This window comes from Quercus lobata, chromosome 9 (assembly GCF_001633185.2).
Source record: "Quercus lobata isolate SW786 chromosome 9, ValleyOak3.0 Primary Assembly, whole genome shotgun sequence".
In the NCBI taxonomy this organism is placed as follows: Eukaryota; Viridiplantae; Streptophyta; class Magnoliopsida; order Fagales; family Fagaceae; genus Quercus; species Quercus lobata.
This window is the reverse complement of record NC_044912.1, coordinates 19,343,604-19,415,692: the sequence shown is the minus strand read 5'-3', so window position 1 is coordinate 19,415,692 and position 72,089 is coordinate 19,343,604. Positions and strand designations below refer to the sequence as shown.

At 33.3% G+C, this 72,089-nt stretch overlaps 3 protein-coding genes and 1 long non-coding RNA gene across 5 annotated transcripts; 3 read left to right on the top strand and 1 right to left on the bottom strand.

Moving 5' to 3' along the window:
• Window positions 1-8,629: 8,629 nt before the first annotated feature.
• LOC115959612 lies at window positions 8,630-10,265 on the top strand. The gene is made up of 4 exons (XR_004084938.1): window positions 8,630-8,828; window positions 9,086-9,139; window positions 9,284-9,345; window positions 10,198-10,265. It is a non-coding gene; the product is annotated as an uncharacterized LOC115959612 (long non-coding RNA).
• Window positions 10,266-29,262: 18,997 nt separating this feature from the next.
• Window positions 29,263-32,693, bottom strand: LOC115958904 (probable pectinesterase/pectinesterase inhibitor 60). The gene is made up of 2 exons (XM_031077170.1): window positions 31,666-32,693; window positions 29,263-30,093 (listed from the first exon to the last, which is right to left on the bottom strand). Exons 1-2 carry the CDS (start codon window positions 32,549-32,551, stop codon window positions 29,399-29,401), a joined length of 1,581 nt encoding a protein of 526 aa, XP_030933030.1. The 5' UTR covers window positions 32,552-32,693; the 3' UTR covers window positions 29,263-29,398.
• Window positions 32,694-38,978: 6,285 nt separating this feature from the next.
• Window positions 38,979-47,770, top strand: LOC115958905 (endoglucanase 4-like). 2 transcript variants are annotated; one of them, XM_031077171.1, is made up of 7 exons: window positions 38,979-39,478; window positions 43,194-43,601; window positions 44,571-44,663; window positions 45,272-45,469; window positions 45,573-45,681; window positions 46,508-46,671; window positions 47,401-47,770. In XM_031077171.1, exons 1-7 carry the CDS (start codon window positions 39,281-39,283, stop codon window positions 47,719-47,721), a joined length of 1,491 nt encoding a protein of 496 aa, XP_030933031.1. In that variant the 5' UTR covers window positions 38,979-39,280; the 3' UTR covers window positions 47,722-47,770. The 2 variants fall into 2 exon arrangements, with proteins under 2 accessions (XP_030933031.1, XP_030933032.1); XM_031077172.1 differs by lacking the exon at window positions 44,571-44,663.
• Window positions 47,771-58,508: 10,738 nt separating this feature from the next.
• LOC115961344 (endoglucanase 8-like) lies at window positions 58,509-63,628 on the top strand. The gene is made up of 7 exons (XM_031080340.1): window positions 58,509-58,679; window positions 59,689-60,096; window positions 60,424-60,516; window positions 61,087-61,275; window positions 61,361-61,472; window positions 62,449-62,612; window positions 63,305-63,628. Exons 1-7 carry the CDS (start codon window positions 58,509-58,511, stop codon window positions 63,626-63,628), a joined length of 1,461 nt encoding a protein of 486 aa, XP_030936200.1.
• Window positions 63,629-72,089: the final 8,461 nt, after the last annotated feature.

Here is a 72,089-nt window from a genome sequence, read left to right as displayed (position 1 = left end):
GATGCTCCTTTAATGACTTCCCTTTACGAGGCTAATTTGCGTTCGGCGACTCATCTGATGAGGTGGGGAAGTGGAACGGACACACCTTTATTCTTCAGATTCCTTTTGGAAACCTGAATGAATTTAATTCCCTTCGTTTTGCCCTTCCTATAAGAAAGCAAGCAGGAGGCCATCACTTTCGTGCAGACCCCTTTCCATCCTTCTGAGATCTGAAACCCATAACCTCCTTTAGCATTTGCTTAACCCGATTGTTATACACCATATCATTATACGTCTACCATAACGAATGATGAAGGAACCATGCCCCTCCTCAAAACACCATGTTCTGATAAAGCTTGAAATGGCTCGGTCAGGGCAAGGATGGCGCAGACTTAAGATATGTCCCGCCTCTCTTTCAGCCAAAATCCGAAGCAGGGACTCATCACGTCCAACTTTTGGCGTGATTGAGTCGAGAACTCCCATCATCATAACCAACCGCTCTCTTATGAGCTCACCTAGTATGGCCCCAGCATGTTAGGAGTCAGGACCGAGGCAGGGACCAAGTGTCTCTGCTTCTTCCTTTCTTCGTTCACTGGTGGCCCTCTCCGCCTTCCTTCCCTATTCTTCCCAGCACCAGATCCATTCTGGTGCTTTCTCTTCTCCCTCTTTTGCTCCTTTTCTTTCTTTTCATCTCTTCTCTCTTCTTCTCCTCCTTCTTTACTCATGTCCTCCATCTTCCTCATTCATTGATTTCTTTCTTACTATATCCTTCTCTTTCATCTTTTTCCAAAGAAGGTTCTTATCATAACATGAGCAGCATTGAGGCAGAGATTGGAGAGACTTTTGAAGATGAGTTTAAAAGACGCCTGACTATTTACATATCTGTACTACGAATGTTATTGTTGCTTAGGCAGTTCACATTTTGTATAGGCTTGTTTGAGCCCCTCTTTGTACGTTGTAATGATTTTTCGTATTAATAAAAAATTGTTGTCATTTCATTTCGCATATTCTGTCTCTTTGTTTTTATAAATTTGCAAGTGCTGCTCGGCTCAATAATATCACATCTAAATCAATGACGACTAAGACCAAGATACTTAATAATAAAAATATGTTGCCATAACTCCATAACTTTAATAGAAGTGCTGGGCACAATAAGGTCGACCAGTGCAAAGTAATACTTACCCACGCTAGCCGAGGAGAGAACCAAAGGCTTAATGCCGTGTGAGAAATAACCATCTGAAGACATATCACCCGCCAAATGAACAGCCCTCTTAGGCTACTGAATACTGGGGCGTCCCATCACCGTCCTTACACCTTTGTTGGCCTTAACCTTTTATGGTGTTTAAGCCGTGGACGGAGTAGCCTGACATTTTTTTTTTTTATCAAGTAGCCCATCTTACGGAATTCAAACCTCTTCTTATCCAAGTAGTTGGTTTCCCCACAGGCTTGAGTCCGAGGACCATGCAAGGCCTTGGTTCTGTCCAAAACTTGTGGATTTTCTTTTATGTACTTGGTTTCCCCATAGGCTTGAGTCCGAGGACCATGCAAGGCCTTGGTTCTGTCCCTGGGCCCATATGCTGAACGGGCCTGGGCTGCGAATTTACTGGGCCCATAAATTAGGAGGTATTTCCGTAGTCTTTGATCACGCGGTACTTTTTGGCGTCCCAGTGTTCGAGGTGCGCCTTCTCGAGACTCCTTTAACCTCAGAGTTGCAGACGACGTTGGAAATCGAGCCAGAGACATTTTGTCTGTAGCGTTCCTTGGGACGCTGCGTAAATTAAATGCCACCACCTCGTCTTTTTAAATAAATAAGAGAGAAAGTTGCTTTACCTACGCCCAAATCCTTCAGTTTCCTCCCTTAGCACATCATGTTTGAGGCGAGGGTTTGGGAAAAGGAACTTTCTCCGCCACAGAGGAGCCATGTCCTCCTGAAGCTCAAAAGAGTGATGTACGGGCAAAGGAGGCATAAATTCAAGAGAATACTCCAGTTCGGCAGAGGGGAAAGGGTGTTTCTCCCTCTTTTAGTCAAAATCCGAAGCAGGTTCTGGTCATGCCAGATTTTTGGTATGTCAGAAGAAGGAATTTCCGCCATCAGCGCCGTCTGCCTTGTAGCAGGCAAATTTTTGCGGGGGCTCCCCAACTTCCGGTTCCCTGCACCTTTTCTGTAGATGGTGTTAGCCTGAGGTCAGGTTCCCTGCACCTTTTCTTCACCGGTGCAGGCCCCAAGTTGGGTTCTTTGGCTGCCTGAGTTATGGGCATGTAGAAGCGTCGAGGAATAGTTTCCTTAGACGACATCTTGGAACAGTAGCCAACCTCTCATCTGCGCCTTTTTTCTTCGGCTTTTCTTCATTCTATTGTATCTTTTTTTCTTTTCACTTGCATAGTTAGTTGTAATGTAAGCTTGTTTTAGCTTTTCACTGTACATTGTACTGTTCCTTTGTCTTAATAAAAGATAAGTTCATTTCTTTACACATGCTTTTCTTCTCTGCAACAACTACTTTGCGCATGAATATTAAATGTAAGCTTGCCCTTAATAATATTCCGGGCAGAAAAAATGCCTTAACGCAGATTCCTACCAGTTTAAACTCACAAATATTATCAAGTATAACAAGGGTAAGCCTTAATAAATTAAACTCTTGGAACTAACCGGGATAACCGCTGAGTGCTGCGCGATGCATGCTAGACCAATGTCCGAGAGGGTGGCCGAGTAGCGAGGGACTTTGATTGTGTTTTTGGGTAATATATTGCACTATATCACATCGATCCCTTTGGTGTTGGGGATCCGAGGGTAGACTGGGGGATCCGTGCAGTTTTAGGGATCAACCCTACTGTTAACGGGGAGTTCTCCTCGGATGGATTTTAATGTTCAAGTAACAGTTTTTCTTTTATGTACTTGGTTTCCCCATAGGCTTGAGTCCGAGGACCATGCAAGGCCTTGGTTCTGTCCAAAACTTGTGGATTTTCTTTTATGTACTTGGTTTCCCCATAGGCTTGAGTCCGAGGACCATGCAAGGCCTTGGTTCTGTCCAAAACTTGTAAAATTTCTTTTATGTACTTGGTTTCCCCATAGGCTTGAGTCCGAGGACCATGCAAGGCCTTGGTTCTGTCCAAAACTTGTAAAATTTCTTTTATGTACTTGGTTTCCCCATAGGCTTGAGTCCGAGGACCATGCAAGGCCTTGGTTCTGTCCAAAACTTGTAAAATTTCTTTTATGTACTTGGTTTCCCCATAGGCTTGAGTCCGAGGACCATGCAAGGCCTTGGTTCTGTCCAAAACTTGTAAAATTTCTTTTATGTACTTGGTTTCTCCATAGGCTTGAGTCCGAGGACCATGCAAGGCCTTGGTTCTGTCCAAAACTTGTAAAATATCTTTTATTCGGTTTACTTTTCGACCATAAGCCCCTATACCAGGGCAGGGAAAGTTGGCTTGAGGCCGGAAGCCCCTAGAGATGCCCGCGCCCTTGGCATTGTAAGGCGTAGCCCCTAGCAGAAGCTTATGTTGGAGCAACAACTGTATGTCGCCGGAGTCGGAGGAAGCCCCAGGAATTTCTGCTTGCTAGAGAGCTGACTCCACTGCCACCTGCGCCAACGCGCAAGCTTTCCCACAGACGGCGCCAATTGTAAGGACACAATTCTCTGGCGGCCCAATAAGGATGTTGGGCTCGCGCATGAACGATCCCTCACAATATGATTTGTAGAGAGTGGGCTTGAAAAGCTAGCCGTTGGTCACGGGGCGGTGCCCGGTCCTGGTTTTAGAGGAATTCGTGTAGAAAAAGATTTTGGGCTTGAACGTTTAAGCCCTACGGCATCGCATCCTATGGGATGGGCCTCCTCGGACTTGATCCGAGGACCATTAGGGTCTTACCCTGGTTACCCGATGATGGGTTTTTTCCTGTAATCTCAGGTGTTGTTGAGATGTTCTCACCCAGATCGTCTCCCTTTTTTTGGAGGTGGAATGGGAGTCCCCCCTCGATTTACTTACTTTCTTCTTTTATACTCGTTTGCGTTAACTGTCCTTCGTCCACGTGTAGGGTCAATCTTTACAGGACTGATATTTGTCCCATCAGTCTAATCCCAGAATTGTTGGGGATGGTTGATAAGGCTGCAGAGTACGGCTCTGTCAGGTGCAGAGTCTTATCTGGAAGGGTAGTAAGGATAACTTCCCCCAAGATATTTTGGATCTCCTTACAAATTCGTTCCTATACTAGTTTTACCCCTTTATTCCGGTGGGATTCTGGATCTGCCGAGGACTGGACTGTCCTCGGCTGCCTCCCAAAACTGTTTTGTGCTGTATTGTAGAGCTTGGGCCACAGCTCTCCTCGGTTTGGGCCTTCGGATTTTCCAAGAGCAACTGGGCCTGGCCCTTAAATTATTGGGCCCCACAATTATAATTTATGTTTTGAACATCATTGTAATTATTTTCATTTTCATTATTTTCTAACACTCTTTTTATGAATTTCTTATTCATAATATTTTTTTTTCTAAATTTTCCGTTATATTTTTTTATATTACTAGTAGTAAAATTATTAAGTGATCACGTTTGAGAATTCAATTAATTTGTATCTCTCTCTCTCTCTCTCTCTCTTAAAGTTTTTCATATATAGATTGATATTTCTTTTTTTGAGAAGAAGATTGACATTTTCTCGTAGATATTTATAATTAAAAAATATTTATAAGTAAAAGAAATGCTATACAATATAATAAACGATGATGAGAAAAATAGAATAATTTGTTCAAAAAATTAATACCACTTCAGTTAATAATAGAATCTGTAAGGACACGATTCGTAACGAACCGTAACAGTGTTGGGTTCGCACGTAAAAAGGGCCCAAACAATATCATTTGTAGAGCGTGGGTTTGAAAGACTAGGCCTTGGTCACCAGGCGGTGGGTTCTTTGTGGTGTTCATACATGGTTAAGTTGTCTTCACTCCTGGAGTCTTTCTCCTGGAGGTGGGCTAGGAGGCTCTGGTTTTTGGCCATTTTTCCCAGCCCCTTCTCTAGGTTACTTACTTTTTCTTTTATATTAGCCTGCGTTCACTGTCCTTCGTCCAGGTGTAGGGTCAACTTTTCCAAGACTGATACTTGTCCCATCAGTCCATACCCAAAGTCGTTGGGGGTGGTTGTAAAAGCCGAAGAATATGGCTCTGTCAGGTACAGAGTATTGAATGGCAGTAAGGGCAGCTTTCCCTGGATATTTTAGATTTTCTTTCAAGCTTAGTCCTATACCGTTTCTGCCCCTCTTTCCAGTGAGACTTTGGGTCTGCCGAGGACTGAACTGTTCTCAGCTGTATCCCAAGGCTATCTTGTGCTTTATATTATTGAGCTTGGGCCATAGCCCTCCTCAGCTTGGGCCTTTGGACTCCCCACAGGTAAATGGGCCTGGCTCATAAATTATTGGGCCCCACAGAATCATCCATCAATCTAAACCTGTTTAAATAGAGAGATGGATTCAACACGTAGCGTGATGAGTTAATGCTAACCAATTCAAGATTTTTTTTATATTAAAAATTAAGCATATTGTTTTAGGTATAAAATTGAATAAATGTAGATTTTTTTTAAAGAAAATTTTATCTTGGGTAAGGTAATGCATAGTGAAGGAGAATTAAAATTAAAATTTCAATTTTAATAATGAGAGAGAGAGAGAGAGAGAGAGAGATTATTTGATGTATGGTCATGTGGAAGATTGGATGGCTAATATTGACAATCAACCATGTGGAAGATTAACTTAAAAAAGTTGAAGTCTTAAGTTATTAGAATTTTAGAATTTAGAATAAATTGATTGTCAATAATGATATGACATATTCATATCAATTTTTTTATTGGTTGAAATAGTTTATCGGTTGTGTTGGATTTCCATTAACCACAATTATTGGGCCTTCTTGAGGATGAGGGAGAGAGAGAGAGCGTACAACCCACTAATTTTTTTGAGAATACTAAGTATTTTTAACATACAAACCCACCAATTAAAATTTTTTTTCTTTATAAAATTTTTACAAGTAAAACCAATCGTTAACTCAAATATTTTTAGAGCTTTTGTATTTTAGGCTCTAAGCAATGGGTTAAGTGGCCTAGAGCTTGTGCCGTCCCTATTTGTGAAGAAGAACCTAGTTAAAGTTTTGGGTTTTAGACTTTGCTTTATGGAGAAGCAATGGAGGGGGAAGGAAAAATCTATATATATATATAGTCAAAGTTGAGAGAAAATTCAATTAGATTCTAAATTGAATTCCAATTGTTGTCTAATTTTCTCTCACGTGTCTTATTTAAATTTTTTTTTTTTAATTTTGTTCTAGGTGATTAGTTGATGAGGTGCAAAAGATGAAGAGTCTAATCTATATATAAAATAATAGGTGAAGCAGAGAGAAACTCAAATTGCAATTCCAAATTAAAACTCTAATTTTGTGCCATGTGTCTACAAATTATGTCATCATAATTATCTTTCTAATTGTTCAATTAAAATCTAAAATTGAAGTTTAATTTTGTTTCATTTGGCTGAATGTATGTGGGCAATTCTCATTAAAACCACTTCAATGTATCGGGTCAAGTTTTTTTTTTCTTGATTTTGCTGTCATACGTGAAAACCAAAGAGCCTATTTTTATACCCGATGAAATCACTTATTTCCCAAGAGACAGGGGGCGGGAGAGAGTCATAAGACACTGTGAAGGAGAGATTGAGGACCACCACCATGTCAGACCATTTCCCACCTTCAACCCAGCGTCTTGCCACCGATATATACTGCCTGAACCACTACTGATACAAGTATCTTTAAACAATAAAAATTGGTATCAAATATGATTTAGATTTTGTTATTTTGGGTTGATTTTTATTAATTTAGGTATTTGAATGTCAATAGAGCTCAAACTTTCCCGTGCAAGTCGTATCTATCACCCTTTGGTAACTCATCTCTCTCTCTCATTCTCCATATACACAGATACCTACATTTCTGTCTATCTCTCTCTCTATTCTCTAAAAAGATGAGTATTGGAATTTCAGGAACCTCTGGAGGGAAAAATCATAGTGAAATCTTCTTCTTCCATTTCTCACTATGGTGTTCGTCTCACTATCAATGGATCCATCAATTTGCAGGTGGGTTTGAATCAGTCCTCCGTTTGGTTTCCTTGAAAAAATGACGGAAAATTTTGTTTTTAAACGAGATTCATATTTTTTTTCCTTATTTCTCAGCAACCAAACAGAGCTATTTCTCTTTTCGTTTCTCTATCATAGTAAAATCTCAACTGAAATGCTTTTGTTTGTTTGAAGATTCGTGGAGGATCGGCTAGAATTATTGAGTCCTTATATGGTGTTGTCAAGCCTATCTCCATTTTGTAAGTTCAATCTTTGAGAAGCCCTAATTTTGCAAAGTTCATATTTTGAAAGCATAACTCAATTATACCTTTCAGTTTATGTGACTTCTGGTTCCTATATAATGTGAAATTGCGGTTTCTGTGTTTGTTTTTGGTCTAAGTTAATTGTGTTTGTGATGATTTGTGATGTAATAAACTATTAATATTAATAGCTATTCCATTGAGCTACTTAGTTGATTGTTTCTTTCATGATAGTTAACTTTTATGTTTGCCTCATATGGAGATTTGTACAGATAATTTGTTTTCTCTTACTTCGAAACAGAAACAAGAGTACAGAGGTTAGACCTTCTGGGAAGATTGGTTCGGGTACAACAGAGGTACTACATCTCCGGAGAACTATTCTTTTTTTTTTTTTTTTACAATTCTTTACTTTGAAATTGATAAATTACCAATTGTCACAAAAGTTTAAACGGTTAGGAAATGGAAAATTTAATTACTTGACCATTATTTTCACACTCTCTCTTACATATGAACCATATTCTCTCTTGATAATTGGGGTCCAACACGAGATTTTTTAAAATTTTTAAATGAGTGGTAGAGTGGAGACAGGGTTTGAACTTAAGGCCATGATGAATTATTGATTATTCCAAAAACTTAAGTTATTAGGAAATTGTGAATTTAGTCGTCTGATTAATATTCTACCAGACACAATATTATGATTTCAAAAATGGTGCAGGAGCAGCACTACTGATGAAAGAGTTTAACTTTAAGGTCTTCTTTAATTGGCCTTTTCTATAGTTTATCTCTAGAAATGTGCAATGTTATATCCTTGGGTATTGGGACTCAAGTATTAGTTATAAGTCTCCTAGGTTCTGCTATGGAAGCTCTCTCCTCCTCATGTGTGGTGCAAACTTCCCTTTTTACTCCCATCATGAATTTTGAATGCTTCTATATAATTATAAAATTTACTTAGGTAACATATTTTCTAGCTTAAATGTTCTGTCAGCCTCTCATAAAAAAAAAATAATTAAAGGGTTGAGTTACTTTTTTCCCCCTGTTTGGTTTACATCTTTAGTAGCCTTATCTTTTCCACTCTCTTTAAAAGTCATGCTAAATGCATTTTGGTTTTGATCTTTGGTTTAGTTTGTTATTTGTTACAGATTTGTGAAATGCAAATTCCTGTTGTATCCTTTGTAATTTATAATTGTTCATGTATTGTGGCATATACCATTATCCATGTTTTTGAGACAGCAAGGAAAAGACAACCTAGAAAGATTTTATGAGACCTTCCATGGAGCCAATATCAGTGTTCAGGTGAGTGTTTTTGTCTTGATAGAATCTCTGCAGGTTCACCTTTGTGTTGAAAGTACCATTTGTGTTTCTCTCTTTTTTCTCCCTCATTTAGGCATTGTTTTTCTTATACATTTAAGTGACAGTGGATGATTAACAACACTTTTGATAGTATCTGGTAACTGTAGATATAATAAGAGGATACCTACATAAAACATTATCTACAACAGTGGTGTTCATAGTCGAAAGTGATAAAGGTATGATTCAGTCTTAGTCTTTCTTTTTATGTTATCTAGATAATAAAATTAAATGTTTGTCTTTTTGTTTTTTCATGCATTTAAAAGGCCACATACTTGAATCTACTTCGGCATGATATTATATATATATATATATATATATATATGTATGTATGTATGTATGTATGTACTTTTTTTTCCTTACAAATAGCTCTGTTAAGTGCCTAATCTTAAATAAAAATAATGTGAATAACTAAACTCATGTTCAATCACTTCAGGTGTTGGATGACAGTGTGATTTGCACACAAGCGTGAAAACAACTTGGATCTTGGGTACAATCATTTTCTCTTTGCATCCACTTAATTAACTAATTAGATAAAATAGTTATGAAAATCACAATTTCCTCTTATTCCATTGTCTAATTTTTGTTGTTTGAGCATTTAATTCCTGATTTTTTTTTTAATAATCCTTAATAGGTTGTTGCTGTTGCACTAAAGTGTGAAACAACCTAGGCACAATTTGACAACATGGCCACCAGGTAATGCCTTAGGCCGTGTAATATCTAATATTATCATTTTCATCATTTGCTATTTCCTCTATTATAGTGAATTGAAAAATTACATGAGTCTGCCATTGTCTTCCTTGGTTCCCTCATCTTCTCGATTGGCAAAAGATAATGATTTTGCATTTATTAGAATATTAAATCTACACTTTCAAATTTAACTTTCTATTAAGCACTATTCACCCCAGTTTGGATGTTATACTTATTTCTCATTTTCTTCAATGTCCTTGCAATGAATTAATTATTGCTCCTTTTTTTTTCCCTCTAATCTAGGTGCTCCTAGAACTCTTTTTGGTCTAAATTTCTACACAGATCTACCAATTTGGTATGTCAAGACTTCATTTACACATTCTTCCTTTTTTATCTAAATTTTAATAACTATTACATGAGATAGAAAATGCTTTGCTTGATTGTGGAGCTTGGGTGATTTAGATATTGTCAAAAAGGCAATTGAAAGGCTTGAGTTCTTTGTTATGAAAACTAACAAACAACCCAAATACCATCTAGAGTCACAAAACTAACAAACCAGATAACACTGACCATAAAACATCTTTATGTTCTTTAACTATCAACTTAAGAATAAAAATTCTGATGATAAGCCTAGGAAATTAAATTATGAAAATAAGTTAAAAAAAAATTCACAATGGACTGTTTAGGCAGCACACTAGGAAGGTCTAATTGCACTAGAAGGAGGCCAGTAATAAAATTTTCAATTGTACTCCACCTTAGTTTTGACAATTTAACCTTCCATTATTGTATTGATAATTGCAATTTGGATAGCCAATTTTTTATCAATAATATAATTTAACGTGAATTGGCGCATTGTAGATCCAGAAGGTATCCCAAATGCCTAAAAGTTGCTAAGGATGGGATAAAGAGAAATCTCATGGCATCCAGGAAAAAAGAAAACATTATTGGAAATTTTTAGTTTAAATTATTTGGTTTATGACATTGTCTATAACTATTTTATGTGGTTTATTACATTGTCAAGAACTATTTTATGTATTTTATGATTTCTGAATATTGAAAAGGTAATCTGAAAAATCAATATATTCATATTAGTTTAATGGATCACATGACCTATGAGCAAGGTTTTAGTAAATTCACTAATAAGCTTGTGTAATATTTGATAGCGTGCGCATCCTTTATTACTGGTTTTGGTATACTAAACTTTGGCTGAAACAAAAAGACTTAGGTTATGCAACACAACAAAGGTTCACTATTATATGCTTGAAAAAAATTGATGATTATTGAATTTTTTTTTATGGGTGATTATTAAAGCTTAATTTTGCTCACCAGAGGGCTTAGATATAGTCAACTAATTTTGATAATTTCATTTTCCTAACCTTTTGTATATTTTTTTACTTGCTTAAATTGCATGACATGTGTTCAAAATATTTTTCATTGCATACAAAAAATGATTGAAATTCAGTTGGATCTCAATTAGTTGAACCAACTAATAACCACTTATTTTTTTAAGAGGTATTTTTTTTTTGACCCTATCCCTTCAACATTTACGTAATTTAGTTGTCTACATATTATTGGATGAAAATGGTCTTAGTCAATGGATTATGAAATTTTAGAGAATGTTTAGGATGTCAACCGATTAATAGCTAAAAAAAGGTAAAATAATAATAATTAAATTTTATGTACGGATTTTATCTTTTGAAGGATTGAGAAGAATTATCAAAGAAACAAGATAATGAAATTACTTTCGTGGTGTACATATGTAATGTGAAAATATTTTTTAATCTTTTTAAGTACATTCTCATATTTTATTATAAAATATAATTACCCATTTGCCTATCAAAAATCATGTATATTCAATTAAAAAGTCTAAAAACACATTATTATCATTTATTGTAATTTAATATGATCCTATGAATCTTTAAAAATCATTTTATTATAAATAGGGAATGAAATATTAGAACACTATTTCAAACCAAAAAGAAAAATATGAATACTTTACAAAATCTTCCAAATGACATGTTGGTGGAAATATTTTCAGAGGTGGGAAATGATTCAGCAACACTATAATTGGGAAATATCAAGTTAAGGTATAACAAAACAAATTTTTCAGTGTATATATACTAATTATTTCCCTCTATATAAGTTATGAAATCTATTAATTCAATTCTTTCATTTTTCTTAATCAGATGCAAAAGCTTCAACAAATTAACAAAAAACAAATTAGTACTCCAAAGAATTGGACTCACTCCATATTTCAGTCACCCAACCCTACTAGATAACAAAGCAAAAAATGAAATCTATTAATTCAATTCTTTCATTTTTCTTAATTAGATGCAAAAGCTTCAACAAATTAACAAAAAACAAATTAGTACTCCAAAGAATTGGACTCACTCCATATTTCAGTCACCCAACCCTACTAGATAACAAAGCAAAAAAATTGATATTTTTCATGTTATGAAGCAAAGAATCCCCATGCACTACTCATAATGGGTACAAAAAAATACTTCCTGAATGAAGAAGTCGTTGAAGGAAAAATATTGATTGAAGAAGCTGTTGCATGTGGTGATTTTATTGCAACATATATTCATGGAGTCATGCTGCTTTGTGAATCAAATCCTAAAGGCATAAGTAACCTTTTGAAAGTTTTGAATGATGAACATGGAAATCATAGGCTTCTAAAATGCCAAAGAATACTTCGACTACTTGCTGCAAGAACCGCCATGTATTAAAGTCCAAACTTTCAAGCTTGCCAAAAATCTAAAATGGAACATTGGAACCGTGATGAACCATATCCTTATGGTTATGAAGAATTTGTGGTTACATGCAAGAGATGCTTGATTGACCTTGAAATGTTTAAGTTGGTGAATAGGTTTATTTAAGTTTGACAAATATAAATATATATATATATATATATATATATATATTAATGTCCCTTTATATATTTTTAATAATAAAATGCAATATTCTCTTCTTCTTTTTTTCATTGTAGCATCACTTAAATAATAAAATGCAATATTCGCTTTTTTTTATTCACTGTTTTATCTAATGCTATCCTCCGTATGATAAACCAAAAAGAAAAAAAAAAGAAGAAGACCAATTGCATCACTTAAAAAATAAAATGCAATATATTTTTTTTTTCATTGTTTTATCTAATTCTATCCTCCATGTGATAAACCCAAAAAAAACAAAAAAAATTGACCAACATTATAACTACAATTAACCATTCCCGTGCGGTAGCACGGGTTACATACTAGTATAAATAAATCATCAAGAACTCAATAAAAAAGAAAGAAAGAGTAAATTCATGTGTATATCCAAAAGAAAATAAAATAAAAAAAATAAGAGAGAGAGAGAGTATAATTTGAATTCATATATGTGTGTAATTGTATTTTTTTTTTTAATTGTACCATGTATATGCACGAGTTATACACTAGTCTATACATATCTATATATATAATAATAGGTAAAATTGAGAGAAAATCCAACTAGATTTCAAATTGGAATTCAATTAGAATCTAATTTTGTGCCACGTGTCCCATCTAATCTAAAATTTTAAATTTTTGTGCCAAAGAAGTTAATTCAATGTAAAAATTGGATTTCAATTAAAGTTTAATTTTGCGACATGTGTCTAATCTAATTTTTTTAATTTTTGTACCAAATGAGTTAATTTCATGTAAAAAACGAGAAGTCCAATATATGTAAACCATTAAAAAAAAAAAAACATAATTTTTAAATGATTTTATATTTATGAGTCTTTTTTTTTTTTTGGTAGAACTAAAAATAATTCAAGTTTATAAGTCATCTATATAAATATATATATATATATATATTAATAAGTGAAGTTGAAAGAAAATCCAATTAGATTTTAAATCAGAATTCAATTAAAGTCTAATTTTGTGTCATGCTTCTTATCTAATAAAAAATTTTAAAATTTTGAACCAAGTTAGTTAATTCAGTGTAAAAATTGGATTTCAATTAGAGTTTAATTTTACAGCACGTGTTCCATCTAATTGAAAATTTTAAATTTTTATGCTAAATGAGTTAATTTAGGGTAGAAAATGACAAGTCCAATATAAATAAATCATAAAAAACATAATCATATATCTAATACTATATATAAAATTAGAGGAAGAGAGAGTTTGAATGATTTTATATTTATGAGCCTTTTTATTATAAGTAAAAACAATTCATTTAGCACAAAATTATATATATATATATATATATATTAGTAGGTAAAATTTAGAGAAAATCCAATTAGATTTTACAATTGAAGCCCAATTTTGCGCCATGTGTCCTAAATTATTTATTTTTAGAGAGAGTTTTATTTCTTAATTTTTGAATCAAATGTGGAACCACATCATAAATATCCATTCAAGTGAGTTATTGTGTACAAAAATCAAAGAATCTAGAATTAATGAACATAAAAATAATTTTTTTTTTTTTAAACTGACAATTTACATTTTCTACCTAATAACATTCTTACAAGACTTTTTAAAGAGTTAAAAATATATATAAGAATGACTATCAATAATATTTAATTTATATATATATATATATATATATATAAAATATTATTATACTATGTATCTTAATGTGTATGTTTTAAGTATATCCATGCATATGCATGAGGTTACAAGCTAGTATATATTAATAGGCAAAGTAAAGAGAAAATCCAATTAGATTTCCAATTGAAATTCAATTAGAGTTTAATTTTGCACCAAATGTCTCATCTAATCTAAGTTTTTAAATTTTTGTGCAAAATTATTTAATTCAGTGTAAAATTTAGAATTCAATTATAGTTTAATTTTACGCCATATGTCTCATCTAATGTAAGTTTTTTAATTTTTGTACCAAGTGAGTTTAATTCAATGTAAAAAACGAGGAGTTCAATATAAATAAGCCATAAAAAATCTAATCATAAAGTATATAAAACCAATGCTGGTCCGTTTGGATACAACTAAAAACTGAAAACTGAAACTGAAAACTGAAAACTGAAAAATACTGTAGCAAAATAATTTTAAATGTGTGAATAGTACTGTGGGACCTATTTTTAATGAAAAAGTTGCTGAAAAGTGAAATTTGTGGGTCCATGAATAGTACACGATGTGCATTGATTAGCTGAAAAAAGGAGAAAATCAAATTTTGCGGCTACTGTTCATTGAACAGTGCATGAACAGTAGCCACAAAACTTACAAACGCGTGACAAAAAAAAAAAAAAAAAAAAAAAGGAAAAACGCAGATGTAGACGTGGGTTTTCAGCCCAATCCAAACATAACCTTAGAGAAAATTTATTTAGATTCAAAATTGAATTTTGTTTTTGTTAGCTTTTCAAACAAATTAAATTGTTTAGATTTTTATTGTTATTTTTTCTCTGAACTAATGAGCATTTTTTTTTTTTAATAATATTTCCATTTAGATATATTGTATGCCAGGATCTAGAACATAACATATTGCAATTGAATTGAACGATCTCATGCACTTATCTCATTCAATTTAGGAGATATTATTGGACCAATTTATTTTTTTATTTTTTGTTATATTTAGTAGAATTTCATGGATACTGATTGTGAATTAATATTGTATATGTAATAATCAATAGTGATTTTAAAAATTATATACATAATAATAGCGTAATGAGAAACTTAGCGTAACTAATATCATGAAAATTGCAAGAAAAACCTATTTTAGTACCTCCAAATATCCTAGTCGAACTAATATCTTATATGTTTTATATATAATCTAAGTTAATATCAATAGCACTACTACAATTTATCATTTTTGTGTAAGCACGGGTTACATATTACTCTATATATATATTAATAGGTAAAATTGAGAGAAAATCTAATTCAATTTCAAATTAGAATTTAATTAGAGTCTAATTTTGTATCACGTGTCTCATCTAATCTAAAATTTTAAATTTTTGAGCCAAGTGAGTTAATTTGGTGTAAAAATTGGATTTCAATTAGAGTTTAATTTTGCACTACGTGTCCCATTTAGTCTAAGTTTTTAAATTTTTGTGCCGAGTGAGTTAATTCGGTATAAAAATTGGATTTCAATTATAGTTTAATTTTGCTTCACGTGTCTCATCTAATTTAATTTTTTAATTTTTGTGTCAAGTGAGTTAATTCAGTGTAGAAAAAGAGGAGTTTAGTATAAATAAATAATAAAAAATTTAATCATATAATTAACTCTATATATAAAATTAGAGGAAAAGGGAGTTTGGATGATTTTATATTTATGGGCCCTTTTTTGTGTAAATAAAAATAATTCAAATTTATAAGCTCTGTCTCTCTCTCTCTAGAATTTACAATTGAAGTCCAATTTTGTGCCACATATCTTATCTAAAATTCTAAATCAATATATATATATATATATATTGTGGGGCCCAATAATTTATGGGCCAGGCACATTTGCTCGTGGAGAGTCCGAAGGCCCAAACCGAGGAGAGCTATGGCCCAAGCCCGATAACATAGAGCACAAGACAGTTTTGGAATACAGCTGAGGACAGTTCAGTCCTCGGCAGATCCAGAATCCCACCGGAAAAAAAAGGGTAAAACTGGTATAGGACTAAACTTGAAAAGAGACCTAAAATGTCTTGGGAAAGTTACCCTTATGACCCTTCCCAGATAAGACTCTGCACCTAGCAGAGCCGTATTCTTCAGCTTTATCAATCATCCCCAACAATTCCGGGATTAGACTGATGGGACAAATATCAGTCTTGTAAAGGTTGACCCTACACGTGGACGAAGGACATCTAACGCAGGCGAGTATAAAAGAAAGAAATAAGTAAATCTAGGGGGGAGGCCCATTCCACCTCCAAAAAAAGGGACTTCATGGGGGAAAATATCAGGAGAACACCTGCACATCACAGAAAAACCCACCGTCGGGAAATCGGGGTAAGACCTTAATGATCCTCGGATCAAGTCCGAGGAGTCCAACCCCATAGGATGCGACACTGTAGGGCTTAAATGTTCAAACCCAACTCCTCTTTCTATATGAATTCCTCTAAAATCAAGACCGGAATATCGCCCCGTGCCCAACGGCCAGCTTTTCAAGCCCACTCTCTACAAATCATATTGTGAGGGATTTTTCATGTGCGAGCCCAACATCATTATTGGGCCGCAAAAGAATCGTGTCCTTACATATATATATATATATATATATATATATATAAATGCAGAGACCTCATGTAAGAAAGCATGAGATTCTGCCAAGTGGCACATTATATTACATTCTTTTCATTTAGTTTTTCACTTCATCTAAATTTAGCATTTATGTCAAACTATTAAGTAATGATAAATGCATTTATTTCAAGGTATTAATAAAATTCAAAAAATTTGTATACATTTATAACTTTATCGATATACATACATACATACATACATACATATATATATATATATATATATATATAAGCAGAGACCTCATGTGAGAAAGTATGAGGTTCTACCAAATGGTACATTATATGATATTTAGTCTTCCTCCTCATTTAAATTTAGTATTTATGTCAAATTATTAAGTAATGGCAAATGCATTTATTTCAATGTATTAATAAATTCAAATAATTTGTATACTTTTATAACTTTATATGCTTTGAATAGATACAGATGGATCAAAAAAGTCATGGGAAACGTAGGAATTAAGAAAACTTTTCAATTTTCTGCATAAAACTAACTTTAATGCAGAATTGCAAGAGTCGGATTCAATGAATTGGGTAAATATTATTTGTCTCCACATTTGTCTAATATAAATTCCCATTTCCATTAGACTTAAAAATTAAACTTCCATAATTTTTCTCGCAATATATTTGTTTTTCTTTCTGAGAGGTATGTTAATTTTCAAAAAATATGTTCGTCTTAAATATTTAGTTTAGATTCTATGTATACGTTTTTACTTATGTAGCATTGTAATGTATTTAGGCTTATTTTTTCAAATTATGTGCCAATTTATATTTTTGGTTTCCCGTATGATGCATATACTTGGTAAGGATTTGTTTTGGTTGCTTTTAGTTCAATTAAAATTTGCAGTTTAAATTGTGATATTATTGTATCACTATGACATTATTTTGTTGTTGTTGTATCATGAAATTCTAGAAGTTTTTATAGCTAATTGATATATAGAATATAAATCATACAAGAAAGACACCTAAGAACCAATAGGTTTGTAAGTGACAATGTAAACTGTGATTTGGTGACATTTCTTGGTGGTGTAAATTAGATGAATTTTCCCTCCAATGTATTTAGTTTGAATTTAACTTTAGTAGAAAACTTAACAGATTAAGTGTGACTAACAATAAAATTATTCATGAAATCAATAGATCATAAATAATTTATTACAAAATTTATCAAAATACACTGCGCATCATGCGGGATATCGGCTAGTATATATTAATAGGTAATGCTCAAAGAAATTTCAATTAAAATTTGAAATTAAAATCCAATTTTGCGCCATGTGTCTAAATTTATGTAGGGATCACACCATAATTATCTATTTAAGTTTTTTAATCTTTGTGCCAAGTGAGTTATTGAGTGCAAAATACTAAGAATCTAATATTAATGAACTATCAAATTAAAAAAAAAAAAATCACATATACTTAATACAAATCATCACACAATAAAAATCACTACACGTTTTATCTTATTGAAAATTAGAAGAAAAAAAAAATCATAAGTCGTATTAAATTTAGGTTAGAATTTTAATATGTGACTAATTACGTTTACTTAAAAAAATTGATTAATTATTTATATTTTTATGAAAAAAAATGTTTTTAATTTTAAATATATCTACATGTATGCATTAATGCATGTGTTACATGCTATTTTTTTAATAATAATTTGACTAATTATTTATATTTTTATAATAAAAATTGTGTTTAATTTTAAATACATCTATATGTTTGCATAGATTACATGCTAGTCTATATATAAAATAATAGGTGAAGCAGAGAGAAACTCAAATTGCAATTTCAAATTAGAACTCTAATTTTGTGCCACATGTCTAGATTGCAATTCCAAATTAGAATTCTAATTGTGTGACATGTGTCTAGATTCATGTGAGGATCACACCAATTTCAATATGAAATTAGAGTCTAATTTTGAGCCATGTGTCCCAATATATTTTTCTAAATTTAGGTGTCAAGTGAAGACCACACCATACATACATATACAAATTTCCTCAAATCACGTAGGAGTCTTTAATGACTCTCTCGTCTCTTGGCTTTTCACGTTTGTTTTTTTTTTTTCACATCAATCCCAATCACTCTAAAATCCTTTCTTAATTTTTGTGCCAAAGGAATTTTATATATATATATATATATATTTATAAAATCAAAGCTAAGAGAAAATATAATTTAAATTCTAAATTGGATAATTAATTTTGCATCATGTATCTTATCTAAAATTTTAAATTTTTGTGCATGCATTAACACCTAACACGGAAGTTAGAAAACCACAATAATCAAGTTCATTCACCTAAGCAAAAACATTTAACTTGCACACTATAAAAATCCCTACCATCCCATTCATTGTTCATATAAGCATAAACATACAACCTTCCAGAAACAATCAGCCACATGAATGAGGAGAATTAAGTTTTCATTAGACTCCATTTTTTCAGAAAATTGCATCCAGTCATGCCTTTATTGTTTCATCCCCATCAGTGTATATTCTGTAACATTTGTCTTATATATTTGCTTTCGAGTTCAAAAATTGTATTGAGTTACTTTTTATTTGTGGCATGAAGGACTCAGGATCATTTCTTGAGAGAAGAGTTACTGGATTACGTAGAGTAAGGATACTAAACAAAAATGATGCCGAAGATTTCACAGACTATACATGAGGATACCGGGTTCATTTCTTATATCTATATTTGTATTTTCAATCTGTAATGCTTTATTTATCCACAAATTATATTTTCATATTATTCTTTCATATCAAGTGCTCACTCAAAGATTTTCATAACCCATTTTTCATCTACAAAGTTTATAACTAATGAGATTATGATCTCGAACTAGCTAATTCCATGCAATAATTTCATGGAGGTTGGGCTGCCAGGAGAGAAATTAAATATTCACACAGAACAAGGGTCAAGTAATATTCAATGGAGAAGGTTTGGAAACTCTAATCATCAAAGACTCACATGGTACAAGGTATAAATTCTGCTAATACTTTGTCATGCTAATTATTCTTGCCTAAACTATTTATGTATACTTAATCAGCACTAACCTTATCTTCATGGATTGTCTTTATAGACTCAATTTGATGCACCCAAAGGAAATGACCCTGTTGCATTAAACCTTGGTTCTATGGGAAAAGGGGAAGCTTGGGTTAATGGACAAAGTATTGGGCAATATTGGGTCTCATTTCTTACCCCAGAAGGGAGTCCTTCACAAACATGGTATGCCTTAGAACTTATGTTTGGTACTTTTGTTTGAACACTTAAAATAACAATACAAGCGATTAATTAGTAACAATACACATACAACTATTGTCACTGAGCAATAAAATGCAATTTTTCGTTTGTACTTAATAGTAAAAAGGAAGCCATTAGTTCTATGCTAAAAAATTAAAAATTTGGTCTTCCACCTTTACTCTTATTTCAAACCCATTCTTATACAGTAAAATATTTCTTCATACTTTCAGTCGTCAAAGTGAACTTGGCTTCATGAATTTCATTTACTATATATGTCAACATTTTTCATCAATTAGATGATGGTAAGGATTTTTTAAAATATTTTTAAATAGGGTAAATTTATTTACAATATCTTAAGTACATTACATTAGATTTTTCAATTAAATTCAAATATAGAATTTCAAATTAGAGTTCTAATTTTAAGCCATGTGTCCCAATATATTTTTCTAAATTTAGGTGTCAAGTGAAGACCATACCATACATAAATATACAAATTTCCTCAAATCACGTAGAAGTCTTTAATGACTCTCACTGTCTCTTTGCTCATCACATTGTTGTTTTTTTTTTTTTTTTTTATCAGTCCTAATCACTCTAAAATCCTTTCTAAATTTTTGTGCCAAAGGAATATATATATATATATATAATATTTATAAAATCAAAGCTGAGAGAAAATATAATTTAAATTCTAAATTGGATAGTTAATTTTGCATCATGTATCTTATCTAAAATTTTAAATTTTTGTGCATGCATTAACACCTAACACGGAAGTTAGAAAACCACAATAATCAAGTTCATTCACCTAAGCAAAAACATTTAACTTGCACACTATAAAAATCCCTACCATCCCATTCATTGTTCATATAAGCATAAACATACAGCCTTCCAGAAACATTCAGCCACATTTTCCACAAAAAAAAAAAAAAAACATTCCTACGCCTTCACCACTTAAAAGTTAAAACTAACACAAACTTTCACTCTCGCATAGATCTTCACATTTAACTTTCGTCTATTTCTCAAATGCATAATCTTTTCTCTGAGTTTTTAAAGGCATTGAAGGTAGTTTCTCTCTATCTCCCTTGCTTTCATATTCTTATGTTTTCCCCAATTTGGGCTGCAATTTGTGCAATCGTTTTTCTTTTAGTGGTATGATGAAGATCAAAAAAGCAAAGTCTCCGTTAACAAAACAAATCACACACTCCTAAGAAAAGGTGAGTAAACGTTTTCCTTTCTTTTGGTGAAAATTTTGTTTTTGAATTATATATAAATAATAATTAAAAAAGCATTATGAAGCTGGCAATTATCACTTAGAAAATAAGCAAGCAAAAAAAGAAAAAAAAAGTGCTTCACAATATCAAAAATTAAGAATTAATAAATTTTTTTAAAAAACAATATGGACAATTTACATTTTCTACCTAATAATATTCTTACAAGATTTTTTAAAGAGTTAACAAAAAATAGGAATAACTATATATCAATAGTATTTAAATTATATATATAGGAATTATACTATGCACCTCAATGTGTATTTTTTAAGTATATCCATGCATATGCATGGGGTTACAAGCTAGAACCATAAAATTTGAATCATCTGCATTTTCTTATAAAGTTTGCTAAATCATAAATTAGAACCATCATTTGTAACTTAAAATCTTCGAATTTATACATCTAATCTACCAAACAATACCTACTAAATAATAAAGCACAATCTTTCTTGTCCAAAGCATATTTTATGCCACTGTGATGACACTGAATCATACTCATGTGGAACCACACAATAATAATAAAAAAATAAAAGTAAATCATCCACTGATCACACATCACATACCTCCCATAAATCAATTATACGAATTCTATCAAACTATACTCATCTAAGCTAGAAGATAGACAATACAAACAGCATTTCATATACGCCCAAAGTACAATCCATCTATACACACAAACCACTCTTATAAGGTTTGCTGGTCTTCTCAACTGAAATTGCAAAAAAATTACATAATACTAAGTTTTGTTAATAAAATTTTCTGGTTAATAATATGAATTTAGACTTAACTAAGCCTTTTAAACATGAATATTAACTCATGATTAATAATAAAAAATAAAAATAAAAATCAATAGTAACGGAGAGCTCAAGACTTTTAAACATGAGACTCAACTGGTGTACTGGCGTTCATGAGCTCAAGACTTTCTTCCTTGAGACCGAATCCTCCCCGATTATAGTTCTTGCTCCTCGACCAGTTCTTTCTGAACAACTCTGTGTCGAAATTGGAGTCCAAGGCCACCGACGAAGAATCGCTGGTGCATTTGACAGAGAGAGGGTTTTTGCAACGGAGAGCTGCGGGTCCAGCAAGGCTCTCCGGTGAGAAGAGGTCTATAAGAGTGGGAATTTGACTTGGTTGCAGAGAGAACGCCATGGTTGGTAGAGAATAGAAATAGAGAGAGTGAAAGTGAAAGAGAAATAGGAGGGCGTTGACAATAGCAGAATGGTTATTGTTTAGGCGCGCATTTTATTTTAATCGACAACCAAAGATGACAACAACAGTTGACTTGTGCAGGTTTATGAATCCCTATCAATCAAGCACATGTTTATTTGGGAATATTCAGGCATCTCAACTGCCCTTTTGTCGTTTATGATTTTTTTTTTTTTGGTTTATACTTTTTGCCAAGATCAAGATTATTACAAATGTAAAAATTTCGTTTATACAATTGCACACAAAAAAAAAAAAAAAAAAAAAAAAAAAAAAAAAAGGGAAGAAAACAACGTTCGGTGGCAGGTTTTGTCTTTATATACTATATAGAATATGTTATGCCCTTGGACGGATGACAGGTTTTGTCTTATAATGCATTATTATTATTATTATTATTATTATTATTATTTTTGGAAATATCTTATATATAAGACAAAATCTTATTTAATATTTCCCTTTAAAAAAAAAAAAATTGTCTTGCTTTTAGTCAATGAGAGCAATCACATCAGTTCTTCTAAAAAATTCTGTCGATTTTTTATACAAAAAACTACTTTTTCTATTTTATACCATCACTTTTACAAAACATTCACATCAGTTTATCTATTTTACAATATATTTCAATAAAATATTCATTCTTCTTCAATTTTTTATAATTTTCTCTAATGGTCATACTTTTTTAATTTAAACTTATATTTTAAGTAAACTATCAATACCGATGGCTTGGCCAATGGAGCCGCTTGTGGTGTAGGTTCGATGGCCGAACCGTCGAAATAGTGGCAACGACAAACACCGTCGAATTGGTCTCGCTGCCCACCGTACCACCAAATAATGACCCACCGATGGGGGGATTGTTAAAATAATGGCTTTGATGAACGCCGCTAGTGCCCAAACTACCAAAATAGTGGCTTTGGTGACCGCCGGCAGATTGGTGTCTCTGACCATTGTACGACCATCACCAATGGGCCGACTGTTGTAATAGTGGATTTGACGACCGCCACCAAATCGATGCCTCCGACCACCATGCTACTAGAATCGATGATCGAACCACCGGAATAGTAGCTCCGACAACTGTCGGAATATATATATATATATATAGCATTAAAATTTCAAAAAAAAAAAAAAAGAAGTTATCAATTCTAAATAAATTAACATAGGGAATCATCAGCGAGAAAAATCACTAAAGTTATAGCCACCTCTTCCAAGTTGGGGACGGGGCAGGTTTCTATCTTCATTTTTCAACGTGAGAAGCTAAGTTTAATTACCTCACCAAGCCGGCAATAATAAAAGAAATACAGGGAATCATTAGTTCTAAAGAAACACAGGGAACCATTAACAAATTAAAAAAAAAACATGACTAATAAAGTTCAGCCACTGATCTTCCAAGTTAGGGGAGACTTCTCAATTTTAAACAGACTTGTGAAGAAACATTATGGGCAGTGTTTATTCCATACATGCATGCAAAATGCTATTTTTCCCGAACATTATTTCTTATATATATCCTCAAGACACCATCGGGCTATTAGTCAATGAGATTAGAAATTAAACAAGCTGACCTTCAACACGAAGCCAATTTTAATTACCTCACCTCACCAAGGGAATCATTAATTAATTCTAAAGAAACATAGGGAACCATAAAAAAAATAAATAAAAAAAAAAAAAAAAAAAGACACGACTAAAGTTAGACATGACTAAAATTTTCAAATTGCATTCCTTTGATGTTCTCTTATGCATTGTCATCTTCATTTGCATGGAATATATCTGCTTAGCAGATTTTGATAATCTCCAGGACACTTGCCCAACGGCTACACAAGCAAAACAAACAGTCTTCATCAATGGCTTCAATTGCAAGAATCCAGCCAACATACATATACAAGTACAGCTAGACATACACAAACCATAAACCATGGCAGCAAGTATAAGTACAGCCACCTTCAACAAGCAAAACAAGCAAAGAGAATGACAAATTATCCAAGTGTTATTATCCTTGCACAAATTATCTTGTATAGAATGACAAAAACAGAGACATTGCTTCACCCAAAACAAAATGACAAGAATAGAATTATAAATTAAATTGAATAATCAAGTGCTATTGTCTGTGCACAATACAAAATTTACAACATTGCTATTTTCCTTGCACAAGTGAAGACTACAAAAATATATCTAACATGATTAGAGATTGAATAATCATGTTCCCAACACAAGTAAATACTACAAAAGAGATATCTAACATCAAATCATCTATGTCAACCATGTGCTAGTATATATTAATTGCCAAAGCTCAAAGAAAATCCAATTAGATCTTAATTAGATTCTCAATTTTGCGCCATGTGTCTATGTGTCCCATCTAATTTTTAATTTTTTGCCAAGTGAATTATTAAGTGTAAAAATCGAAAAGTCTAAAACTAATTAGTTTCTAAATTGAATTTCAATTGAAGTCTAATTTTCCCCACGTGACCATCTAATTTTTTAATTTTTGTTGCAAGTGAATTATTAGGTGCAAAAACTGAAGAGTCTAAATTCAATTAAATGTTATATATATATATATATATATATTTATATATATAGACACACACACACATGTATATAATGAGAAACCATGATTTAAAGAAAATATAAACTAATACCATGTAGAATTTGAACTTCTTCTAAAAAAAAGTTGTAATTTAAACTATATAATTGTGATTTTTTTTAAAAAAATTTTACTCGTGCATATGCACGGGAGCTACACACTAATATTAACTAATGAAAGTAGAATTTGTTAATTTTGGTTTGGATACTAACAAGTGGACCTGAGAGGCTTCTTACAATAAAAATTACTAAATGTAAGGACACGATTCCTTTGCGGCCCACTAACATTTTTGGGCTCACACAATAAAGGTCCCTCACAATATGATTTGTAGAGAGTGGGCTTGAAAAGCTAGCCGCTGGTCAAGGGGCGATGCCCGGTCATGGCTTTAGAGGAATTCATGTAAAAAAAGGAGTTGGGTTTGAACATTTAAGCCCTAAGGTGTCGCGCCCTATGGCATGGATCTCCTCGGAGTTGATCCGAGGACTATTGAGGCCTTCTCCCGGTTACCCCACGACGGACTTTCTTCAGTGAAGTCCGGAGTCGTTGAGAGGTTCTTCCCCATGTAGTCTCTCTCTTTTTTGAGGTGGGATCGGCCCTTTTCTAGATTTACTTACTTTCTTCTTTTATACTCGTCTGCGTTAACTGTCCTTCGTCCACGTGTAGGGTCAGCCTTTACAAGACTGATATTTGTCCCATCAGTCTAATCCCAGAATTGTTGGGGATGAGTGATAAGGCTGAGGAATACAGCTTTGTTAGGTGCAGAGCCTTATCTGGGAAGGGTCATAAGGGTGACTTTCCCAAGATATTTTAGATCTCCTTCCACATTTGTTCCTTTATCTCTTTTTTACCCCTCCCTTCAATGGAGCTTTGGGGTCTGCCGAGGACGAAACTATCCTCGGCTGCATCTCCGGGCCATTATCTTTTTCGGCTTGGGCCTTTGGACTCCCCATGAGCAAGTGGGCCTGACCCATAAATTATTGGGCCCCACAATAGCCCCTCAAAATCCTGCTGTCCAACATCCTGGTTGGAATGGGGGGTTTTGGTAATACCAAGCCTTTATTGTGACTCACTTAATTCAGCCTTTGACTGACGCTGGCGACTCTTCACCTGCCCAAGAAGTGTACCGGTCTACAAGATGCTCCTCTTAATTTCTTCATGATGCGCCTATGCCGTTTGGTTATCCGAAGCGCGTCTTTAATATCTTCCCTTCACGAGACCTGCCAGATTTGACGGTTATTGATGGCGTGGGGGAACGAAACGGGTGTATTCTTGTCTGTAGATTTCCTCGGATAAATCCTAAAGTCCATGTAATGTAGTTTTTCCTTACAAGTAGTTGGTTTCCTCATAGGCCTGAGTCCGAGGACCATGCAAGGCCTTGGTTCTGTCCAAAACCTTTTGAGTACTTGGTTTCCCCATAGGCTTGAGTCCGAGGACCGTGCAAGGCCTTGGTTCTGTCCAAAACTTATTTTGTACTTGGTTTCCCCATAGGCTTGATTCCGAGGACCATGCAAGTCCTTGGTTCTGTCCAAAACTTATTTTGTACTTGGTTTCCCCATAGGCTTGAGTCCGAGGACCATGCAAATCCTTGGTTCTGTCCAAAACTTATTTTGTACTTGGTTTCCCCATAGGCTTGAGTCCGAGGACCATGCAAGTCCTTGGTTCTGTCCAAAACTTATTTTTGTACTTGATTTCCCCATAGGCTTGAGTCCGAGGACCATGCAAGTCCTTGGTTCTGTCCAAAACTTAATTTTGTACTTGGTTTCCCCATAGGCTTGAGTCCGAGGACCGTGCAAGGCCTTGGTTCTCTCCAAAACTTATTTTTGTACTTGGTTTCCCCATAGGCTTGAGTCCGAGGACCATGCAAGGCCTTGGTTCTGTCCAAAACTTATTTTTGTACTTGGTTTCCCCCTAGGCTTGAGTCCGAGGACCATGCAAGTCCTTGGTTCTGTCCAAAACTTATTTTTGTACTTGGTTTCCCCATAGGCTTGAGTCCGAGGACCATGCAAGGCCTTGGTTCTGTCCAAAACTTATTTTTGTACTTGGTTTCCCCATAGGCTTGAGTCCGAGGACCATGCAAGGCCTTGGTTCTGTCCAAAACTTATTTTGTACTTGGTTTCCCCATAGGCTTGAGTCCGAGGACCATGCAAGGCCTTGGTTCTGTCCAAAACTTATTTTGTACTTGGTTTCCCCATAGGCTTGAGTCCGAGGACCATGCAAGGCCTTGGTTCTGTCCAAAACTTATTTTGTACTTGGTTTCCCCATAGGCTTGAGTCCGAGGACCATGCAAGGCCTTGGTTCTGTCCAAAACTTATTTTGTACTTGGTTTCCCCATAGGCTTGAGTCCGAGGACCATGCCTTGGTTCTGTCCAAAACTTATTTTGTACTTGGTTTCCCCATAGGCTTGAGTCCGAGGACCATGCAAGGCCTTGGTTCTGTCCAAAACTTATTTTTGTACTTGGTTTCCCCATAGGCTTGAGTCCGAGGACCATGCAAGGCCTTGGTTCTGTCCAAAACTTATTTTTGTACTTGGTTTCCCCATAGGCTTGAGTCCGAGGACCATGCAAGGCCTTGGTTCTGTCCAAAACTTACGATCTTTTTATGTACTTACGATCTTTTTATGTACTTGGTTTCCCCATAGGCTTGAGTCCGAGGACCATGCAAGGCCTTGGTTCTGTCTAAAACTTACGATCTTTTTATGTACTTGGTTTCCCCATAGGCTTGAGTCCGAGGACCATGCAAGGCCTTGGTTCTGTCCAAAACTTACGATCTTTTTATGTACTTGGTTTCCCCATAGGTTTGAGTCCGAGGACCATGCAAGGCCTTGGTTCTATCCAAAACTTACGATCTTTTTATGTACTTGGTTTGTTTTTCGACCACGAGCCCCTACACCAGGGCGGGGAAAGTCGGCCTGAGGCTGGAAGCCCCTAGAGACGCCCGCGCCCTTAGCACTGCGAGGCGTAGCCCCTAGCAGAAGCTTACGTCGGAGCAACAACTATATGTCGCCGGAGACGGAGGAGATCCCAGAAATTTCTGCTTGGCGTGTGAGTTGATTCCACCGCCACCTGTGCCAGCGCGCAAGCTTTCCCACAGACGGCGCCAATTGTAAGGACATGATTCCTTTGCGGCGCACTAACATTTTTGGGCTCACACAATAAAGGTCCCTCACAATATAATTTGTAGAGAGTGGGCTTGAAAAGCTAGCCGCTGGTCAAGGGGCGATGCCCGGTCATGACTTTAGAGGAATTCATGTAAAAAAAGGAGTTGGGTTTGAACATTTAAGCCCTAAGGTGTCGCGCCCTATGGCATGAATCTCCTCGGAGTTGATCCGAGGACTATTGAGGCCTTCTCCCGGTTACCCCACGACGGACTTTCTTCAGTGAAGTCCGGAGTCGTTGAGAGGTTCTTCCCCATGTAGTCTCTCTCTTTTTTGAGGTGGGATCGGCCCTTTTCTAGATTTACTTACTTTCTTCTTTTATACTCGTCTACGTTAACTGTCCTTCGTCCACGTGTAGGGTTAGCCTTTACAAGACTGATATTTGTCCCATCAGTCTAATCCCAGAATTGTTGGGGATGAGTGATAAGGCTGAGGAATACGGCTTTGTTAGGTGCAGAGCCTTATCTGGGAAGGGTCATAAGGGTGACTTTCCCAAGATATTTTAGATCTCCTTCCACATTTGTTCCTTTATCTCTTTTTTACCCCTCCCTTCAATGGAGCTTTGGGGTCTGCCGAGGACGAAACTGTCCTCGGCTGCATCTCCGGGCCATTATCTTTTTCGGCTTGGGCCTTTGGACTCCCCATGAGCAAGTGGGCCTGGCCCATAAATTATTGGGCCCCACACTAAAACTTATCAATCAAACCAAATATTTTTTATGAAATTTGTTTTTATTTTAGGATGCCATAAGCAGTAGTTGAAATGCTATCAAGTTCTAATAATCAAATGTATAACCTCTTCTTAATCTACAAGATTTGCATGAGATAACGAAAATTTTTCAACCATATATAACTTGCTTTTATATATGCAGGTATCATCTGAGAAAATATAGAGTTCTTTGGTATCATCTGAGAAATTATAGAGTCCTCTGGTGGACCACATCACTTGTCCACAATTCCACTAAAAAACTTCCACTTGTTTAAAATTGTTAAGTTAGTAATTAATTTTTGTTTTAAAATTTTTTCTAACCAACAATTTTAAACAAGTGGAAGCCTTTTAGTGGAGTGGTGAACCACATCACTTGTCCACTATGTGGATCTTATAATTTCTCGTATTGTCTTGCGATTTTGATATGTATTCATACCAGTTATTAAATGCATTAACATATAAAAGAAAGTCGTTTCAAAAAGATGTTTGATGAAATTCTAAACACTAGTGAAGCTTCCCCCATAATTTTAGCTCTAAAATCTGAAGTTTTTAATGCATGGCACTCAAGTATATTATGCTTGCAAGATTTAATAAAAATTAATAGAAATTACAATTATTATTTTTTCATTGGTATTACAATGTAGAAAAATCCAACATTAAACAAATAACAATAATGTTATTCCTTCCAAACAAATAAATTATAAATGAATGATAAATTACTTCAATGTATTATATTACATTACTATGCAACATGATCACAGGCCAGGCGTGAATGGTACACCTGTTCCTGGTAGCCAAGAACTCCCAGCAAGAAGACCTTTAACACTGAAACGCAAGGCCACATTTGGGCTGGTTATAACATGAAATCCAGGCCATCTCACTCTATATCTGGTGGATGAACGAGGCCCAAAATTCTTATACTCCCCATAGTACAAAGTACTTAGAGCAAAACTAGACCTATCCCATGCCAACCATCCCACTGGACTCACCAAGCTGTCTATATAAGTATGAAGAAATACTGTGCGGGAATATTGCATCCAGGGCCGCCCCAAGTACGTCTTGAACGAGCGAATGTAGGGCTTGAGGTCTGGTGCGGCCCGTACTTGAGAGTTTTGGATCGAAATCCCGGTGTTTTGATATGGATCATTTCTACCTTGGGCCGTGATCACATTGACTTGGCCCCTTAGTGGCCTTCTTACATATATCATGCAATTTTGGAACACGACTGCAGCATTACCAAATATGAAATCTATTGTGCCATAGATGTAGCATTCTCTATAGAATTGGCGTTGGGAATGGACCATGAGGGTGTCTTGGTAACCTTGGATGGCACACCGGTAGAAGATGGAGAGATCCGAAGCTGATCGGAGCGCGACTGCTTGGCCCCTTAAGGGACCAGCAGTATTTCTGAATGTAATGCCACGAGCCATGAAGTGAGTGCCATCAATGCCTTAAAAAAAATAAATAAATAATTTTAGAAGACAGATAAATGGTCATAATTTTTTTTAACTGAATGAATAATTAGGTAAAAGAATGGTTATAACTTATACATTATTGTTTTTATGATGACAGACCTAGATATTTAAATTGTTGTATTATAATAATACAACAATTTAAATATCTAGGTCTGTCATCATAAAAACAATGATGTATAAGACCTAGATTAATGACCAGAATAACTAAAAAAAAAAAAAAAAAAACTCTTGGTTCACCTTTTGCTTTAACGTTTAGGCTTAGGGTCCGTTTAAATATAACTTATTTTACTGAAAACTGAAAACACTGTAACAAAATAATTTTTAAATGTGTAAATAATACCATGGGAACCATTTTTAATGAAAAAATTACTGAAAAGTGAAGTTTGTGAGTCCCTTGAAGAGTGCACGGAACCCACTGGGTGTGCACTCTACCGCTTATTTTACTGTGAATAGTACACAGGTTGAAAAGTGAGAAAAGTCAAAAACAATGGTTAAAAAAAAAAATGCAAATGCAGGAATTATAATTTCTATCCAAACACTCACTTAATGTCTTCCAATTATTGATTGAAATTATATATTTCATATAAGAAAAAAAAAGTTGGAGGAGGCAAGCTATAGTTTAATTTATAAGTCAGGACAAGATACATTCAGATTTGAACTTTTCACTTTGCAGAGTCTCCATCAAGACCAATTACAATTAGTTGATGTTGATCCTGAACTCCTGATGGTATTTAAATTGTCCTGATATTATTAGCTGTGTAAATTGCATAGCAAAAGTGAAGTCCAAGTCCTATTCTTTCGCCCCCCAAAAAATAAAGTGTTCTATTCCGTACAAGACTTCAAACTCAATTTTCTCACACATGCATATGCATAAATTAATCATTATTTGTGAAGCTCTCACTTGCGTTTGTGTGCAACAAAAGGCATAACTTGATTGTTTTCAATTTTAATCAAAAGCTTTCACATGCGTGAAATTATACTTAAGTAACATAAAAGGCATCGTACATTTTAAAAGTTTTTAATAGTAGTCGTACCTTAGTTTAAAAATAATTGATAAAGCTTCAAGCAATGTTCTTTTTATTTTATTTTATTTTTTTATGGAAAAGCTTCAAGCATTGTTCAAGACACTAGAAGAAAGTATTTTCGCATCAGTCTTTAACACTCATATATAACTGACAAGGAGAAAGAACAATAATCTATACATATATACTATCAAAATTAATTTAGCAGTAAACATCAACAAATTAAGAAAAATAAATCCTTAATTTCTCTCAATCAAATTTCTTCAATAAACACATATTTCTCTAGAATATGACACATTCTCATATGCATGGAGAAAAACAAGCAATAACTATACATATATTTAAAAGAAAATGATTTCTTCATTTTAAATGGATTTATTTTATAATTTAAATAGTTATCTTCTTTTTTTTTTTTTTTTTTTTTTTTTTTAATATCAATAACAAAATGAACAGAATATGACTATCTCTATTTCAAGTGAAATGAAGAATTCTCAGTTGGCGAGATAAAGAAATCAAAATGCTTACCTGCAGTGGCAGAACTATAGGTGGTGTCTCCTGCTCCAACACTCCGGCCGCTTGAGATAATCGTAAACCTCATGCCATCACCAATGAGCATAATATTATTGTTGTTGTTGCCAACCTCAATGTTTTCGAAATAAACCCCTCTCTTCACATGTATAACAAACCTCCCAGTACTTCTCCTCCTTGATGCTGCGTTAATGGCTGCTTGAACCGTCCTATAATTCCCGGAACCATCTTTAGCCACCACAAGATTTGCCTTTATTGAAGACGTTGATGCTTGCAACAGCTTCCTTTCATGCTTTGTAACCCAGCTTGGAAACCCATATGTATAATTACTTTCTTCATCTAGAATAACACCATTAATGGCCAAACTATTGCTAATGAGCTCAGACACATTGTTATTGGACATGATAGGTGAGATAAAGTCTGAAACATTTAACTCCAAAGACCCGAGTCGACACGTTTCTAGGTTTGTGAGGGCTGTGCTTAGCCAGGTTTGTGCATCAAAATCTGTACAGCTACGATTTGTGCCTATACCTTGAAGGGTACGGTTTAATTGCAAAATAGTGCACTCATTAAGTTTCAAACAATCTGACCAAGCTGCTTTTTGGCGATTGTTCTCAATTTTTTCTCTAAATTGCAAGGCATGTATTTGTGCACTCATGGCACGATCCAAGGCCACTTGGATCGCCATTTTTCTGAAATCAGATCGGTTTTCTGGTGCAAAATCGTGGTGGCTGTTGTTCATGAAGTACTTGCATTGTTCAGGGTGTGGGGTTTTGTTGCACCACCAGTCTATGTTGGAGGAATTGTTGGAAGAAAGGGCTGTGAAGAAGGTTGTAGAGAAGAGAAAGAATATTATGAATAAGAGTCTGGTGTTCATGGCCATGATTGTTTCTTTTTTGTTTCTATGATTTGGGTATTGAGGTTTTTAAGGGTCATATCTCGGTGGTGGGGGTTTCTATATGTAGGAGATACAGGTAAGTAAAATAGGTTGGCTTGTTTGAAAGATGATGAATGACAAGTATATAATACAAGTGCAAGGTTGACATAATTAAGATATTGCATCTTGACTTTACTTATTAATCGTGTGTACAGATATAATGTACCTTCTTTGCGTGAATAGTTGTTCACACAATCGGGACAATCGATGAAGTAAGAGAAAAGGGACCAATCATATTGGAGTAACACTAATTATGTCAAGCTATTGCACCCAAAAAAAAAAATAAATAAAAGACCTATATTAAAAATATTACAAATTTTATTATATAAGTTTTGCAAATTGATGTTTCCCTAATCATTACAAAAAAAGAGTTCAAATTATTATTTATAGCCAATTTGAATGGAGTGGCAGAGAGAGGGAGTAGAGCTCGTCGATCCATATGTACTGACCATTATTAAGATATTTAAGTGGCACTAATAATACTCTTGCCACATTAATTTGTCAATATTTTTTATAGTAAAAATTTCAAATTTGTAGTAACTTGAACATTTTTTTATAATAAAAATGAGTCTAATCATGATAGACTTATGTGAAAATGATGTTATTCAAAACAAAACTTATTATATATTATCTTAGAAAGTTGAGTAAGAAAATTGTATTTATGTCATTGCTCAATATTTTATGCTTTTATGATTCAATGGTTTAATGCACCGTGTTTTGAGCAGCTAACATGTTACAATATACTGACAGGTCGGTGGTTATGGCCTTTTGACAAAGAAAAAGCAAAATTTTAGTTTAGACGAAAATTACAAGGGAAACAAAAATGTATATTATATAAGATAATAGAATTTAGAAGTTCTTCTTGTTTTAAACAAATGCTTGAGTAGGCTTGAATATATGAATCTATTTTAGATTTAATTGAAAAATATAAGGTATTATAAGTGAGTCTTATATATTTATGTATTTTTGTTGAGTGTATTTCCATTATATTCGAAGTAACAGTTTCTTTGAATGGAAGAAGTTATGCATGTTGAAGTCACTCAAACTAGGTGTCTAAACTGACCTTAAATTTGGGTTAATCCACGTTCTTTCTAGTTTGTAGAGTAAGCAATAATCACTTTAGTCATTAAGTTCAACTATGAAACTTCAAAGAGAGTATGAACACTACTAATTAACCAATTAATGTTTACTTAAAGATTATGTATATTTATGTGTGAGCTTTATGACAAAAATTGGAACTCTACTTCATTGTCACCGTGTTCATTTATATTTAATGATTTCAAAAGCTTAAGAGAAAAGTTTGCATGTGAAGGGTATAACTTAGTTCAATAAGCTAGGTTGATTTACCTAAGGATTAACACTTATAGTAATACCCAAATTGTTATCATTGTAAAGATGGCCACTTTACATATATAGCATCAACATGATAGGGGACTTTTTATTTATTATATACTTATTTTGTCTAGTTTCCATGCTAGCAAGGTTTGCTAATAATGTCCACGCGCGATTTTCTTGATTTGGATGGAGTATTAATACAATCACAATTACTATGACCATTATATACGTAAAACCTAATTACTTCTTGTTAGGATAACATCAACATTAATCTATGTGAGTTATTTTTATGTTAATAAAATAAACAACAAGTGTCAGGGATTGATAAATGGGTAACATAATCAAAAGAGTGAATAATACACTACAGCATTACTGAATTAATGAATGGGCAACAAAAAAAACTTCATGTGTTGGGCAGAAAATGGGAGGGATTAAAGGTGAAGGAAGGAAGGAGAGAAGAATGGTTTTTCTCTTGTTTGGGTTGGTTGAAAATGAATTGTCTGAAAGGAATGAAAGGGACCATATAAGGAGTGAAGAATTGTGTTTCTGGTTGAAAATGCATGGTAGGAAAAGGAATTGTTTGGGAAAGATTAAAGGAACCGGAAGGAGGGGGAAAAATGGTGTTTCCCTCATTTGGTTGGTTGAAAATGCCTGATAAGGTAGGTTTCCTTTCTGAAAAAGACCTCTTTTCATTTGGGAAAGTTGGGGCCGGGGGTGAGAAATGAGCCTAACTCTTAACCTAACCCCTACATTGTTACAAATTCTTTTTCAGTATGGCCAAATCTAATGCATTCATTGATCATAATGGAGTTTTTCTTTTACTTACTTACAAGAAAGGAAGTGGAAATTCAAACTCAAATTTTCTTTCATGGGAGAATTGGATAATATCACTAAATCAAAATAAAGTAGATTATAGTAAAATCTTCAAATCCATAGAGGATTATTTGACAAATATTTATTAAATAGCAATATTTATAATAATTAGATTATATCAATTCCTTGGAATTAATATAATAATTTTATTAAAATCCGTCAATCATCACTAAAGTAAATTGAGGTTCATTTATATGGATCGAATAAGATCCAATTCAATTATTTAAAACAAGTGATTGCATTTTATTGGGTGAGAAGATAACTAGATTCTGTGAATAATTTCACATGCAATGAGGTAGAAAGTTCTCCTAAGAAATGCATTAAGTGATTGTCTTTTAGGATGGTTAGGAAAATGTAATCCATTGGGAAAAGTTGGTAACGTGTTTGGTATGAGTGTTTTTTATTGGAGTGTTTGAGTTACGTTACTTATTTAGGGTGTTTAAAAACTAAATTTAGAAAACTCATTTTACTCGTTTTCAGTTTTCAAATAACGTTGCTTAATAGTACTTTTGTAAATATTTTGAAAATCATGGGGCTCACTCTTGATTAGACAACACATAACTGACTTCCCTCTCTCACTGGTGGGGCCTTCTTTTTTGTCAGCTTTTAAAAAATAAAACACACACATACCAAATACACAACTATATTTTTTCACACACTGAAACATGTTATTTGAAACATGGGTTATGTTAACGAGTGTCGTACGGCATTGGTTAAGAATCCATTTTAGGAAAGTTTTGATATCAATTTTATGAGAAATGAAAAAAAAACTGTCAAAACATTAATTGTTTTTTTTTTTTTCCATAAAAACTTTCTTTAATTAGATTCTTAACCAATGCCGCACGGCACTCGTTAACATTTCCCTTGAAACATAGTACTAAACACATTTTTTGCTTTATGGATACTGTAAACACGTGTTTCCATAACACTTTTTAAACTGCAGTTTTTACATCATTTTAAACAATCATTCTTGAGATCTCCAATCAAACATGCAATGGCTTACGAAATATGGATTCCAACTATTAGGAAATATGACAATTCCTTCCCTGAGTTTGTGAGTGAATACTCTCATTGCCTGATATTCAATAAATATGACTTCAAAGTCAACCAATCTAGCAAAACCAAGCATAGTAAACTAGATCTTGAGCACTATAGATTATAGAGCAAGCCTAGATAAAAGGAATTTTTTGCAACTGATGGCTATGAATTAATTTTAGCCTTAATGAATAGAGGTTCATTTTTCCATGTGAGGTGTCTGGAGTTTTTGAGAGTATCAAAACACTATTCTCTATGAAGCCTGGACACTAATAAACGCTAATCTTGTGTAAAATACATATTAGGCAATTAACCATTAACGGAATTGGCGCCAAGATCCGACCAGGGTTTGATTTTTTTTTTTTTTTTTTTTAATCTTCAATCATTCCTGCCCCAGGTAACATTACTACATGATTTTAGATAAATCCTCACAAGATACATAGATTTTTGTGCAATTCCTAACACATTGTTTTGTTTGTTTATTGTCTTCTATTTTTTTTTTTTAAATTATTTATTGTAGTTGAAATATATACTTCCTCCGTCTTAATTTGTTGGTCGTCTATTTCATTTTGAAATATTTCAAAATGAAGTCTTCTTCTTAAAATTAATAAATAAAATTTCTATCTTATCCTTTGCTTTATTTAGAAAGTCAATACCATTCTTTTTCTATAGTTTAAACTAATAAGGGTATTTTGAAAACTTATACATTTTTATATAATAGACAAGATAATAAAAAATGCTCATTTACAAAGTTTAATTTTTAAAACAGGACAAATAAATGGTATAAGATTTCAAATTTATTTCAGTCTTTGCTTGCATGTGATTGTCAGAATTTAAAGGTTAAACTAAAATTTGACTCTCTCTCTCTCTCGATCTAGAAAAGTGAATTAAAATTAATTACCACTAGGCCCATTGGGTTAGTGCCTTAGTGGCCCAGAACACGTTGTTATTCATCTCAAGCTCGCATTCTATTGGGCTCACCACCCGTTGCAACATAAAATTGGAGGAGAAACATGTGCAAATGGTGTTGTCAAGTGAGCCCACCACGAAAAATGATTGGGCTAAAACTTTCCTTGATGTTAGATTTTTTTTTTTTCTTTTGCTCAGAACTCTTTCCCATTACTGAGTCTGGAGAGTGGAGAGGCCTCAATATTTCCCCTCCATCCTCCTCCCCCCCCCTGTTTTAATGGAAAGAGGGGAAAAAAAAAAGTTTAGTGAGGAGGAAGTGATTGGCTTAACCAAACCAACAAATATATGAGAATAAAATGCATTCTCTTAACAAGTATTTGAGCTTTTCAACCGAAAATTTATAACTCAATAATATTGTTCAGTCTCATTATATGGAAAATTTGAATTTGAATTTTCATTCTTTCACTTATAAGCTAAAAAAGCAATTGAGTTTTCATTCATGGATAAATAAAATGCATTCTTTTGATAATGTTAACCATTCTTTTGACTAAAAGTCATCAAAATTTGAGTCTACATTACAATAATCATCATTGGTGGATTTGAATTCTCATTCCTTCACTTATAGAATAAAATGCTATCTCTCCCCTTATTATGAAAGTTATATAATTTGACAAGATTAGCTATATATTTTACAAGAGAGGATTTTTTTTTTTTTTTTTTGAGATGAAGATAGGATGTGAATAGACAGTTATATACTTATATTTTCCTAAAAGTAAAGTAATCATTTGTTAAAAAAAGAGGGATGAAAATGGATGCAACCCTTTCCTTAAACTTTAAAAAGTACAAACCCTGGTGTGTGCCGTTGGGAAAGCACTTTTCTACCTTCCCTAAAAGAAACCCCGAAGTAAAGACAGAGACACCTCCAACTCCAAGGCTCCAATCATCAAGAAAATCCGGGCGTCCTTTCAACTTCCTATTCTTTTAATCAATTGCTAAGCAAAGCTATAGCTGACTTCGCCAATTTTGTGGCTTTGTAAATTTCTTGGAATTCCAATTCTTGAATTTTTTTTTTTTTTTTTTTTTTTTTTTTGAGAAACCCAATTCTTGAAAATTTAATTATTAGGGAAGCTTATTGGTTTTAACGCAATGATAACATATAACTATTGTGGGTGGGCCTTGTTGACTCATATATAGTCTTGTTGTGAAAAAAAAGTTAATTTTCATGTCATGCCAATGCTTTTTGTTAAGCACATAATGAAAAAGTGAAAACCTTATCATGGACTACTTGAATTGATTTGGAAGATCACGTGTATAATCCAACAGGAAAACTAGATAAATCTTGGGGGAGAGATCATGACTCATGAGATGAATCATGTAAAACCTTAAAATAAGGAAAAATGAAATATTTTTTTTTATTTTTTTTTTTAAGTTTCTTTTTGTATGAGATTTTCATACATTAGTCTTCCATTAAAACGGTAAATATAATTAGTTTTTGACACAAAACAATAGACAATCCAGTGTCCACCATTTAAAAAAAAAAAAAAAAAAAACTTGCTTTACATCGGGGTTTTGATAGTTTTATATAAAAAATTATATGAGATTTTCATACATTGGTCTTCCATTACATCCGCAATACATATAATTAGTTTTTGACACAAAACTATAGTCAATCCACCAATTTTATTTTATTTTTATAAAAAATTTTCCTTTTGCAATCCACCAATTCAAGACCATCATTACATTGGAGTTTTGATAATTTTATATCAAAACTATCAACATATAGATAAAAGTACAATATTATTGTCGTTAGAGACTGAAACTAATAGTTTTCAAGAAATTTTCTTGAAGATAAACCGTTTTTGTAAGTTTGTTGTTGCAACTAGTAGGACATGACAGTATGACACATGATGTTAGCTTTGGAACAGCAAAAAATTCAAGTGACCTTGGCACATTTAAATATGAACATAGTTATTTGGCTTGGAATTTGAATGACATATATAATGCTCTTGCAAACTATATACATTGGGTGCAAGTTTCTTTAGTATTGTATATATCATATTATATAGTACTTAAGTATATGCGTTGGGTTTCAGTTTCTTTGGTGTGAGATATATTATATGGTACCTAACCGCCAAAAGAGAAGGAAGAAGAAGTATGCATGACTTGAAGTATTAATGGTACCCGTTACAAATCCATTTATCTAAATACACTGTAACCAACATTCACCATCTTATAAGGGGGCGCAAGAAGTGTTTCTCTCCCAATTGTGTGTGTATGACTCTCTCTCTTTCTCTACTGGATGAATTGAATGTTTCCCTTCAATTCCTTAGTAAAAGAGAATCATTGCTTCCCTCTAAAGTACTAAATGCGAGTATGTACTCTTTCTCTTGCATTTTCTCATAGCCTATGTTTATATATGTATAGCTCCTATTGTCATATGTATGATACTATATCCTAGAAAAGATACTATAAGTTAAAAGGCAGTGTTGTGTTGAGAAAGAGAGGGAAAAAACAATTGAGACAATGAGTCAAGTTCAATGGTTGTTGGTTTTGGTTGCGATGACAATGGTGGTGGCGACAAAGGTGGCTTCACATGATTATGGGGACGCGTTGTCGAAGAGTATCTTGTTCTTTGAAGGCCAGAGATCAGGGAAATTACCCCCTAATCAAAGAATGACTTGGAGGAAGGATTCAGCTCTTCGTGATGGTTTTGACATCGGTGTAAGTCTTTTTATCTCTTCTTGTAGTTAAAGTCTTTTTTTGGTCATAGATATGATAAGATTAGAACTTATTGTGTTAGCACTATTAAGATTGCTCTTTGATTATTGCACTTACCACTTACTCAACATGCTGTCTAAATTTTATATGGTTATGACTTATAAATAGAGTAAGAGAGTACTTTTTTATGGGTAAGACTTAGATGCAATACTTAGGTGCTATTATTTAGGTTCTACTTTTAAGATACAGCTATGTGGCTTTTTTCTCATAAAGTAGAAGTGTATTTTAGGTAATTATAATCACGTGGCTAAATCTTAAGAGGGAAATCTAAGAAACAGTATCTAAGTATTGTACCTAAATTTTGCTTCTCTTGCATTGTTTGATCAATTTTTGATGTCAAAGATTTTTTTTTTTTTTTTTTTTTTTAGTAGAATGAAAAATTTGAATGTGCTATTGCTAGTTTACCATAGCAAAAGTTCCAAACAATATTATGATAAAATCAAGGGAGTCAATACTGTACCGGACGCTGTACCGGTTTTGCCAGCGGTACGATATATTTCGGATACCAGTCAATACCGGTGTACCGTTTCGGGTTTACCGCTATTTTTTATATTTATAAAATATATATATATATATATATATATAAATATATGTATGAGTGTGTGTGTATATATTATAATAAATATAAAAGTTTACCATAAAAAATTTCCTCAATTCAGAACTAATTATTCATGATTTTAGAATTTAGTATCAATTAAAAGGAAAAAAAAAACACAATATAAAAATAGAAAGCTTAAAAGTTACCATTGCATACTAAGAAAACAAATAATACTAATAAGTTAATGCAAATAAGTTACCATTCTGCCTTAACAAAAATTCAAAAATTACAAAACTTAAAAAAAAAAAAAAAAAACTTTTTTCTATATTGGCCAATATTGCCCGAAATTGGCCGATACGGCCAGTATTTTTTCTGGTACGAAACGGGGGGGGGTTATATGTACCGGTTTGCTTGCCGATACGGTATATTCCGGTGATACCGGCCAGTACGGTATGGAATTGACTCCATTGGATAAAATACAAACACAAACACACAAAATCTTTTGGTGTATTCAGGTTGAAAAAGGTAATTAATCTAGTTTCTGAGAGAAAAAAGTAATTGGTTTGTGGTTTTCCATGCTTGTGAGTTTAGAAAATAAGTTAAGAGGGGATCATTTTGTGATTTTAATGAATGATTTTGATTATTGTAACTTACGGCAGTTATTAGCGAGTTGAATTTAAGTGTTACAAATTTGGGAAGATTTGCTTTAATAAACATAACGGAAAATTGTCCAGTTGCCCATTGAGTAATAGTAACCACCTAAGTTGATAATATCTCTTTTAATATTGAATGCCAATTACCTGTCCATGTCCATGTGATTATTTTTTTGGTTAACTTCTTTAATTTGCTTGAATTCTTTGGGTCTAGTCTCATATAAATTCTGTGGAAAATTGCATTAAAAAAATGTTGAAAATTAGAATAGTTTGAAAGATGAGGATCCTTAACAATGACTCAAATTAAAGAAGTAATTTGAAGGATTAAAAAAATGGTTTTGGGTACGATTCCTCTCTAAAGAAACATAATTCTTAGTTTTTAATATGGCTGTCAAAATCGCGATTTGGATCGTAGGATTGCAAGATTTTATGATCCAACCTCACCAAAACGTTTAGGATCGCACTAGGATCGTAAAAATGGTAGGATTGTATGAAGAATTGTGTAGGATTGTATGTGATTTTACCGATCCTACCAAAAACATAAATTTTTGGTTTTTTGTTTTTTTTTAATGGCATAAATTTTTTGTTTTGACGAAGGTTTAAGGGTTTTCATTTTTTCATGTTGTGATGGTATGACTTTTTATTTTATTTTTATAAAATTATGTTAACCTAAGTAAATGTTTTTTAGTTTCTAGTTCACTTGTAATCAAAATGAAGGAATGCTTCATCATTTCTAAATGAAGAATTTGACGTTGGTTTTGCTGCATTTTAAGCTATAATGTTGTTAAATTTGTTTGATCAACATACTAACTTATGTTCTAATATTACTAAAATATTTTTTTATATATAATTTTATCAGATATGCTTGTATTTGTATATTGATTGATTGCTTTTTTTGAACATGCTCTTTAATTGTTGCTAAGCGTTATAACTTGAATAGTTGAGTGTGAAATTGTATTTTGATATTTTTTGCAGCTCTAGTATACAAATATATAATGTTTACATAGATGATGAAATGGATGATGATTAGGAATTTGGGATAGTGGTTATAAGAACCTCAGAATGAGAATAATTATGTTCACTTCACCTTAATCTTCCTCTTACTTTTGGATTTCATATTGTAATTAGTTAGTTCCCATTTGCTAACTTATTTTGGATTTCAAACTTGGAAAATATTTTCCATATTTTTTGATAAATATTTTGGTATTTGGTTGCTAATTAAATATTTATTGAACTTTTTAAATACATTGGGTCAAAACTTAAATATATTTGTTTCGTTAGTATAGACTTAGCAATGTATGACATGCAAATTATATCATATGATGTAAATCTTAGTTTTTTTATCGATGAATTTATAATTTACGTGATTATTCAACATACAAAGTCATTATCAATGTGTTTTTTGCTTTAAATTTGAAAATATGTAGGATCTTACAATTCACGATTCGATCATACAATCTATGATCCCACCTGCCTTTAACGATCCTACGTAAGATCCCAATTTTGACAACCTTAGTTTTTAATATCTTGCAATTCCTTTCAGAAAACAGAAATTGTAACTTGTGGTCAAATTTATGTGAACTACCGAGGGAAAGGGATTAATCAACTTTTTATTTTATTTTATTGAAACAATTGTTCATAATTTGTGGGCCTGCATTTTATTCATCAATGTAACCTCAAGAAGCTTCAGAAAAGACTTACTTTTTTAATACTGAATTTCATTTTCTTCACCAATTTTCTAAGACTTTTGTTAGAAAGTAATTTTTTTTTTTTAAATGGTGAAATTAATATGTGATAACTGATTTAGATGACTCTGAGGCCAATTAATATATTTCTGTTTATTGCAAATTGAGCACTTCAAAACAAATACGCTTTTGGCTAATTTTTATTTTTTATTTTTTTCACATAACAACCAAGCATTTTAAAATTTTTAAACAATTTAATCCTATGCAATTGAATAAAATAGTTTGACGAACATTTTCAAGTTATATCAACTATCAACTATCGAGTACATATAATCCCAAAACAATACAAACTGAGGTAGAGCTAAGAATTTTTGCTTGGGGGCCAAACTATGATATATATAAATTAGTTTAAATAAATTCAAGCAAACGTTCAAACACGTATATAAAATTTAACAACGTGTCATTTTTCTGAATTTTTTATTTATTTATTTTTATGAACATCATCTTCCTAAACTTAGGTACTTAAGTAGGACAAAACTTAAGTATAGTGCCTTATATATAGTATATTAATTAGATTCCCTAATTAAATTTAAACATAGTTGTATTGAATTTAATTGTCATTGAAAAAGAAAACATTGTTTATATTCATATAGGTCTATTACTAACATAATTTTTATTATATACTAATCACAATATACTAAAACTATCTAAACAGTTAAGAAAAAAATTATGAAATTTTTTGTATATAGCTAAACTTATTGATAATTCCATGCCATCCCTAGGTTGATTTGGTAGGTGGATACTATGATGCTGGTGACAATGTCAAATTCAACTTTCCAATGGCATTCTCAACAACAATTTTGGCATGGAGTGTATTAGAGTTTGGAAATTCCATGGGCTCGGACCTTTCAAATGCTTTGGATGCTATTAAATGGGCCACAGACTATTTTCTCAAGGCCACAAGCATCCCTGGCTTTGTCTATGCCCAAGTTGGTGACCCATATGCTGACCACAATTGTTGGGAGAGACCTGAAGACATGGACACACCTAGAACCTCCTATGCTGTGAGCAAACAATTCCCTGGCTCTGAAGTTTCAGCTGAAATTGCCGCAGCACTTGCAGCCTCTTCCTTGGTGTTTAGAGCCATTGATCTTGAATATTCTGCAAGGCTTCTTAGTAGGGCTAGAACGGTAAATGAGACCCACATCCTCTTATTTAGAAAATTATATATATATATATATATATATTTTTTTTTTTTTTCTTTTGTTAAAATATATATATTTTTGCTCTTTTTTTTTTTCCTGCTTGCTTCATGTGCTTGAGTTCACTAGCCAAGTATTAATTAAAATCCTCTACTTCACTTTATACTTTACCAAATCACATTATATCATATGTTCTTTTTTTCCCCTTATAAAGTAAATAAAGTTTAAATTGGAAAAAATCAACCACATATCATACTACAATTGGTAAAGTATAAAGTGAAACACTTAGAATAAGACAAATAATTTATATTCAATAAAGATGTGACTTGTGTCCTAAATAGCCACAAGTCAGTCTCATGTCCAATTTAGTTAGCTAAACTCCGTTTGTTTCATTGGAAAATATTATGTAAAGATAATTTTTTGCATTTTCCTGTGTTTGGTAATAAATGGATCAAAAGAAAATTATTTCTTAACTTTTTTTTTATTGTTTTTTGCTAAATTCTTTGGAAAAAGACTTTGGGGGTGTTTGGTTTGTATTTTCAAACAACTATTTTTAGTTTTTAAACAACATTACACGTATTTCCATACACTTTTTCACCCACACATATTTCCACAAATGTTTTCAAACAATAATTTTCAGTTTTTAAACACATGTACCAAACAGACCCTTTATCTCACGCAAAACTAAATAAGGAAAACAATTCTATCTCATGCGAAGTTAAATAAGAAAAGTTAAGAGATAGTTTTTCAACTCATTCTAAGGACGCTACCAAATATAGAATACTGAAATAATTTTCTAAAAAATGCTTTTCGAAAAATGATTCATTTTTCAGAAAATGTTAATGTCAAAACAATCAGAGAAGGAACGTTGTAAACATTGCTTTTATTTATTTATTTATTAAAATGAATAAACATGTTTGCTTAATCATTGATGACTATTTTTTGTGTATGGATTAGGTTTTCGAATTTGCGAATCAGTACCAGGGATCTTATAATGATGGTATTGGCCGATGGGTGTGCCCGTTTTATTGTGATTTCAGTGGCTATCAGGTGTGCATCAGAAAGTTGTTAATCAACTAGTAATTAAGATGATAATTCAACATGTATCATATATCGTACTAATTTTCACATAAGAATGTATGAATTTCCAATATGCAAAATCCCATTCGGACATGTAACAAATTATGCCTTTGACCATAATTTACAAATTACAATCTCAAAATATAAGCATATTAATTAATAGCTTAAGTGTGTACACATCATGTTATATGAGTAATTATTAGGTATTTCTAAATTGCAGATGAGGTGTTACTTTATAACAATAAATCAACCCAACTAATTCAATGTATGGGTTAGAAAGTTAAGTGAAAAGTTAATTTTATAATAGGTTACTAGCTTATTTCAATTAAAAAATAATAATATCATCCTAGTTGAAGAGTACTTAATAACTTTTTGAATGTATTTTATAAAAAAATAAAAAATTCTGTATGTATTTGTTCTCACTTTTTAGACTGAATGCTTTGGTTGTTATTCTAGCTAGAACCATTCACCAAGATGACTACAATTTTTATTTATTTATTTTTTTTGGGCAAGTTAATCCATGAATTGGTATAGTTAAATTGGTAAAATTACATTGTTGACAAGACAATTTCTTACAGGATGAATTGCTATGGGGAGCTGCATGGTTATATCGAGCAAGTAAAGATTCTAATTACTGGAATTATGTTGTAGAGAATATACACAATTTGGAAAACACTGTTGTCAAAAATATAAATGGTTTTTCATATAGTGGTGGAAGTTATGCTGAATTTGGATGGGACACAAAGCACGCCGGAATTAGCATACTTGTTTCCAATGTAAGTACATACTTGCATGCATAATTACTTATTTTCTTTAATTTCCATAGAATTCTTGTGCTCAATGTATTAATTTATTTGTTATGACTTTTTGAATTAGCAGTTGGTGATGAATAGCAACCCAAATTTTAGTCCCTTCATTCCTAATGCGGACAAGTTTGTGTGTACTGTGTTACCTGAATCACCAACAGTTTCAGTCCAATATTCTCCAGGTAATTCTATCGCAGCTATATTGGCATTATTGACATCAGTGTTGGGAATAATCTAATTGCACAAAATAAAGTGTTGAGTGGTGTTTCAATCCTAGACCAGATTTATCTTGAGTGTGGATAGAAAAAATTGTATTATTTGAGTTAAGCAACCGTACAAGACTTGGAATTTATAACAAGACAAACTCCACGCTAAAGTGATGATGGCAATTGGGCAAAGCGGGATTAGATTATGAGTGTTCTGTCTGTTCTTCGGGACAATAGCGCAAGTAAGAGGGTATGACAAGTTGGAGGTATTTTGTCATCTCTAATAAGATGACTTAAGCATTGTTGATATGGAGATGGGCAACAAAAAAGAGAGGCATATGTGAGAGTATTGAGTAAGAGAGAAATAATTGTTTTAGAAATAGTAATATGATTGTTTTAAAAATATAAATTATAGATAGGATATGTATTTTTTATAAAAATAAAATAAAAATAAGATATGTACTATATATATATATATATATATATATATATACACACACACATTGGGCGGGAAGGGATGAGCCAAGGTAGAGTGAAAAACCTACCCAAAGCAAAGTAGGCTACCAATGATATATATATATATATATATATATATATTTTTTTTTTTTAATTTCTTTTTTTATAATGAGTATCATCCCAATGATTAATTGTTCAATTTGGAATGAGGCAGTTTATATAAGACAGTGGGCTGTTAATCCTAAACTCATATCTCTAACATATTTAACTTCTTTCTTATATATGTTCCATTTGAGTATTAATAATTACTTTTATTGATAAAATTACTAATATTTAAATTGATCAGGTGGGCTTTTATTCAAACCGGGGGGAAGTAACTTGCAACATCCGACAGCTTTGTCCTTTCTTCTTGTTGTTTATGCTCGCTATTTGAGTCAAGGAAATAGAGTGATTCATTGTGGTGGAGTTGTTGCCACTCCGGCTAGGCTTATACAAGTTGCCAGAGGACAGGTATGTATGCATGCATTTCATGGTTTTTCAAAATGGTATAATTTGATCAACTTTGATTATGTTTTCTCAAAGAATAGCATATTAGCAATCACTCCAAAAAGTAGAAAATTTCATCTGGTTATTATTACTAGGTGCCTCATTAAAATGGAAAGGGTATTTAATCATTTCCCACATGAATCGGAGTTTTCAAATATTGCAATTCTTTTTCTGTTTCTTAAGATGATTCAGAATTCAGAAATCGTTTTTTCACTTGAATTTTTGTTAATCATTGTGACATTTGAAGCCAAATGAATCTATCACCTTCCTAGGGTGAAGTTTCAGACAAGTGCTCCAATAAATATATTAGACAGAACACCAAAAAAATAACGTGTGACCATTTTTGGATATATGTCATGCCGTATCATATCCGTATTAGAACGAGATCTCATTGCAATTATAATAATTGTAGGGCCTTCTTTTTTTTAGAGTGGGACTTGTTGATATAATTAACAGTCAAGAAATCAAATTGAACTTTACCAAATCAATGAAGGACTACTAAACTAGTAATTTAACTTACTCAAAATTCAAGTAAAGAATAAGAAAGACAAAAAGGAAGATTTGGGTTATGTTAAGAGAAGATCTGCTAACTTTCCAATGGCTTTCTTAAAGACCCAAGTGTTAGGACTTAATTAAACTTAGGAGTAGAATATATATAAATTAAGGTTGACATTTATAATGCTATTGATGCAGGTGGATTATATACTAGGAAGTAACCCATTGAACATGTCATACATGGTGGGATATGGAAAGAAGTTTCCTCAGAGGATACACCATCGTGGATCTTCCTTACCTTCAATTAATCAACAACCAGGGCCCATTGATTGTAAAGGTGGAACCCCATATTTTAGCAGCAACAACCCTAATCCAAACTTGCTTATAGGGGCTGTTGTTGGAGGACCTGATATCAAAGACTCATACAATGATTCTCGAGCAGATTTTGTGCAATCAGAGCCAACCACGTACATAAATGCACCTCTTGTGGGGCTATTGGCTTACTTCAAAACACATTGAGACTCGTAATTTTATTTATTTATTTATTTTAACTCATACAATTTTTATACGTACATTGATATCATACTTTGTTTATATGGAAGATCTACAGGTGACACATACTGTACAGAAAGGAAAAAAATTTACAATAAAAAGATTAACTAATTCAACTGAATTTGCACTTTGACTTTTGTTATCAAGACTTAACGCGGTGAAAAAGGAGAAATTAATTATTTGATCCATTAGGTAAACTACAGCTTTCTCTCACATAATTTTTGAAGAAGCAATAAAAGAAAAAGTTTAAGAAAAAATTTATGAATGAAGTAAATGCAACCAAATGTTGGTGACATGTGTGTAACTAGGGGTGTCAAGTGTCCACCCCACATGACCAACCCACAAAACCCAATCGTACTCAACCTATTGCCACCCGATCTGATTGCTCTGGTAGTTGGATGTGGCTCTCGACCTTTAAAAACCCAACACCAATGAATAGATTTTGGGTCTCCTCCTCCAAAACCCGTGAAACCCACCTAACAAAATACATCAATTTTAGTGATTTCTCAAGCTTTTCGATGACTTTTCTAGCTAGATACGGTCGATTTCAACGACCAATATAGTTAAATCTGGCAGAGATACTCCAGATTCAACAGAAATTCATCAAATCCAACGAATTGTCTGTACAATTTGGTGGAAATCCCTCTAGATCCGACGGGATCTTATCGGATCTAGGATGGATATGGTGAGATCTCATTGGATCAAACAATATCTCGCTGCTTTTTGGTGGTTTTTAGCTTCACTCGAAACTGACCACCACCCGACAAAAACTCAAATCGACCAACCAGATACCTTTATGGGTCAGTTGCAAATCTGAAAATTCCTTACCCAATTTGATGGGGTCAGTTGCAGGTAGGGCACAAACCCAACCCAAACCGACATGTGAACAACCCTATCTGTAACTTACAAGTGAGATTCTCTTTTATGTCAAATGAGGGAGTACTAGTGTAGTTCATAATACACTGAATAATTTCACGAAAAGAAGGGCGCTGCATGCCTACACCACATAATAAGGTCTAAAAGTTTGCAAAATAAAGAAAAAAGGATTTTGGGATCAATTTTTAACTTTACATAATCAAATATTCACTTTCAAGTTATGATTAAATAGTGATTGGAATTTGTATAATAAAATAATACTAACTAATAAGATTGTTGATCTATGTATCTATCTCCATTATTTGGAAACTAAATATGTGGGATACAAAATTATGAATATAAATAACAGTGGGTTCTAGTTAGTGTAACTGCTGAAGTCCTTTGCCATTGAATAAGACACTTGAGAATAATAAAGGGTAATCATCATAAAGCGAACACCATTAAATCAAAGTTATGATATATATATATATATATATATATATAGCAAAACTAAATTTTAAAGATTGAGAAATCCTTTTTTTTGGGGGGGGATAGGATGAAGTCACAATTTTTTTATGATACACCCCATAATGATATGACCCAATTGCCAAGAGCCTTGTAGGCTTGTAGCTTGGTTGACACTTCCTAGGGTGTTTTTAACCCAAACACCCATGGTTCAAATTTGTCATTGTTCATTTTTCTAACTATTGAATTATAATAAAGAAGAAAAAGAAAAAGAGTGAATTATAATAAAGAAGGAAAAGAAAAAGAGATGACCAGTTCAACCCAGATAAATTCTTTAAGGCTTTGTTTGGGAGTTCATAAGGGAAGGAAATGGAATGGAATTGAATGATCATAAGGGAATGGAAAGGAATGGAATATATTTAAGTAAGGGAAATGAATGGAATGAAATGGAATTAAGTAACCTTGATTGGATGTTTTACAATAAAGGAATGGAAATGAATGGAATGTAAGTAATCTTGTTTAGGAGTAACATGAAGGAAATGGAATGGAATCATTTTATGACAATATTACTATTAGACCCCTATTTTAAAATAAAGAGTTAAATATACAGGGGTATTTTGAGAGTTTTAGTAAAAAAGTCATTAAATCTAATTTCATTCCCTCCTATTCCTCCCAATTTCGGGGGGAATGAAAATTTGAGGTTTTAAGGGAATAGAGAGAAATGAGTATTCCCTCCTACCCATTCCATTCCCTCCTACTTAAACTCCAAAACAAGGGAATGAGCTTTCCATTCCCTTTATTAAAACTCCCAAACAAGGGAAGGGGATAATATTTTAAAATGATTTTTTTCATTCATTTACATTCCATTCCATTCCATTCCCTCCTCCCAAACAAAGTCTAAAACTGTCAAAATTTTTTCATGTGCTCCAAATCACTTATCTACCTAATTTCAAAATATTTTTTTTAAATAGTTTGTTATTTTCTCTTTTGGAATAAGAAAAACGCTATATCAAGGAAATTTTATAATTTCAATATGGTTTTAAAATATTTTTCATTTAATTTTTTTGACTTTTATGGTTATTTGAAATAAGAAAAATTTTACTTCCATTTGTGTTGACATTCTTAATATATGTTGTGGGGCCAGAGAACTTATGATCCGGCCCACGCTCTACCAGGGCCCAGGGCCCGTGCCGAGGAGGGTATTTGCCGAGGACGAATAAGGAAAGGCCGAACAGCCGGGGGGCACAGCCGAGGATGACCCTGTCCTCGGCATTCCAAGACTTCAAAGGGAAGAGCAACATCTCGTTGAAGGCTGCCCCCAAAAAACCCCCTGAAGAAGAGGCAAGTAGAATGGGACCCACGTGGGGGTATGGTATGAAGCTGGTTCAAGGTAAATACGTCTCCTCCGCATTAAATGCGCCCGCAAACGTCCTAACCATATTAATGAGAAAAGACGCCTGAACAGGGTGGCTTCGGTTATCGCAACTAATGAAAAGCAAGGGGAGGCAACCGATGGGACGGGTACTTAAGTAGGCACCTGCTTGATCAACAAGTGGAGGGCTAGGATCAACCAAGAAGGGCTATATAATGTGAAAGTTGATGCACCAAAAGGACAGGGGAAAAAAGGTCAAGAACCAGAGCCTCCTAGACCGCCTCAAGGAGAAAAACTCCTCGAAGCGAACATGGCCTACTTTCGTATGAACACCACGATTAACCATCGTCCGGTGAATATGGCCTACTTTCGTATGAACACCACGATTAACCACTGTCCGATGACCAAGGCCTAGCCTTTCAAACCCACGCTCTACAAATGATATTATTTGGGCCCTCTTTACATACGAGCCCAATATCATCTTGGGGTCGTCATGAATTGAGTCCCTACAATTGGCGCCCACCGTGAGGCATTGGGGCGGGAAGCCAGGCGCTTGGCAAGGATTGGCCTTCGATCCCCTTCCCCTTGCTTTGGGCGGATGGGGCTTCGGTCTCTTTACCCTTGCTTTGGTGCCCAATCTTTAATTGTTTCACACGCGGGACTTCATCCCTCTCCTTAGAAGATTGTGATTTTCCCCCGTCCATGGCTTCCTTACCCTTGGGATTCCTCTTTCTCTTTAAGTTAGTGGGCTCCGGCCGAGGAGGCAGAGCTGGTTAGGGAGGAGCAGGAAGTTTGGGGCGGGGAGATTGTGGCTGCGACTTTGTGGAGGATGACCTAGTTTGGATGGTCTGGGGTTGAGGTGGTGGAGGCGGAGCGCTGGACTGCGGTGTTCCCTGCGCACCCTTCCCCAGTTGACCCTCAAGGAGGTCGAATAAGCTAGTCAGGGGCTTTCTCTTAAGTCTCATCTCGGTTTGGGAAGATGCGCCTACTAATGACAATTCCGCCTCGGACAAGGCCGGCTCACCTATATCACCAGAAAGATCCTCAGATTGGTCGGGTAGGTCAAATACCCCAAATCCCTTCTCGGATTGATTTAACTTGCCTTCGTCCTCCGCTACTTGGTGAGATGGGGAGAGGTCCACCAGTGGAATGCCCTCTGGGATAGATGATCTTTCGGAGATTAAAAATCCTGATTCGACCACAGTAATTTTTGGAAGCCGAGAACGGCTGGCGCTGATCACGTGCCTGGGGTCGGTAAATGACTTCTGAATAGGAGCGTACCCTAGGATTTTGTGAGCGGCTTGAACTTGACCATCCTCGTCATTTACGAAAACTACCACTTGAAGAATAGTCTCCAAGTCCACCCGATTAACTAGGTGAAATTGTCGGTGAAAAGCGTGTGGATCTGCAAGAAAAACACATGCGCATGGTTAGTAACCGAACCACATCAAATTAAAATGGCACAAAGGATCGGCACCCTTCCATTCTCTATACCCCACCTGGTTCTCTCTCTACCGTGGGACACAGATCGCCATCGTGCCATTCACCGGAAACGATAAGGAAATTCTTGTTTAACCCCTTGTTGGAATCAGGGAGGCATTGAATTAGTCGAACCCTCTCGTCTCTCGTCTTCATATAATAGGATTTCCCCTTCAAATTTTGGAGATTATAGCACCAATTCAATCTTAGCCCCATCTTAGCCCCATCTTTTCGTTTAAGGCATCCACACAACCCAGAATCCTAAACATGTTGCCGGTGCATTGGGTGGGGGCTAATCGGAAGTGCCTAAGGTAACCCTTCGTTACCGGCCCCATGGGGATTCTCATACCCCCCTCTACGAAAGGGTGGACAGGAATTACCACCTCACCCGTTCTCCTCAAAAAGTACCACTCTTCCATGCCTCAGACTCACGTTGGGAGGAATCTTGTAGTCGGTGATGAACTTTTTCATCGCCTCCTCAGTATCAACCAATTTCCTCAGTCTCAATTTAACCATCTCTACGAGTTACTAAACAAACTCAACCAGTGACGGGAGAAGGAAGGGAACCAGAGAAAAATAAACCTAGAAAAGAAAAAAGTATGAGTTAATGGAGGCAGGGAACTTACAGAAAAGAGGAAAGGTGCCTCGGACAGGCTTTTTGTGCTGGAGATAGACTTGAGTTTGGACGAAAGTTCATATGAACCCAGGGTATATGCGCTAGAACTCTTAAGTGCAAAACCGAAGAGACAAATCCGTTCCAAAAATCATTTATGCCTCCCATTGAGAGTAACTGCACGAATTTTCCCGCCCATAAAGACAAGGAAATCCCCACCGTTAGATCTCCATCACGCCGTAGAACGTGGGAAACACAGAGCCGCCCGCATTTAATGAGGCCACGTTTCACCTTCTAAAGTCTCCAGGAACGTGCCTCGGGCAGACGAAAAGTCTCAGGAACCGATAGGTGATAAGGATTGACAGGCATTGACAGATATTTGATATCATCAAAACCCTCCTATCCGTCTGAGAAGCCGGATAGCAGGATTTTGAGGGGCTATTGTGGGGCCAGAGAACTTATGATCCGGCCCACGCTCTACTAGGGCCCAGGGCCCGTGCCGAGGAGGGTATTTGTCGATGACGAATAAGGAAAGGCCGAACAGCCTGGGGGTACAGCCGATGATGACCTTGTCCTCGGCATTCCAAGACTTCAAAAGGAAGAGCAACATCTCATTGAAGGCTGCCCCAAAAAACCCCCTAAAGAAGAGGCGAGTAGAATGGGACCCACGTGGGGGTACGGTGTGGAGCTGGTTCAAGGTAAATATGTCCCCTCCGCATTAAATGCGCCCGCAAACGTCCTAATCATATTAATGAGAAAAGACGCCTGAACAAGGTGGCTTCGGTTATCGTAACTAACGAAAAGTAAGGGGAGGCAGCCGATGGGACGGGTACTTAAGTAGGCACCTGCCTGATCAACAAGTGGAGGGCTAGGATCAACCAAGAAGGGCTATATAATGTGAAGGTTGATGCGCCAAAAGGAGGGGGGAAAAAGGTCAAGAACCAGAGCCTCCCAGGCCGTCTCAAGGAGAAAGACTCCTCAAAGCGAACATGGCCTACTTTCGTATGAACACCACGATTAACCACCGTCCGGTGACCAAGGCCTAGCCTTTCAAACTCACGCTCTACAAATGATATTGTTTGAGCCCTCTTTACGTACGAGCCCAATATCATCTTGGGGTCGTCACGAATTGAGTCCCTACATATGTCTTTCTTTTTCTTTTCTTTTTTAATTGTATCTTTTGATTATATATTTCCTTGTAAGTAAAAATTCAAATTTTTAAATTGTATATTTATGGGAATTTTTTGTCTCTTTATGTTTACTTAATACAAAGAGTGCTTAATAATTAACTTTATTTGGAGTAAATGATATGCTTTTTTTTTCTAATTTTTTTAACTTATGTATCATAAAAAATTATTCTGAAATTTTATTAAATTTTTACTAAACTTGCAGTTCGATCAATGACCTATTGAACAATGTGATTCAAAGTCTATATTGAAACCGAATCAAGTTTTGGTCTGAATTTAATAACTAGAGTCTTAAACTCTCTATTTGATTTAGCATATTATTTTATTTTTACCTATATTTTTTACCTACTAAACTGTTTACCTATATTTGTTTTCCCTATTTGTTACACTTTTCCTATTTTAGGTAACCGCTTTTCCTTTTCACCTACATCAAATTCCCTTTTTTTTTTTTGAGAAGAAATCTATATCAAATTCCTTATTCTAAAACATATTTCATTTAAATGGAAAACCAAATCAAATTCTTCAAATATAGGTAACAAGTGTAGTTTAGATAAATATATATGGCAGTGGCAGCTCCAGGAATTTTGTTTATGGGGTCATTAAAAAATTTAATAAAAAAAGAACTTGAATATATCGAGTTACCAACCAAAAAAAAAAAATAATAATAATAATACATGAAGTTTTACAATTTCCTTCTACTTGTATTCAAATTTTGAATTATGACTATCTATTACCAATATGGGTAGGTATGAGCCTACAATCATTTTATTTTGTTAAGTTTATCTAACATTTTTTTTATACAGTTTTTATTATCTATTTGTTATTGTTTTTATATAAAATATTTTAAACTAAATTCATTGGTTTTGTATTAACTATTGACGCACAAAACCACATTCATTTATACATAAAATTATACACTAATGTCTAGTTAACCAATCAAATTCTTGGATAATCACTAACTTTATGATTTTTTTTTCCTGAATTTTACTAAATTTATAACAAAAAGTTATTATAACATGATAACAATACACACACATGTAACAAACCATCTTTATTTCCTAATTATTAAATTATATAAATTTATGTTATATTTATATTGTACACACAAACATCCACACACATCATAATTCACACAAATAACATTTATAACAAAAAGTAATGCACACAATCAATATTAGACACACTCACATACATAATATAAATTTGGCGAAAAACACATTTTAGTCCCTACATTTTCAGGCGATTCCCATTTTAATCCCTACATTTTATTTTTACTGTTTTTAGTCTCCATCCTGAAAAACGCTTCCCGTTTTGGTCCCTGCCGTTACTCATTTAACAGAAATATCTTACATGGCAAACGGTCCAACAATAAATGCTGTCGTGTCTATTAAAATAATATTAAAAAAAATATTTGCATTTTTAAAAATGCAACGTCAGCAATTTAATTTAAAAAAAAAAAAACCACATCAGATAAAAATAATATAAAAATTTCTAACCTAATTATTTTTAAAAAAAAGAAAAGAAATTAGTTAAATTTAATTAATTTTTTTTCCTTTTTTTTGGAAGAATATGAAGAACTCAAAACTATGTGTTCTTCATTTTTGGAAGAACATCATCATGTTCTTTGTGTTCTTCCCCAAAAGATTGACTCATATTCTTAGCAAATTTATCCTTATTTTCTTCCCTTTTCTTTGTCTTCCTTTTCTTTTTTTTCTTTTTTCATGTATTTTCTTGGCATCCAAACCCAAAAAATTCTCATTCACAAATCCAAAAAATTTTCACACACTCAAAAGAAAACCTTCAAACCCCAACACTACCTTATCAAACCGGTTCCCCTCACTTCTAAATCTCAAACCTTCCTCTCTCTTCCAAAACTCTCACAACTCTTTCAAACTCCATGGCCGGCCTCCTCTACTCATCGCCACTACCGCCACCACCACAACTGGCGGTGGTTCTCTTCTTTTCTTTCTTTGAACGACCTACGCTCTCTCTCACGATTCTCTCAAACTCAGACCCAAATAGTTCAAACTCTCTCTAACTCACAGATTGTTGTCTCTCTATCCCAGATCGGTAAGTCTCTCTCTTTCATCTCTCTATCTCTCAGCTCAGTGGTGTAGATCATGGTGGAAATATGTATTCCAACGGTGGGTTTGTGGGTTGTGACTTTTGTTGATCTGGGTTTGTGGTGTATGTTGATTTTTGGATTTGTGGTGTATGTTGTATTCCGATGTTGATTTTTTGGGTTTGTGGTGTATGTTGATTTATGGGTTTGTGGGTTTGTGGTGTATGTTGTTTGAATCCAAATCGACTACTCATTTGGAGAAGATTTCGAATCCAAAGTGGAATTAGGTGTATGCTTTCTCTAAAGATCTTATTCAGGCTTCGCTGGGTTTGGTTGTGCATGGAGGCTGAAAATCTGGGTTTGAGTTTTGTGTTTGGTTTCAAAGCATAAGAAAATCTTGTTGAATGTTTGTGTTTTGTAAATTTTTATGGGCATATCTTTTTATTTTGTAAATCTGAGTGATTTTATGGTTTTGGTTGCTAAGAAAATGCAAGAAAAGAAAAGTAAATTTTTAATTTTTAATTTTCTAGGCAAGCTTAGTTGGGGAAGAAAAATGAAGAACACATAGTTTGAGTTCTTCATGTTCTTCCAAAAAAAAGGAAAAAAAAATTAATTTAACTAATTTCTTTTCTTTTTAAAAAAATAATTAGGTTAGAAATTTTTATATTATTTTTATCTGATGTGGCTTTTTAAAAAAATTAAATTGCTGATGTGGCATTTTTAAAAATGCAAATATTTTTTAATATTATTTTAATAGACACGTCAACATTTACTGTTGGACCGTTTGCCACGTAGGATATTTCTGTTAAATGAGTAACGGCAGAGACCAAAACGGGAAGCGTTTTTCAGGATAGGGACTAAAAGCGGTAAAAATAAAATGTAAGGACTAAAATGGGAATTGCTTGAAAATGTAGGGACTAAAATGGGAATCACCTGAAAATGTAGGGACTAAAATGTGCTTTTTGCCTATAAATTTTAAAAAAATAGTGACACTTACAATTCACAAACACTTACTCTTTATTCTTAGAGTTGGAAATACTTATAATAAAAGTACATAAAATTTAAGTCAAGGTGTGCAAAAATATTTTTAAGAAAAAATTATAGTATTAAACTATAAAAAAAATATTTTATATATATAATTTTTTTTTTTTTTTTGAAGTCAAATGAACCCCCTGAGAGTAGTGTAGCGCTGCCCTTGAGATATGGGGAATGTGGTGGACGATGTTCATCATCTGCTTCTTGGTCTGCATTGGGTTAGCATTTGCTACACAGGGAGAAAGGGGGGGGGGGGGGGGGAAGGAATAGGGTAGCACATGTTCTTGCACAACATGCTAGGAACATTTCTGATGATATGTTTTGGATGGAGGATTTACCTCCACCAGCTATGAATGCTTTGTATCAAGACTCTCTTTTTGTTATAAATAAATGAATGTTCCGTTTTCAAAAAAAAAAAAAGAAGAAGATATGGATGAGCTGATAGGGTAAGTTGATGTGGAAGGTTTTTGGGTGTTTGATTACCTATATTCACCCTTTTCCCATTTTAAGAAATTTGCATGCGACCAATGCTCTAAGTTGGATTTTGAGAAATAATAGCAAAGAGCCAAAGATAAGGCCAAAGATAAGTTGGAATTGTTGTAAAAATGTTGTGGACTTATCATTTCTCATCCTCTCTTATTGTTTTTGAATTTAAAAGTGAACATACTTATTTTTACTATTTAAGAAAATTGGATGTGATAAGATTTCATGTAAATAAAAGTTTTTACAATGAATATCTTTACAAAATTTAAACTTTTTTCAATTTTCATGCTTAAAGTTTGCAAGTTGAGTTTGCTTGTCACATTTGTATACTTTTCAAGAGCAATTATAACACAACATTTTTCAACAAATCTTTTCATAATAGTTGAGTTGGCAAGCCCTTTTTTTATTATTATAATTTTTTTTAGAAGAAGATAAGTAGATTGAAGTTTTTATTGATTCTTATCTAGACCCATCATTGACATTACTTTTTTACCTCCCATTAACAATTTGCCACCTAGACAATTGTGAATATATATATATATATATATATATATTTTGTATATAGACTTTCTGAAGTCAAACTCCCAAATATGTATATATATATATATATTTTGTATATAGACTTTCTGAAGTCAAACTCCCAAATATGTAAACGTGGCTTGTATAGACATTTTCTTTTGGTAATTGTGGCTTGTATAAAAATACCTGTGTATAAGTACCCTCAACCAATCATGAGTAAGACTTTTAAGTAATGACATTCATTTTTTGTTTGGGTTATCAACTTCTAGCAAGCTAGGCTGTACTTCCATGACTTCCATGTGTATATGGAAACAAACAACAAAGAAAATTATCTTGAGTCTCTAAAGGAATGAGATTTACAACCAAATTACAGTGATTTCTAGGAAATTCCAATTTAAGAGAAGCAGCCAAAACACACTGAAACAAGAATTTTACACCACTTTGTACATACCAATAATACTATATAAGAAAGAAACAACCATGCTCTTCATATCTAAGTAATAGAATAACTTGTACATGTACTCCTTTTCTTTTGAGTATATGCAGTGTGTAACATATACATAGGAGTTGCACATTACAATTTACAAAATTTACAGCCTAGGAAGTGGGTTGTGAAAGATCGAGAAGATGGGTGGGGAATGCTATATTATTCCAAAAGTAATATTGGCATTGGCAGGAACTGTGATGATGATGACGACGACGCCAATAGGACCAATGGCTGCTTCATTTGATTATGCTGATGCTTTGTCCAAGTCCATTTTGTTCTTTGAAGGCCAGAGGTCAGGAAAGCTACCCTCTACCCAGCGTATTACTTGGAGGAAGGATTCTGGTCTTCAAGATGGCTCTGACATTGGTGTAAGTCTCTCTCTCCTAGTCTAAGTGGACAAGTGACACATATATAGATTTGTTTAGCTTTAATTCTGCAATTTGTCTCGTCTCATCTAAATTATGGATCTCACAATGAATTAAATAAAGAAACTATTATAGAAGAGGAAGTAAGTAGTAACACATATTCATTTATAATTATTATTATTATTATTATTATTTTTTTTTTTTTTTGTAAATGGAATTAATATTCATTCGTAGTTGTAACTAAGTTAATCAGATTCTCGTTTCTCAAAAAAGAAAAGAAATATATATATATATATATATATATAGATAGATAGATAGAGATTCTTATATATGCACATATTTAAACTCTCTTATAGAATCTTGTAATATTTTATTTTTCTAAACAACTTTGTCATGGACATAACTCCTTTTACAACTTATTAAGGTGTGAAGTAGTGAATGGTGGACAATATCTTTCACATTAACCCACCATTGACACCATCTTAAAATTTTCATCACTTAAATACATCCATTTCGACAAGTCATGGAACATGTAAAGTCAATTCAAATTAATGTCTACTAATAATCATGAAGGGCCTATTAATAAGAACTCAATCCTAATAAATGACTATTAATAACTATTGTAATTATCAAATTTTATATTTAAAATTATAAACAATATTCAGATCGGTTAGAAATATATATATATATATATATATATATATATATATATACACACACTGGAAGAATGGATTGGAGGTTGAACTTTAGTACTCATGAGGAATGATATATCAAATATGCCATTGCTGATAAGACAAGTGGAGAATTGAAGGAAATATGATAGATTCTTAATGATGTATATGGAATCAAAGTCTTTACATTCCACCAGAAAGAACACATCTTCATAAAAGTTATGCCTATAAGGCTAACATACATGTAAAAAGACATACATACCTTCTTTGTTTCCACCATTACTTCTTAAATGGTTAAATTGATTAAGAAGTGAAACTAACAATAAACTTTCCCTCCTCAGATGGATTTAGTTGGTGGTTACTACGATGCTGGTGACAATGTAAAATTCAGCTTTCCCATGGCATTCACAGTAGCAACATTGGCATGGAGTGTTATAGAATTTGGCCAATTAATGGGCTCAGAGCAACAAAATGCACTGGAGGCTATTCGTTGGGGCACTGACTATTTACTTAAAGCTACTAGTGTTCCTGATGTTGTGGTTGGTGTAGTTGGTGACCCGAATGCTGATCACAATTGTTGGGAGAGACCTGAAGACATGGATACTCCTAGAACCACTTATGTGGTTAATAAAACAAGTCCTGGTTCTGAGGTTTCAGCCGAGATTGCAGCTGCACTTGCAGCCTCTTCCATAGCATTTCAGGGTTCTGATGCTAAATATTCTAAACTACTTCTTGATAGAGCTAAACAGGTAATTGAATTATTGATTATACCTTTTCCTTATTGGTTATCAATAAATAAATTTAGATATCCTCAAGTTTTTTCACAATTGTTTTCTTAGTTATGAATAGTAAATGTCAAGAATCTTTTACTCTACGTCCAAGATTCAAAAAACTCATTCCCCAACTATCGTATTATCCCCAAAAGAAATTTATGAATAGTAAACAATGAAGCCATGAAACTTGAAAATCAATCAAGATTTGTCAATTTAATTGTGAAAAATACTGTGTATGTAACATTATGATTGCTTATATAATTAATTTATAATAATGACGATTATTCCTTTCTTTTGTATCAGGTCTTTGACTTTGCTGATCAGTTTCAAGGATCTTACAATTCTAGTATTCCACATGGTGCATGCCCATTTTACTGTGATTTCAGTGGCTACGTGGTATGCAATATTGTGACTCCAAAAAACTAATATTACAATTAAGTTCTTGATCAAATAGTATAAATTGTCTAAATTCTGAAATAATTCTTCTATTTTTAAATCTCATCGATTGAACAACATTAATTGGGTGTTATAGGGGACTTGAATCAGTTAAATTTTTAGATTGACCCTTAAAGATTAATCTAAAATTCAAATCACATCCTCTAAATATGGGTAAATTTTCATTTTTGTCAATTTAATGTAATTTTTATTTAATCATTTTAGTCACTAAATTCTAACATTTTGTGGAAGTTGATCTTTTCATCCATTTTGTCTATAATAATGTCACTTTTTCACATATAACAATGGTTTTATAGACGACACCATATAGATTAATTACCAGAAATGTTAAAGTTGAGGGACTAAAATAATAAAATATGAAGTTAATGTACGAAAATGACAATTGACCCAAATCTAAAGGGCGTAATTTGAATTTAACCCAAAAATTTTGCTGTTAAGTTCCAACTTTCATGTAAATTGAATTTGAAATTCAATGGCTAAAAGTTTTGTAATTTAACTTATATCTTGTAGGATGAATTGTTGTGGGGAGCAGCATGGTTACACAAGGCAACAAACGATGCTTATTACTGGAATTATCTTCAAAGAAACCTAAAGCATCTGGAAACCAGAGATATAGATGGTAATCCATTTGAAGGAGCTGGAATTAATGAATTTGGATGGGATTCAAAAACTGCTGGTATTAACGTACTTATTTCCCAGGTTAGATCAAATTTCTCACCATTAATTTTCTTCTTATAATGAGAAATATCAATCTCAAGTTTTCTTCTTCTTCCTGTGTTGGCAGAGGGTGATGAAAGACCCTAAGAATGGTAATCCTTTTATTCTCAATGCCGATCAATTTGTATGCTCCATATTACCCGACTCACCTACGGTCAAATCAGTCAGTTACTCTCCAGGTAGCTTTCTCTAATCAATTCATATAGAAAGGTTGAATTCATAACAAGAAAATGTATACACATTTTATATGAGATAATTATTGAAGAAATTAAACTCAATTAGCTCATACCCACTTACTTAAATTTTTTGAAATTGAAATAAAAAAATGTTAGGGCATTGGCTTTTTGGAAGGAAGACAATATTTATATGAGTTGTACCGTCCAAAATAACCTTTTATTGAGACTCCAATGAATGATGATTCTTCTCATTTTATAATGTGCTTAGATTTGTAATATCTTTTTTTTTTTTTTAATATTAAATATTTTTAACACATACACGGGGAGATGGATGAAGGTTTTTTAAAGAAACTTACCGTGATATGTATCCAAAAGGGCCTAACTCTTGAATACATAGTATAAACTTTAAATCTCTTTAATTCATGCTCATTTTCCAATGTGGGATTAACCCACAGTTTTTTCTTTTGAGAATACTAAGTATTTTTAACACAAACACACACACACGGGAAGAGGGGATAAAGTTTTTTAAAAAAACTTACAGTGGTGTATATCCAAATGGGCCTAACTCTTAGATACACCGTACAAGTTTTAAACCTCTTTTTATCTATTTTGGCTAGCAAGAGTGTCTAGACTCTAGAATCTAGATCCCTTTGAAAACTTTATTATTCCTCATCTCACACACACCAAGTAAGTATTCAAAGAATTCATATAAAAAAACATCCTAAGGTGTTGGCTAGAGATATCAGATTCAGAACCTCATAAATAAAAATCTTTAATAAACAAGTCCACTAGACCAATTTAGGATTTTGTAATATCTAATTTGAAATATGAAATAAATCAATTTCAAATGGAAAATATCATTTTTCATATATATATATATATATATATATATAGTTTCAAATGTTAAATATGTTTATTGAGATCCAATTTAGCCAGTTAATTTGAGATTAATTCATCATAATTTGAATCTGTTGATTAGGTGGGCTTATATTCAAGGCCGGAGGAAGTAACCTACAACATGCAACAGCTTTGTCTTTCCTTCTTATTGTTTACGCTCGCTATATGATAGATGCGAAGAAAGTAGTTCGCTGTGGTGATTTTGTAGCCCAACCAGATAAGCTGATCGAAGTCGCAAAAGGCCAGGTATATCTGCACCACATTATTATCAAGGAATTTCATACAAATTAGACATGATTCAATAAATTCATCTACAAATTTTGGTTCATTTAGTGCATGAGCAATGCTGTTCATATAAGAGCACTACTTCAGTATTCTTCAAGTAGCGCGATGTAGAAAGACGACATGATACTCTCTCATTTTACGTACTCGAGGAAAATTCTTTCCATAAAAAAAAAACAATGGAAAACTACAATATCTACTCTTGTGATTTGTTACCATAATAACTTTGTTCATAAACTTTAAATTCCAATATTTGACCCTCTAATATAAAATTATTAGGATTCGGTCCAAAGTATCCTAACATTTCATTTGAATCCAAATCTTTAAAAATCAAATAATTGAAAAGGTTTGTGGAATTAAATTATGATTGAGTAACAAACTCAAAATCTGTTAGTTTAGATGAAACCCTAATAATTTCATTTTAATTGAAAATTTAAGGTATCAAATATATAACAAAAAATGCTAAAGATACAAACTTATGACAGCGGGATAAATTGCAATTTAATAGTGCATTAATTTCTCACATGTATTGATAATTAAAGATTTTGCATTACTTTTTCTTTTTTCTTTTTTTTGAGGGGGAAAGATTTTGCATTACTTGATATAGTAGTTTTCCTTTCTAATTGAGAGTTGAATGTGAATCATGTATGTTGCAGACGGATTATATACTAGGAAAAAACCCATTGGGCATGTCATACATGGTGGGCTATGGCCAAAAGTTTCCTCAAAAGATACATCACCGAGGATCTACCATTCCTTCCATTGTTGCACACCCAAAGTTTTTGGGCTGCCATGGTGGTGACCTATACTTTAAAAGCCAGAAGCCTGACATGAATCAGCTCACAGGGGCTATCATTGGAGGTCCCGCTAAGGATGATTCTTTTGAAAATAGTCGATATAATGTTCCACAATCAGAGCCTACTACATACATGAATTCTCCTTTTGTGGGAGTCTTGGCATACTTCAAAGCTAGCGTATAGAAATCAATGGCGGATTCAGGACATATATTTAGGGGGGTCAATTATAAAATACATTTTGGGTAAAAAAAAAGTGAGTCTTGCAATCTCTGTGATTTCTTTATTATAAAATTTTTCACAGTATATACTAGCAAGAGAATAAAAGATGAGAAGTGTTACATCTACAACATTTTTACCACACTTTTCTAACAAATTTTAGGTTATACATTTTTATTAGTTCTAATTTAAACTTACTACTGAAACTACTTTTTTTCCTATCAATAACAGTTAGTAACAATCAGCCACTTAAACTTTGTTGAGAGCATATTATGAACATAACGTTTCTCATATAAGATAAACTATAAGTTCATTGCATATTGTTTATTAATATGGTGAAGATACTAATTATTATTGTTAAGATTAAATCTTGGAAATCATCTATTGTTTGTAAATACAATCAACATATGAATTATTGTTGTTAAGTGAACTCTAAGCGAGATCTAAATATAATAAAATTTTATATATTAGTTTATTTTAAATTTGTTAAGATCTAAATGATTCTTTTAAGATTTAAGATAAACAAATTTATATTTTTGTTATTAGGTTTACTATTTTTCCCTCTTATTTTAGATCAAATTGGTTTGTTTGTTTGTTTGTGTTTTTTTTTTTTTTTTTTTTTTTGGGGGGGGGGGGGGGTTTAAAAAGACCAAGATGTTGTCAACATGATCATATTCAAGTTCATTTCAACTAGGCTTAAAAAAAAAAAAAAAAAAAAAAAAAAAAGGTCTAAGGGGTTCAAAATTTATTTTAGGAGCCTCAAATAAAAAAAATAAAAAAATTATATATAAATTTTCTTTTTTGGCCCAGCTCAGGTAGTTCAACTCAGGGGGTTCATTTGAACCCCCTGAATTGTACCTAGAGCCGCCCGTGATAGAAATCTTCATTTATGTGATATATGGTTAGCTTAGATGGAGGGGGACAGAGGAGAAGTAGAGGAACATAGAGAAAAGTTGGTCGGAAATTAGCCTAATTGGAGAAAGTGTCTAGTGGCTGAAATTGGAGAATGTGTCTCTCCTATGAAAGCTCCTCTCTTTCTTGCACCTGATCTCGAATTCTATTATTTATTATTATTATTTTTTTTTTTTGAAAATGTGGTTACTTGAAATGGTTGTAAAAAGTGAAAGAAGTTTAATAAAGTTGTATTTTGAATAAAATGATATTTTAAACTGTGTTACAGTAACACAAGGGGCACTTCCCATTCGCAAAAGGATAGTGTATTTAACTTATTTTGACAAGAGAACAAAGGAAATCACTACACCCAGATAAATATAAAAAGTGCTTCTATAATATATATATATATATATATATAAGTATTAGGGTCATATTTTATTGTAATTGGCTAATTTTTTAACAAAATGTACTTTACTTGTAATTGGGTAGATTTAAGATGGGTTTAGTACTTCAAGAAACATGTTGTTCAAGTCAAGTATTAAAGACGTGAAGATTGGTCCAAGAAACAAGTGAAGAAAAGTTGTTCATTAAGTCTCGACAAATAGCTTGACAGAAACCTACTATTGAGACTTAATGTGAAGCTCAATAGATAGCTCGACAGCAGCTCGATTTATCAAGATTTACTATTTTTAGTTTTCTAGATCTGAATTCTGGCCTAGGCTTTTGTATTTGTTTAAGGTTTATTTTCTCACAATCCTAAACATATATAAGGCTTATTTTAAGAGCCGTTACACATGGATGCAGAGACCAAGAGACTTACTTTCTTTGTGTGAAGCTATTGCATTTTTACGCCACAGGGTTTTGTAATCAAGTACTTCCTAATCTTCATTGTTGATGAAGTGAAAAACTTTGTAGCCAACAACATCTGTTCAAGTTGCTAGAGTTAGACACGTACTGGGATCCGTGTAAAGGGTTAGTCACAAATTGAAAGTTTGTGCATCAAAGGGAAAGAAGGCTACTACAAGATCAAGTCCAATTGGGTATTGGAGTGAATGTTCAATTGTAGGTTAGTATTTTGGGATAGGCCAGGGTAGTTGGTAAGATTTCTTATACTTGTAATCGCTTAATTGTTGATTAGTAGATTCTTGAAAGTTGTGACCTTAAAATCACCCGGTAGGGTTTTTACCTTGCAAGGTTTTCCCCATTTGTTAACAAATCACCATGTCTAATTTATTTTCCGTTGCACTTAGTATTTTTTGGTGGTTTGTTGGTGCCTTCATGATTTGCATGCAATTAAACTTAATTAATCAACTTGGGTAATCGAATAAATTAACTGGGATCAAGCTATCTTAATCCAACAAGTGGTATTAAAGCAGGCACCCAATAGAAGATGCCAACTCAGTCGCTACCTACCCATTTTTTTGTTAATAAAAAAAAAAATGCTAAAATGCAAAGTGCACCCTCTAATTTTGACTAAAATTCATTTAAGTTATTTAACTTTACTTTCATTCAATTGAATCCTCTAAGTTTCAAAATTACTCAATTCAGACATTTTGTCTAATTTCATTAAAAATATTGCCATTAAGTATGCAATTAACTAATGAAAAAAATATTTTTTGAAAAAAATTCTTACATAAAAAATCTATAAACTATTTTTATTAAATGGAGTCACCACCTAAATTAGGTTTAGGAACCATATATATCAGGGGCGGCTCTACATAGAGTCTAGGGTGGTCACAGGACCATCCTGACCTTGAAAAAAAAATTATTATGTATAAATTTTAAAAATTTATGATTTTTTTATCCTTAAAAAAAGGCGAAAACACCATTTTGATATCTACATTTTGAAGTCACGGTCAATTTGGTCATTACATTTTAGTACCAATCAATTTGGTCTCTGTTATTTTGAACTTGCAATCAATTTAGTCCCCACCGTTAAATCACTAACGGAAAATGCTTATGTGACACACGGCATGCATAGTTGGCACACTTAATGCTTTCGTGGCTACTAAAATAATAATAATAAATTTATTTACCATTTAAAAATGCAATGTCAACATTAAAAAAAAAAAAAATTAAAAAAAATCCACATCAGGCCAAAGAAAAAAGAAAAATGAGTCCCCATTTGTTCTTGCTCTTTCTTGGCAGCCAAACACAACAATCTAGAAAGACAAAAATCAACCCAAAAAATTCATAATCACCAAATCCACGTCAACGAAGGCATTAGCGGAAGTAATCTTTTTCCTCTTGAGAAACTTCTCTCGAGAGAATGGTGGCAGTGGTTGCTATTTGCTTGGGTTGAATCCAATGGCTCAAAAACTCTATAGTTTGATTGGGCCACATTGTGTACTTACTTGGGTTGAATCCAAGAAAGCCAAGGAGCATAAAGCCATCAAGCCTTATGCTTTTAGAAGACCACCTTCTCACCCTCCTTACAAGGAGGCATTGTTGTATACTATTGTGTAATTATTTATTTGAATCCAAGTTTTATCAAATTTTGAGACAGATTTGTGTGTGTTGTATTGTGTTAATATTGTAGATGGTTAAGGAGGATAAGATAAGTTCGAGTTAGTACGCGAACACCAAGTTCATTTTCTTGAAACAAAATTTGGTTATTGTGAATTTTCTGGATTGAGTTTGATTTTTGTGTTTTTGGATTTCTGTGTTTAGCTGCCAAGTAAAACTAAGGAATTTTATAAAATAATCCATTCAAAAAATTATTTTTTTCTGCTTTGGATTTTTTGTTTAACATTGACATGGAATTTTTTAAATGATGAATAATTTTATTACAATTATTTTCAGTGGCCACGTAGGCATTAAGTGTACCTACTATGCATGTCGTGTGCCATGTAAGCATTTTCCGTTAATGAGTTAACGGTAGGAACCAAATTGACTGCAAGTTCAAAATAATAGGGACCAAATTGACTGCTACTAAAATGTAGGGACTAAATTGAACATGACTCCAAAATATAAGGACCAAAATAGTGTTTTCACCTTAAAAAAACTTTGTAACCACCCTAAATTGTTTTTTAGATCCAACATAATTAAATTTTGGACAAAATTTGGCAACAAGCTTGATTGAAGACTAAGGCTACAACTCCATTCAATATATTTTTTTAAAATGTGAATTTTAACAACTCCACCATTTAATTACATTTTCTTCTTATGTCCTTCATACTTGCAAAATTTTAAAAAGATAAAATATCAATAGCCACGTCGTCAATCAAATTTTAAATTTCGATTTTTTGTATTCTAAAATTATGCATAAAAAATAAGTTTAGGGATCGAATGGTAAATAACATTCGATTGATATGAAATTTGACATGTGTTTTAAGAACGTAGAGAACTTGCAATTCAATAGTTAGGTTTTCAAAATATGTAGCAATGTTCTTTGTTTAGTAAGAGTTGTAGTATTAGGCTACAACTGAGTTTGTAGCCAAACTTTATCTTTAAACTTTGGTCCCCTTAACAATATATCAGGTCCTTACAAATAAAAAGTAAAAGTCCATTAAAAAATTTTATTTAACTAAACTTTTAAAAAGATGTAGCTTGCAACATATTGTGATTCTAGTGTCCCACATGGATTAAGTATAAGCTTAACTATGTGTTTATAAGCTCTTGAGTACCCTCCCCTTGCAAGTTGGTTTTTAAGAAAGAGTTCCACCTATGAGTTTGTAACATTTGGTATCAGACCAACCACCACATCAAATAATCGGACATAACTCATTGAATATGGGATCAAATGAGTTGTGGCTTTGAAGTCAAATCCCAGAAGGGGAGACCTAAATGCCAGATTAAAATAATTGATAGGTGAGTGGAGCCACCAAAAGAGAAAGGGCTACCATCGAGTTAGTGTCACTAGAGTGAGTTGTCATGGACATCGACTGCAAAGCGTGGTGGTATGTTATGATCCTAGTGTCCCATATTACTTAAGTGTAAATTTAACATGTGTTTATAAGTTCTTGGGCACTCTCCCCTTGCAAACCGATTTTCAAGGGTGAGTTCTAGCCATGGGTTCCTAACAGAAACTCTGAAGAATTTCCATTTTTACTTTATTAAAAATGTATTTCTATTTCTGTTATTTTCCATTTTCGCTAGGATTTCTATCCTTCGCAAATAAAGCATGAAGAAGAGTATTATTCAGAAGATACCATCGTCTTTCTTTCTTTTAGCCATATGATTAAAACTAATAACATGTTGTTCACAAAGGTCATCAATGATCTAAAAAGTTATTAATATATAACTAAATTGTCATTGATACATGACCTAAAAAGTTATAACCGAAATCGTCACTAATACATGACTTAAAAAGTTATTGATACATAACTAAATCGTCATTGATACATGACCTAAAAAGTTATTAATACATAATTAAATCATCATTAATACATGACCTAAAAAGTTATTGATACATAACTAAATCGTCATTGATACATGACCTAAAAAGTTATTAATACATAATTAAATCGTCATTAATACATGACCTAAAAAGTTATTGATACATAACTAAATCATCATTAATACATGGCTTAGAAAGGTTATTGATACATAACTAAATCTTCATTGATACATGACTTAAAAAGTTATTAATACATAACTAAAACCATCATTAATACACGACTTAGAAAACCATATAATCGTCATTCAAACATGACCACCAAAAGTTAACAAGTCATATTCAAAGACAAGACAAAATATTGTCAAAATAGAGAATATAAAAATGCTCAAAGCAAATGAGCCCAAGAGATTGTTTTTAGAAGCTAAAAGCAAGATATATAAACATGATCAAAACAAACGAGCCTAAAAGATTGTTTCTCAGAAACTTAAAATAGAAGAAGAGTTCTAAGCAGGATTAGAAGGAGACGGGTCCACAGGAACTCTGGCGGTATCATTGTCCATTGTTAGGACATATGTGATTCACTTGTTAGGAACATATGTCACTATTTTATGTAATTGGCTAATCATTTGACAAAACACACTTTACTTATAATTAGGTAGATCTAGGATGTGTTTAATACTTCAAGAAACATGTTGTTCAAGTCTAGTATTAAAACCATGAAGATTGGACCAAGAAACAAGTGAAGAAAAGCTATTCACTAAAGTTGGACAGATAGCTCGACACTTGCGAATAGATAGCTCGACAGTTGCTCGACAGATAGCTATCTATCGAGGTTTAATGAGGCTTGACAGGTACTATCTATCGAGGTTATGGGAATTCAGATTTTCAGGTCTAATTTTCAGCCCATGCTTATGTATTTGTGTAGGGTTTTTTTTCTCACAATCCTAGACATATATAAGAATTATTTTAGAGGCCGTCACATAACAGAATACAAGGAGAACATATGAAAAAGGTGACTGATGCCTTATTCTCTCTGAAAGAAGCTACTGCGTCTTTGTGGCTTAAGGTTTTGTAACCAAGTGCTTCTTGATCTTCATTGTTGATAAAGTGAAGAACTTTGCAACCAAAAAATCTTCTTCAAGTTGGTGTGTTAGTCACGTACTAGGAGCCGTGCAAAAAGGATGGCGTTCATATATTGAAGAGTTCAGAGTTTCTAAAGCGGTAGAAGGTTTCTGTTGTAAGTTCATCTACGGGGATTGTAGAGTCTAGGGACAAAGGTTTTGTACTAGATCTGAAACTTCTCTTTACTATAGTGGATTGCTTTTCAGGAAGGTTTCCCCCCAGGTTTTTTTACTGTGAAACTAGTTTGTTTCATTGGTTTTCCTGGGTCATCATATCTTGTCTTATTTATTTTTTCCCTGCATGATTTTGACATGATATTAATGTTTGTTTGTTTTAACAAGTTTTATTCATAATAAATCTAATTAACAACTTGGGTTTAAAACTTGTTAATTCTATCAATCGGGGTTTAAATTTCCCAACATCCATTATATCAATTGCATTGTCCGTCATCCATTGCATCAATAGAGGGACAATCCGCTAGAATTTCTTTCTTAACCGCCTCCATATCAAGAGTAGAAAAATCTAAGTTTGGATGATGTTTGGCCATATACTTACAAAAGAGACCAAAACCTTCCACATAGTAGTCGCACAACTTATCAGAATACTCGTCAGACTTCTTGAATTTCTCTACTATTTTAGAGCCAGTCATTTAAAGCTTAAGTGTGGCCTCTTCAATCTGTTTATCCTTTAGTTAACAAAAAGCCTTCTTAGTCTTCACATCATGCTCCAAAGTCTTTAGACGATCTTGAGCTTTTTTCACCTCTTCAGAAAGAGAAGAAACCTTTTCCTTCAGTAGCTCATTCTCCGTAGAGAGTGACTCCACCTTGGATTGAACAACCACATGTTTTTCTTCATAATCCAAGTATTTCCCTGAAAGGTACAAAGATTCACCCAGCACCTGGAAACATAAAAGGTTAGAAGAAATCAAAAAAGAAACCTCTACACGAATATGGTATAGTAAGAATAAAAAGCATACCTGCATAACCTTCTAGACATGAGAATTTACCAGCTTATAGGAAGATCTTGTCGTCAATTGATAATAGCTTAATTTTGCATATTTATATTATTATTAGAAAGTATTATCATACTTATTTTGAGTTAATTCATGCAATTTATATTTGTTTTTGGAATAATGTTGAATAATCAATTTTGTACTTAATTGAATTTTAATGCATGAATTTTTCTTTTGTAGGAGAATGGAATTAAATGAGCGGATTTGTGTAAAGAAGAATGCTAATGGATTTTACTTTTACAAGGGCCATAATGAAGTCAAAGTAGGCCAACCCAATGAAATTTAAGTCCAACTGGAGTAAGGAATCAAAGGAAATTTGCACCAAATCTAAGTCTAATCCGGATTAGGATTCCAACCTGCGCATTAGTTAGTATTTTGGGTATAACTTTCGGTTCAGACGTCCAATCGAGATGATTCAAGTTAGGCTAGAAATTTAACTTAAAGGGATACAACTATTTAGTTTACCACAATTCTGAATTCTAACTTTAAATGGGCAACAAATGTCGGTTAAGTGAAGCCTAAAAAACTAGGATTTTCTCAAAACTGGAATTCAACTTGTAATAGGATTCCTTGACCTATTTAATGGTTCTTTAGGGCAAAATTCAAAGGAGAGTTGCAGTAGAACATAATTTAGTTTTCTTAAAGTTTCTTAACAGTTTTTAGAGTTTTATTTATGTTATGACTTGCTAGAAGCCTTGCTAAGGTAAGGGGTGAAACCCAACCATTTATTAGTATGTTCTTAACAATTATTTTATGGTTTTAATACTTATGTTATTATGTTTTTGATTGATTTAATCATCTAGAAAAGTGTTTAGTTTTGTATAATTATTTGATTTATCATAGACTCCGAGCACGTTAAATGCTTAGTATTCCATGCGAACTAATTCACTAGTTTTGTTTTGCCTAAAATCAATCAATTTCATGTAACTACCTTAGGCAATTTATTCTTGAGTTCTTACTGTTGAATCAATCGACTAAGATCATCCTTCATATGAATTTTAGTTGAGTTATAAAATAAATATTGTTAAGATTATCAATAGATGTATTGTGTGTGGATCCCT

Bases quoted from the DNA above. Each gene is read 5' to 3' on its own strand.
- LOC115961344 (XM_031080340.1), top strand. From the start codon at position 58,509: ATGATGATGACGACGACGCCAATAGGACCAATGGCTGCTTCATTTGAT. The intron at 61,473-62,448 runs GTAGCTTTCTCT...TCTGTTGATTAG, and splicing joins ATCAGTCAGTTACTCTCCAG to GTGGGCTTATATTCAAGGCC. The intron at 62,613-63,304 runs GTATATCTGCAC...TGTATGTTGCAG, and splicing joins TCGAAGTCGCAAAAGGCCAG to ACGGATTATATACTAGGAAA.
- LOC115958904 (XM_031077170.1), bottom strand. From the start codon at position 32,551: ATGGCCATGAACACCAGACTCTTATTCATAATATTCTTTCTCTTCTCT. The intron at 30,094-31,665 runs GTAAGCATTTTG...ATTTTTTTTAAG, and splicing joins CTATAGTTCTGCCACTGCAG to GCATTGATGGCACTCACTTC.
- LOC115958905 (XM_031077171.1), top strand. From the start codon at position 39,281: ATGAGTCAAGTTCAATGGTTGTTGGTTTTGGTTGCGATGACAATGGTG. The intron at 43,602-44,570 runs GTAAATGAGACC...TGTATGGATTAG, and splicing joins TTCTTAGTAGGGCTAGAACG to GTTTTCGAATTTGCGAATCA. The intron at 45,470-45,572 runs GTAAGTACATAC...TTGAATTAGCAG, and splicing joins TTAGCATACTTGTTTCCAAT to TTGGTGATGAATAGCAACCC.